This window comes from Ptychodera flava, chromosome 4, assembly GCF_041260155.1.
Source record: "Ptychodera flava strain L36383 chromosome 4, AS_Pfla_20210202, whole genome shotgun sequence".
Lineage (NCBI taxonomy): Eukaryota > Metazoa > Hemichordata > Enteropneusta > Ptychoderidae > Ptychodera > Ptychodera flava.
In genome coordinates, this window is record NC_091931.1 from 49,758,233 (window position 1) to 49,819,180 (window position 60,948).

At 39.5% G+C, this 60,948-nt stretch overlaps 3 protein-coding genes and 1 long non-coding RNA gene across 4 annotated transcripts; 1 reads left to right on the plus strand and 3 right to left on the minus strand.

Moving 5' to 3' along the window:
- Positions 1–22,555: 22,555 nt before the first annotated feature.
- On the plus strand, positions 22,556–34,506 carry LOC139132075 (uncharacterized). Its single transcript, XR_011552252.1, has 4 exons — positions 22,556–23,046; positions 30,833–30,972; positions 31,874–31,947; positions 34,260–34,506. It is a non-coding gene; the product is annotated as an uncharacterized lncRNA (long non-coding RNA).
- LOC139130552 (uncharacterized) lies at positions 27,305–29,783 on the minus strand. The gene is made up of 2 exons (XM_070696301.1): positions 29,531–29,783; positions 27,305–28,758 (listed from the first exon to the last, which is right to left on the minus strand). The coding sequence occupies exons 1-2, from the start codon at positions 29,733–29,735 to the stop codon at positions 27,755–27,757; spliced, it is 1,209 nt and encodes a 402-aa protein (XP_070552402.1). The 5' UTR covers positions 29,736–29,783; the 3' UTR covers positions 27,305–27,754.
- A 10,927-nt stretch (positions 34,507–45,433) lies between the features above and the next one.
- LOC139132076 (uncharacterized) lies at positions 45,434–49,052 on the minus strand. Its single transcript, XM_070698468.1, has 2 exons — positions 45,648–49,052; positions 45,434–45,471 (listed from the first exon to the last, which is right to left on the minus strand). The coding sequence occupies exon 1, from the start codon at positions 49,032–49,034 to the stop codon at positions 46,056–46,058; it is 2,979 nt and encodes a 992-aa protein (XP_070554569.1). The 5' UTR covers positions 49,035–49,052; the 3' UTR covers positions 45,434–45,471; positions 45,648–46,055.
- Positions 49,053–50,570: 1,518 nt separating this feature from the next.
- On the minus strand, positions 50,571–52,828 carry LOC139132323 (uncharacterized). The gene is made up of 2 exons (XM_070698713.1): positions 52,604–52,828; positions 50,571–52,427 (listed from the first exon to the last, which is right to left on the minus strand). The coding sequence occupies exon 2, from the start codon at positions 52,158–52,160 to the stop codon at positions 50,571–50,573; it is 1,590 nt and encodes a 529-aa protein (XP_070554814.1). The 5' UTR covers positions 52,161–52,427; positions 52,604–52,828.
- Between the last annotated feature and the right edge of the window lie 8,120 nt (positions 52,829–60,948).

Consider the following 60,948-nt stretch of genomic DNA (forward strand, 5'->3'; position numbering starts at 1 on the left):
CTGAGAATACCCAATATCGATCTTACATTTATATGTCAAGTATACAATATCCATTACTGATAAGCAGGCGAAAAGAGAATGTTCGTGGTAGACATCATGTTCATCTCCCCATTTGTGTTGGCCCTGTTTTGACAAGCATTTTGTTGGGACTGTTACCTGTATGTGACAAATTGAACCCGTATTAAAAGGCCTTGGGGGCAAAAAGTAATCTCAGGTCAGATTATTTTAACACCTGCTCCGGAAGATGTGGCGAACAGTGTTTGGTAGCAAGAGCTGAGGTCAATGGCGCCGTCTATAGGTAAGAGTTTTACATACGCTGTCCCGATTTACACACTGGTTAAAGTGGTCTCAACTCACAAGTTTCAAGAAGAATACTGAACATGACTGCAACTCTAAAAAGATGAATGTCGCCATGTCAACACGCTAATTCGTCAAGCTAAACGTAACTATTACACCAAACTAATACAAGATAATGCAGACAATCCGAGAACACTGTTCAGAGCCATCTCATCACTCTTCAATACACACATAGTTCTATTCTCGATCTTACGCAACGATTCAGCCAGTACTTTATCAAGAAAATCACCGACATAAGTCACAACCTCTACTCGAACATGTCAACCAGTCAACACAGCAACTTCGAGATCCAGAGTGCATCCAATTTATCGCAATTCGTGTCAGGAAGATCATAATCAACTCGCCAACAAAACCACGTTGCCTCGACCCTATTCTAACTTCATTGCTCAAAAAATGTCTCGACCCTCCATTTCCATTCATCACAAAAACTGTCAAACTGCCTCTTCACACTGGCACAATTCCACAGCTATTTAAGTCAGTAATCGCCACTCAATTCGCAAGAATTATTGACCTGTTTCCTATCTGCCATTTCTTTCCAAAGTAGGAAAGAATTTCATAGCTGTTCAAATCAACGACTTCCTCAAAGAAACTTACTCAAGCTACCATTTCAATCACCATATAGGAAATTTCACAGTACAGAAACTGCATCCTTCTGAAAGTACACGATGACATTGTTTTTCCGCGGGCTCTGGCAATTATGTTCAACTAATTCTCCTCGATCTCTTTGCTGCATTCGATACAATCGATCACAAGATATTTATTCACAGACTCTCTCATTTTGGTATCTCCGATGTTGTACTCAAGTGGCTCAACTCATACTTGATGCAAAGGGACCAGTGTGTCAAAGTCAACGACATTAACCATCAGAGCTCAGTTTCGGAGTGCAACAGGGTTCTGTCCTACAGGCCCTCTTTCGTTCACCATGTACATTGCTCCACAGGAAATTTATTCACACGCATGATCTTAACGTCTATCAGTATACCGACGACATCGAGCTTTATCTTTCATTTTCCCATCGTGACTCTCCTATAACCCTGTCCTCAGTCGAAACATGTATTCATGACATCAAGGAATTGATGACTCACAAACTCTAGCTCAACGACAATAGAAACAGAATTCATTCTGATCAACTGGTTCAACTGCAAATCTGCTCCAGTCAACAGTGTCAACATTGGTTCTTACTTCCAGTCTTCCAGTACCAGTCTCATCTTTTCCCCCTCAACATCGCCAGGGTCTTTGACAATAATCACATGCTCAGTCAGCACATCGTTAAGTACACTTGCAAACCAATCTACAGCCATCTCCGCCGGATTGGATCTATACAACGTTACCACATTAATGAAGCATGCCAAACCTTTTATACATGCAACTTTGAAAGCCAACACATGACTGTTGTAATTCACTTCTATATGGATTCCCAGGTAACATAATCGGCTTAACACACTAAACTCAAAATAATGCAGCGAGAATAATCACATGCAACAGGAAATTTGCGCGTTAGGATTTCGTCTTAGGATACAAAATTTGCTGTAACTTTCAGGGCTATTCACAGCCAGATTCCTGTGTACATCAGTGATCTACTCCGGCCCTATATTCCAACTCTTACACTCCGTTCATACACCATGAAACTTTTAACACTTACAACCTATAAAACCATCACCTATGGTGACATGGCCGTGCATATTCATACGCTCCGCCTAACTATGGGACACACTACCACTCGACATCAGAGAATCCCCAAACTTGGAAACTTTCAAAAGAAAACTGAAAACGCACATGTTCTCCAGAGCATACAGTGTGGTAGCAATTGAGTGTCACATAGCAAACATTGTTTTTGGATTTTGGCGCTATATAAACTTTGCTGATTGGTTGATTGATTGATTGCCACACAGCAAACGTTGCTGACAGTGTTTTTACAAGTCAAAACACATCGCCGTGCTATTCAACTGTTGTAAATGATCTAAACTGCCGACTGTCCCTCGTTTTCTAATGTTGTAGCCACTTTGAATTTTGCATATGAAGTATGAAACTTGTCAGCTAATAATAATGAAATAGCAGAACGCTATCAAGCTAACAAGTATGACTTCAAATCTGATTTGAAAGAGATCATGATTGTAACTGCTTCAGCCTGACGACGGTAGAGAATTCCAGTGTTTAACAACTGCATACTTCAGATTATGTTGAGTAATTTAAAGTTTTGTCGGTGGACTCGAAGGTTACCATCATGAGTAACTATGCAGGGAAAAGTCAAAATTGTTCTGTATCAGCGGGAATATTCTTCTTCTTTAGATCAACTACAACATGCATGAGTAATATTTAATCAACTTCAATATGTTCAAAATATTTAACTTGTGAAACAAGGGCAAAAAATGAACACTCAAATCTGAAAAAGTGATCAAACGAACATTTTCTTGTGGAAACGAAAAATGGGCTCAAGGTAAGGTGTGTAAGTATTTCCCCAGATTTCTATACAACAAGGTAAGGCCAAAAAAAAAATAGTTTGTTTCTCATCCTAGGCATCTTGCAAAAATGATGCGGTGACGCGGTTTTTTTTTTTGCTGCTACTTTTTTTTATTCAACCATCAACAACAACGCGCTTACAACATGAGAACATAGGAATGCATGCAGAGATAAATGCACAGCAAATTTTTAGCATATCAACAGTGCTGCTTTTTGACTATTAGTGCAGAATGCAGTTTTGATAGCTTTCAATGACATAGTGTACAGTTCTGAATGGAATGTTACAGCACTGTGTGATGTTCAATGTTCTGTCTAGTTCAGTTTGTATATCATAAAATATTTGTGTTGCTTTGGTATGATCTGAACGGTTTAATTTGTTCTTTTAGTGAAAACTTTTCTTTTTCGTTTGAGATATCGTGGATTTTTTTTCATTTTTTTTTCGTTCCCTCTTGAGATGCAAAAAAAAAAGGTTGACGCGGCGGGTCTACATTGACGCGCGCGGGATGAGAAACAAACTATTTTTTTTTTGGCCTAAGTGGGGTAAAATAAAGGCGTTGTAAATGTTATGAGTGCAGATCTTGGCACGCAATGGCTGATTTTTGAAATAATACCAATTTTAGTAATAATTCTCACAACTCCAGTAATGTGAGACTTCCAAGAAAATGACTAATCAAGATTAACACAAAGATGCCCGATAGAGGAGACACTTTTTATTATTTTTGAACCAATGAACAAATCTTTCAAATGCATCAATTTAATTGTTTTATCTACGTTCTAGGTAAGTTTATTTGCCTTATACTAGCAATTTATCTTATTGATGTCTACATTTACATGATTCAAATCTACTTTCTGTAAACAAACAGATCAGAATATGTTGGTGTCGTTAGCAAATAACTAGTGGAATTACATACCCGCTCATGTATTTTTGGTTTTGCTCATTTAGTTTTTGCTTAGTAATCACAGTCAAAATTAGATTATTAGAGAAAAAGAATAAAAATATATTGCAGCACGGGTACACCTACCAATAAGTCAAGCAAATATACCGTTAAAACATTATTTTACAATGTTTATTTCTTTTTATCAAACTTTTACTGAACGTTAAATGACTCAGCAAACTCAAAGTACACGAGTGGGTGTATATGTCATTGATATATATCAGAAATAGAGTTAGACCGACAATAGAACCTACGGGTACCCCGCATTTAATCTGTTTTTGACTATCTTCTTCCCAATCAACTACTACAAAGTGTCTACGCTTTGTTAAATTGCTACGAACCAATCAAAGGGAAGACCCATATCCACATGAAAGTGTAATTTTTGTATGAGAATATCATGATTGATAGCATCGAATGCCTTGTTCGAGTCAACAAAATACCTGAACTTGAATAGCCACCATTCATCTTATCTGTTGAGTGGGCAATAATATCGGCAAGTGCGAGTTTAGTACTGTACATTTTCCAAAACCCATATTGCTTTTCTAAAAGAACGTTATATTTTTTAAGAAAAGAACAAAGTTACTTGTTGACAACGCTTTCAATAAGTATACTAAAACAGATAAAACTGAGATAAGTCTGTAATTTCCAATATCGAATGGAGAATCCTTTCAATAAGAGAAGGTGTTTTGGGTGGTCTTGAGATTTTCGGGGGGGGGGGGATTCCGTTTGAAAGCGATGTGTGAGACGGAACCGCAAATGTAATTGGTAGCATACTTTACCAAAAGCGGATGGATAGATTTATGACCTTGGACTTTTATATGGTCAAGAGAGTAACTCTTTTCTGACATCAACTGCATCAATAGGGCCATATAAAAAGAACTATCGTGATTGCATTTTAGTTATTTATAGCAGTCAACCTCTGTGATTTTGGATGCTAGACTTAGCCTAATATTTGTAAAATAATCACAAATTCTTCTGCAATGTCACCACTATCTGTTACATAATCACCATTGCCATTACTCAGATTCAATTTTTCGGCGTAACACCTTTACAATCGTTACCGAATAAGATCTACTTTATAACCTTCCAAGTTTTACACGAGTCCCCCCCCCCGCACGCGAAATTTAATGTGTCATAATAATACCCCTTCTTCGCTAACATGAGAACTTTTTCAGGATGCTTTTACCAATCATAGAAGTATTGATGAATGTTACTATTCATTGATGATCTTTTATATTTCGAGAAAGGTGTTTCTTTAATTGGATGATCTGAATACCCTTTGCAACCATGGTTTCGTGATGGATTTTCTACCGTATTGAATGTGTTCAAGCTTCTCGGGACATGGCTAAACTACAAGCTACACTGTGAAACGTTCATAAAAAAGACCATGGGCAGTAGTCGGGGTTTTGCAATCAGCTAAATCTGTTAAATCCAAAAAAAATGAATCTCGGTTAAAACTGAAAAAGTCGTACCAAGCATATCTGTCAGCCGGCTTAGCAACGTGCTTCATGTTTTGAACAAGTGCAATGTAAATATGCCGTTTTTAGACATATGCTCTAAATCTGCGCTATTTGTGCAGAATCATAGTCCTACATTTGTAGCAGATTACACAAGGTTGTAATTTTCCAAATCGCACTCACGCACTCTGCACTGTTCATTGAACAATGTCGGGACTGAGCTGTTTTTAACCTCCACATGCCTCCACTCATGATTATCACAAGTATGACCCCTCCAGGCAGTTACGAAATTAGTCGCGGCAGCACAACGAAAGGCCCAACATTAAACAGCACGCCAAATAGGCACATTTCAATTTATTCCGAGACAGCGCTTCCATAAAGAGTAATATGCCCTCCACTGACATCCCTTTTCAGAAATCAGACAGCGCTACAGATTCTTGCCTTTGTTGACTTTCTTTGTGAATTTGTTTACATTGGCAAATAATCAAATAAAAATACAAGGAGAAAATCAGCCATACATGCACCAGATGCTCGTCTAGTTTAAAATTAACAAATTTCTCAGAGGCAGCTGACACTATGATTGGTCAAAGTGTTAGAGTAAACAGTATGGTTACGCTCATTATAATTTTCCAAGTATTGACACAACAAAATAACCTCAGACACCAATATTTCAAAATCACATTCGGACATTAGTGGAAACAGAGACTGTGTGTTGCAGAGCATTTCAATTTTGAAAGTCTCGGTAAGTTCAGCTACACGTTGCGATAGCTGAATTTTGGTTGTGGTTTTCATTAAGCCTTCCTTTGATGATTTAATCATAAAATCCTAAATAGTGTTGTTTTAGTGTTTTACTGAAGAGACACATACTCTCACACTCACTCCCTCATAATCAACGCCTTCGTTCAAGTCTACGTCTCACATGATGGAATGTGATACAAGGTATTCTTTCTAACCAAGCTTGTTGTAATCGTAAGGCCTCACTCCCAGCATATGAGATAACTTTGGAGTCTACTTCTCTTCGCAATTATGTTGCATCGTCTCTGCATGAATGCCATCCTCGGTTGTCGAAGTGTTTTGTTGAAATTCCTCTATATTAAAGGCATGAAAGATTTCGCTGAACAAAGTCGACAGTAAGAATTCGAAAAGAGCCTTAGAAGTCGATTTATTATATGAAAACTTTTGTCACAAATATATTTGGCTAAGAATCATACTCCTGCCTATAAAATAAGAGGGTGCCCTGACCTTCAGTAGATGGCGGCAACAGATAGCAACTAAGTCTCCGGTAGAATACGAATCGTACAAGTTATTGCCAAGTCCAAAATGTTACACTGTAAAGATTTAATCATCAATCTCCATTTATCAAGCAATGTATCCATTATCATTCCGTCGAAAGATATACTGCATGTCATCTGTTTGTTTAGTTCTTTCGAGAGTTCGTTTGGCTGAAAAAGGTGTTAGCTCAACAACAACAAGGATTTTGTTGATTTGCAAAATCTCTAATTATGATTATTCAATGGCGTCACTGTCCTTTCTTGGTGGAGATGCTCGTCTAGTTATAACTATTTTACAAGCAATGTCTTTTTAAAGTTATTTAGAGAAAAGAAACACATATTGGCATTTTAGTGAAAATCATTGTAAAATCAATTTAAAATCATCTTTGAGCAGACATATAATTTTCTAGTCACGCAGATATGTGTAAACACAGATTTTCAAATAGTTCGACGTTATAGCGACTCGTTCGCTTTCCTCTAATTCCCTCAATTTTTCTTCATTGTTTCATTTGCCTTATTTTGTTTTTAGTACATTTTTAACCATCTACACATTACATCTTTGCATTTTTCAATAACAGCATTGGGATATGACGATTTGTATGAATTGGAAAGACTCTGCAAAGTTGAAATCAATCGTTTGTGTAGTTTTATATCAATCATGTTCATCTATTCACTGATTGTGTTCCAGAGAAAGACATAACAAGATTAATCGATTTGTCATTTAGCAGTGCGTTTATCTTAACGCGTGTAATAGGCCATAGTTGGTTTCTTCTTCAGAATGTTTCAACCATGTCTGTCATACAGTACCAGTCTCCCACGCAAATAGACGTATCTTGGGCAAAACCGATTTCTGTAAAAGAGTTTGTGAGAGCGCATTAAAACTCGAGTGAATGGTCTTCGTTGGGGAGGCTGTCGCGCTATATCTGTCCGATCTGTGTTAGATTAAAATCTCATCATTCTAATGCTCGGTCAGCAGTCAACGCATTGTATATTGTCTTAGGTTGATTTCTGAGAGAAACGGATTCTGAGGAGACTCTAATCAAGGCAGTAACTATGGTGGAATGCAGGCTTAAAATTTGGCAGCAACTCTGGCATCTTACTCTTCTGTAAATTGTATAGCTTCACGCTGATCACATCATGAGCATGACCTCCATCATTTTTACAGTGATTTGTAGAAAAAATATGATATCTTTGAAAACGTGAGTCTTTATGACATCAGCACGACGGTTCTATTTTCATGCTTTGCTCATGAGAAGCAAAGCATGAAAATAGAACCGTCGTGCTGATGTCATAAAGACTCACGTTTTCAAAGATATCATATTTTTTCTTGAGTAATTTTATTAAAATTGAAACAGATATTTTTTTCGTCCAAAGGGTTTCCGATCTACAATGCTGCACGTAGCAACTCAGGTGAATTTGCATTTGAATACTATACTTAATTGAAATGTTTATCACTCGTACTTTTCACGAGTTGACATGTTGACTTACCGCCAATGTGCCCTCAAACTCTCACTAGTGTCTCTACCTCATTGACTCTAAACATGGTTTTCGGTGGTTGCGAAGTATGAAGTTTGAATCTGCTTTCTCCATACTGATGGCCCTGGTATGTTAAACCATGGAGCTAGAAACCAGAGCCCTGGAAAAACCACTTTACAGACGCGGTAAAATTAATGCAAACAGCTAATCAGCGACAAATTTCAAAATTCTGCAAGGCCTTCTGGTCATCGGCTTGTTTTTTTTTTTTTATAAGTCTTTAGAATAAGAAGTAAAACAGGCTGCATTCCATATAAAACCAACTCGGCGTAGAGTAAAACCAAGCCGGCCTGAACAAAGAGATCTACAGTTCACACCATCCCTAAAGCCTCCCCCTTCCCTGTGTACCGCCCACTCGAAATAATGTGGTGTATATCAACTTAGCGTCTACCAACTCGATCCGAAATCAACACGTTCAAACACCTCAACTCGCCCAAAACTAACACGCTCTGAGTTCCAATTATCCTCAGTTTTTCCCGATTCAGAGCAGTAATTTTCATGTTTTGTTCATGAAAAGTGGTCGCAGAACTGCAAATCATTTACTTGTGCCAACTTGTGTTTCTGTTTAATAACATGCAAAATTATTTCAGTGGTGATCTCACTGATATTCAAAAGAAAGTTCTAGCTCACATCTGCGTCTTAATCAAACTGATGAAAACAGGCAAAATATTTCTTCTTATATGGCTTCTGCAAATTGCATACACATATTGTTTCATTGCTTTTCAGCATTGTTGATGCTTGTGTTTAGCCGAGTTTGGGGTGTCAAGCCAAGTTACAAGTAAAGGAGAACCTTCGAATAGTACGTTGCAGTCAAAATCAGCCGTACGCTTCGCTTGTCTGAGTGACTCTACGTCGGGCGTTCCGTTCCGCCAATGTCCTTCTGACGCACGCTGTGGCATTGCCGTACCTATAAGAACCGTATACTATGCTTGTTCAATAGAGCAAATGTTCATCAGCGCGTCATTCGCATTTTTGATAAAGAACCGCTTATCAAGACATGCACGTGATATTCTGGCTGTCTCTTGACCGATAATAATCATTGAGAGGGTATGATTGTTATACATAAGTTTACTTAACTCTGAGACTTGTCAATTACAGTGTTTGTTGTGTAAAGATAACTATCGATGATGGAATTATAAAACGACAAAACGTATTGGTACCTGGCAAAATTTTGTTAAAAATATGATGACTAAACGTGATAATAGTGCACTTAAGGTATAAGCTTTGATCTTTTTGAACTAGTTCGCTATTATTTCTATAATCCGTTTTCGTAAGAATACTTAAGAACACCCATTTATCGGTTTATTTTACAGCGGTCGGAAGATGATTATTTTTTTATGTTTTATCGGAAATATAAATAATACAATCTTGCTCATTGACGTGAATGAATTTGTCTTGACCACGTTAGCAACTCTGAACGTCACGGTTAATCCCGCTATCATACTGTGTGTTTCAAAGCCAAGTACATGTAAATAATTCCTAAAAGTCATCTTCTACTTGACTGAAGTTTTAATTCCATATCGAGTTTTTTTTATGAGATATGTTGACATATAGAGACAAGGGTTACGGATTCTAAATGTCCCTTGAACTGATCACTCTGGTCTTCAAGGCAAACTAGAATTCCGGAAGCTTTACCACAGATTTCACACAGAGTGCGACCCTGTGCGGGACAGCTCTTGAAACTCTGTTCTTCGACAATTTTTTAAAGGTAAGTTTAAACAAAACAGTCATTCATTCCGATGGACCTAACATAAACTGGGTCGAAGTATGCGCGACACTTGAAGAAACACACAATCCGTTTTCAAGTAGCGTACCTAACTAAAGGCTATAAAAACACTGACTATTGCACAGATTTATAACCTGGAAATGTATCTGTTATATTCGACTCACCAATGAGGATTTTAGGAGGCCATATAATAACTTCTCCATCAGCGTTTGATGCATTCTAACCAGATTGCAGAACAGCACAAGAGTTGTTACGGTCAATGCGGCCTACAGTTGAGGAAATAAAGATAGGGTCGTGCCGCAAATCAAAGCCTCGGTTTTTCTGGGATATTGTTGATTTCACGACGGTCTCTTAGTTTACAACTACAGGTCAACTTTGTCATGTTAAAAACGTTTCATTTACATCACGAATTTTTATATTCCAATTATTGCAAAACATTGAACTCCTGACGAGTTTACCACGTCCCCTTATAATTGCTCTATGACTGTTTTGAAGTGTCATCTGTTTACGTAATGGCTAACGTAAGTATCAACCTTCAAAGGCATTAAGATTTGCTGTCCGGCGAAAAATGAGGGAGTCTCATCTTGAGGATCGTTGATAGACGTTTTGACTATAAGACCAGACTGCGATAATAGGAGACAAAGCTAGCGTTATATTGCTTCATTATTTTGTAGGCCTACCTATTCAATTGCTACTGAGATCCGAGAACAGCATGAAGTATTGTGTGAAAGATATTTCATCTTAGAATGAATGATAGGCGTCGAAACAGCACTGAGTCTGTTTCACTAATAAGGACAGGAGCGAAATCTTTCTCGTCGTGTTTCTTTCCGTTCTGTGTTCACCTCAATATTCGGTTACTGTTTTTTGCGGTCGTTAGTTATTTCGAAAGCAGTGAAATTTCTATAATGACCTTTCAATGGAGTTGATATGATAGCACCAATATATGATAGGGTTGAACAAACCTGGAGTCCTTAGTGCAGCATCTGCACTATTTGCTGTGGCGTTGAGGGAGGAAGGTACGTACATCTGCAAAACTACTTATATGAAATAACGAGGGTGGCGCGCGTTGCATTTGTTATTACTTTGCCAGTCTTGGAAAAGAAGATTTTACGAAACCGGTAAAATTCACCGTCTTCCAGAATGTTCTCATTGGCGTTACACACTTCGAAACAATCATACGGCCAATTTTTTTATATGTACCTATTCAAGTAAAAATCAACAATAGTCTTGTGGTAAACAAAGGGAGAAATCAATTAATTTGTGATATTGATAAATCTGGAAAGTAATTTATCTAAAAACGACTGCAACTCACACCCGATAAACATCTGTTAGACCAGAAGCTTTCCTCTGATCAAAAGGTACGGATACGGCACCAGTCATAGAAGAAATTTGGTGATGATGTAACAAAATTTGCGACGAGGTATGCAAATTTAGGCGAAAATTGGTCGATGGCAAGTTTGAAACACGACGCGATGGCTTTCTTTCCCATTCGTCTAGTGCAACATCGCTATTGTCCGTGGAGTACTATTATATTCTCTCGTTGTATTTTTAGTGGCACCCATAGTGAATAGGTCCCAATATACTGATAAACGTTTGCTTTTATTGCAGAATATACAAAGATGGGAGTTAACTTTTCAGCAGGCAGACTCATTTACAATGTATCAGTTGAAGATGTATCAGTTGAAGATTCGAAGATATGCCCTTGTTGCATGTGTATGTCAGGGCACGCATTGAACTCGGGACAAGATAGTGATTACATGGTCAGACAATCCACTTTCAGACCGACACTATCTCTACATAGTAACAGGTAGTTGAACGCCACAACTGTTCTTTCTTTTACATCTGCCCGCAGACAGATTTGTTAGATATGAGTTAACCGAGTGCGCTGTGATAACTTACTGCTGTAAATCAATCCACATCGAACGCTTAACTTATTCGACTCATATTCGGTAACATTCAAATAACCATTATATTTCCACGATTGTCTGAATTGAACTATTATGCTGGGTGAACAAAACCTTTTGAACTCAGTTTTAAGAAATTACGTATTAAATGTTCTTTGCCATATCGTGACACGTATAGCTTTTAAAGTCGTCAATATCTGCTCTCCGTCGGACAGAAAACTGTATGATTAAAAAGCCAGCACTGCGTGGAAGGGGAGTTTACATTCACAATGAAACGGGACTGATAAAACTTGTAAGGCAACAGTCATCAGCAAGGTGTCATAAGCAAGACATAGACAGGCTAAGTTAGAGTCGTAAATACATACATGTGTATACCAGGAACATTCGATGTTAATATTCCAGCCAGCGTGTAGCGTCGTCCTAAATAAGTATGTCGGACGCACCTTTACCTCTTGACTTTGCTCGTCGATGCTCGTCTGCATAGTCAGAGGTTGGACGAGATTACTTGAGACAATATATTGCGATGCAAAGTGAAGGAGCCAAACATGGTTTAGGTAGATGGGTCGACTCTTTGTTTGAAAATGAGTATTGCATTCGGTTCGCAGTGAGAACTGTTGCAAAATCATGCATTGCATTGAGATCAGTCAGTGTATGATGACAGTAGTGTGCTTGGTGATACGAGTGCAATAATTGAATAACAACTAACGGTTCCAAAGACGAAAATTAAACAAAACAAACAAACAACAAACAAACAAACAACTTAGAAGGAAATTTAAAAATTTGTAAGAAGTACTTGAACAGATACCGATTTTAGAGTACTCGAACGTGGTTCGTCTTCTTGTTTGACATCTTAGAAAACCAAATTTCAAATAAGTCAGAATTCTGTGATTATTTATGGCAGCTGTATTCAAGATGGAATAAATCATTTTCCGACCGGATTATATGAAGGACTCTTATCATCCTAGTGAGTTTTATATTTGAGGGGAAAAGTTATGGGTCCAAAGGTTAAAATTTCTGGTCAAAAGCTGTAGCAAGACAACGGGATTCAGTATAAGGCTTGCCCCCTGCATGTAGTCGAATGCTTAAATTCACACCTGAGCAACATCAATATTCGACATAGGTTCGCGTGTCGATCACCAGATAAATTGTATAGTAAACGTTAATTCCGTGATAATACAACCTTATATGTACAACCTCCCAGATACGATAATAGGAGATACGCCTATCAGTTTCAGGCTAAAAATGACAAAGTCGCCCATTTTTCATAAATTGTGTTTGATACGAGATACTACTTATTGTTTCACATGTGGAAAGACACTGAATGAATGGGTGACCATGCATGTATTTGACACCGGTGTAAGACACGATGCGTGAATCAAACGCGAGAAAGAATAAATGGTCGTGACCATTTATTCTTTCTCTCAATGGTTTCATTTAATTTGCCTAAAACCGGGTTCGAGTATATGCATGGTCACCAATTTATTCAGTATCTTTAAACATGTCAAACAATGTAAATAGTGTCTCGTATCAAACAAATCAATGAAAAATGGCCGACTTTGTCCCTTTAACTTAAAGCGCAGTGGTCGTCGCGCTGCGCAAGCTCCTGAGGGGGTCCCCTTGTTGACAACATATCCGAGAATGCCGCATGAGGTCACGGGTTGATTATTATGTTTGCGATATTGCCGCTGATATGGTGGCTGATTTGTCACGAGCATACCATAAAAAGGACAATTAAAAGTTAAATATGTGCTGAATATTGAACAGTCATTACACACTGGATTGAGATCACATTTGATCATGATTTTCTTGAATCAGTTGAATGGGGCTCGCTCGAGCCATGGAGCTAAACACGAACCCGTACGCGTGCATATGCCAACAGGCTATCAATAACCGGGCTCTAGTCTACGACATCGCTAGCAAGGATGAGAGCTTTCATTTCAAGAGGCCAAACAGGAGTACCAATGACAATAACGCAAGCTACAGAAATCTACAGCTCGCAGAGCAATGCCCGCTGCAGCACGAAGCATCTGTCCGTACTGTGAACGTCTGTGTCAAGAGAACCGGGATATGGCGCGCTACACTCGGCTGTGGAGAATCCAACTCCACTACGAAGTTTACCCCATTGAGGGTGCAAACGAGAATTTCGAGTACAGGTATCAAGTCAAGCGAAGGACCTTTCATAGGTCTTCTTGTTAGGGGTACACCATTTGATTTCTGGGGGGGGGGGTATGGAGGATTTTGAGAAAAAAAAAATTGTCGCCAGGTGAGATAGAAGAAAAAAAAAATTGATCCTGCATGGCCCGAGAAAAAAAAATTGTCATAACAGACAGAAGTGAAAAAAAAAATTGTCACAATGCACCAGAAATTAGCAAAATTTGGAAACCCTATTCTCATGTATTCTTTGCCGGCGCGCCGCCATAGGCGGCGCAAATGTTTTTACCACAAGCAATTCTTATGTTTTTTTCCCAGCACTTATGATATAAGCATGCACTACATAGGTCTACTTTACACCTCAGTGCACTCAATGTTTTCCTTCCCTTTCTGACCCAAGAAATCATATTTCAGGATTTCTGTTGCAATATCTCAATGGCATAGGCACTATCTAAAGAGGACTTTTTGACTTCTGTAAATTGTGAAAATTTTAAAACACAAGACAGGAGTCAATAAACTAGTGTTAAAATCAATATATTATTCTCTCAATATAAATATATTAGGAAGATGTACAAGTTGACAATGAAAAATTGAGGAACAACAAATATAATGAAATACAAGGGAGGGGGTCACTAAAAAAATTGAAAACTTCAGGGGGGCGTTACTCAAAATGTGGAGAGGAAGAAGGGGGGGGGGCGGGGTTACTCAATTTTTTTTTGCGAAGTAAATTGAAACACATCTCAGATTGCACCATTGCACACATCCATTTCTCAAAATTTTAAATGCGAGAGGGGGGCACCCCCTCTCGTGCTCTCCCCCTTGGGTCTTCTAACAGTTTTACTGGTAAAAGACAAATTTAAAATACCTATTGGATTGCACTACACTGCACCGTGGCGCACATCAATTTCTCAAAATTTTCACAGGATCTAGGACAAAACTGAACTGTTGTGAATTCATCCTTTATTATCACAGAAACATGTTTTCATTTACCTCAGTTCAATGACCATTTTGACAGTTAAACATACCATATTCATGCTTTTCATTAGAAGCTGGCAGCTGGAGAAATGACTCAAGAAGGTCACAGATTTTCCGTTCCTATATATTTATTTATCTTCAGTCTCTGGCAAACAGAACTGTTTTTCACAAATTGTATTGTCTTTGTTTTGGTTGTTGAAGATCCTGGGAAAATTTTTGAGAAATTGATGTGCGCCACGGTGCAGTTTAGTGCAATCCGATAGGTATTTTAAATTTGTCTTTTACCAGTAACACTGTTAGAAAAGCCAAGGGGGGGGAGAGCACGAGAGGGGGTGCCCCCCTCTCGCATTGAAAATTTTGAGAAATGGATGTGTGCAATGGTGCAATCTGAGATGTGTTTCAATTTATTTCGCCAAAATAAATTGAGTAACCGTCCCCCTTCTTCCTCTCCACATTTTGAGTAACGCCCCTGAAGTTTTCAATTTTTTAGTGACCCTCTCCCTTGTATTTCATTACATTTGTTGTTCCTCAATTTTTCATTGTCAACTTGTACATCTTCCTAATATATTTATATTGAGAGAATACTATATTGATTTTAACACTAGTTTATTGACTCCTGTCTTGTGTTTTAAAATTTCACAATTTACAGAAGTCAAAAAGTCCCTTTAGATAGTGCCTATGCCATTGAGATATTGCAACAGAAATCCTGAAATATGATTTCTTGGGTCAGGAAAGGGAAGGAAAACATTGAGTGCACTGAGGTGTAAGTAGACCTATGTAGTGCATGCTTATATCATAAGTGCTGGGAAAAAAACATAAGAATTGCTTGTGGTAAAAACATTTGCGCCGCCTATGGCGGCGCGCCGGCAAAGAATACATGAGAATAGGGTTTCCAATTTTGCTAATTTCTGGTCCATTGTGACAATTTTTTTTTTCACTTCTGTCTGTTATGATATTTTTTTTTTCTCAGGCCATGGCAGGATCAATTTTTTTTTCTTCTATCTCACCTGGCGATAATTTTTTTTTTCTCAAAATCCTCCATACCCCCCCAGAAATCAAATGGTTCTCCCCTTATATCAGTGTACGTCAACGCGGTGACCTTCTCCCTTATCGAAGCAACATCATCTTCCCGCGTCCTGCTCTGGCTTGCCGATCATGGTCTTGAGTGTAATTACCTCGCGTGCGCATGCGCGCAGCGAGGTTATGGTTTAGGCGTTTCTGTGTGTGTGTCTGTCTGTTAGCACGATATCTCAAAAACGGCTCGGCAGATTCCGACACATTTCGCACACAATTGTTCTTCAAATTTGCAAGAACTGATTAGTTTTTGGTGGTTGTGCTTTGCGAATTTATCAAGTTATGAGTAAAAGAAAATTTGTGGCCTGTATAAGTCTATGGCAGGCTAAATAAGTATGTTTGAGGGCGCTATACTAAAAAATTTTACACAAAGTGATTTCTGAATTCAGTCACTCGGCCGCGCTGCTGGTTGCTAATCTTGAGTTTTGACTGTTGATGTCGTCGTGTCGACGTTTGACTTTAAGAATCGTGTGGGTACTCTGGACATAGCGAACCAAAAGCTAGATTATCGAAGGTAAGTGTCATAATATTTGATCAATGCATTTTTCTCTGAGAATGAGATGTAGCTACATCTCATTCTCAGAGAAAAATGCATTGATCAAATATTATGACGCTTACCGTAGAGTGACACTTTTCAATCTTGTGTGTGTGTCAGCGAATTTATATTCCGGCATGGTTCCCTGAGATCAGCATAATATTATGGCGACGTATTGACAGTCTGTGTCTTTTAAGTTGCTTTTCAAGATTGTATTAGCTACAGAACCAACAATAACAAAATTTTCATGAGATTTCCATGTTGGCATTGATGTCACTCGTTCTCATCTATCATCGAACGCGCAACTTCATGTGAATGTTGATACATCTCATGAATTCATCAGTGTGTTTCCTTTGAAACTTCATGAGTTGATAAGGAACTTCCTAGGAAGATTTCGCCGCCTCAACGATGTAATTAATAATATTGCTACAGACTTCCAGACAAGTCGGCGCCAACAAATAAAACATGCTGGGGCATACAACACGCGTGCGCCACATTATTTCGCTGAGAGCATGCACAGTTGTCCCTGGAACGCTCCATGCTTTCCGCGGTGTCGAGTTTTTCCAAACTTTTGTTGGTTTGTCCATTGTGCCGATGAGTTTTGTAAATGAAAATGTCATCAGAATTTGTGTTTAACGTTCACTTCCAATACTATGGTGCACAAAAGATAACATCCGTGTACATGAAGAGAGGGTGAATTCATGAGAATGAAAGCTAGTAAGTGAAACTGAAAGTTTAAAATGCCGAGGTGGAACTTTAAAGGCGAAGATTTACGTTCAGGATGGGACATCGCCATCAGTTTCGGGCAGAGAAACGTTCTTACACTTTTGTGAAATACGAAAGATTCACATTTCAAGAGAGAAAAAATGTACTCGAAATTTCCTTGAGAATCAACATCGCGCAGGTTCGTTTTGAGAGTCAACATCGCGCTAGTTCATTTCCTCACCCCGGCATTTTGCTCAACATATCGGGCGTGGTGGAAACCGCAATTATCCATAATTACACAGTCACCTACGGCCAAACAAGGATTTCCAAAATTATCCGTAACTCGAACAGCCTCATCGAAAAAGTTCAATAACTCCAACCCGTTTGATGGTCCAACGATCACATCGGAATGATCGACACCCGTAGCACTGACAAGGATGTTGATCGCGTACGTAGCGTTCGATGCATGCATGGCGTTGTATTTGAACTGCTGGTGTTCTGATTTCTGCGTGTCCAAAACGACGATTGCCTGTAGTTCTGATCACCGAAGACTCGTCAAACCAATGAATTTGATTTATATTGTAATCAGAAACAGTTTCTATGAAATCCAGTGTATATTGTCCGATAGCTGGAGTCATCGATTCGGCAGCAAGACTTGATATTTTCTTTCGACTCATGTTCAGGTATTCAGTTATCGCTCGGTGAATTGTCGCCAGCGATGGTACGTTTTCGGCCGTACACCCGTTATCATCAAGAAGTTACCTTCTGATTTCATGCAAGTAAATACTTGGTTGCCGCCTTTTATAGAACTCGATATGTTGGAGAATGTTGTCGACAACTTTAGTACGTTCTCGCGCAGGTCTATCACTAAGGGAGCCTGTTCTCTCGTATTTGCAGCAGATACTGTGCGCTGTTGATTTAGACACTCCGGTCGTCGATGCAATTTCACCATAAGAAACGCCTTTCAGGTGAAGTTTTCAGATGCGTCTTCGCGTCAGAAATGGTGTCGGAAAACCACGTTGCATTTAGAAGTGTGTACTATCTGTGCACGGCAGTTGTACAATGTGGCAGCAACCCTCAACTTTGCCGCCCAAACTATTTTTGTATCCGCGATCTGTTATTCGCATTTTAGTTGTCGTATTAATGAAATGAAATTCGCGCACACCATTTTACGGGCTAAAACTTCGCCCATTGTTTTTGAACAATTCATACGAATCGCTAATGTAAAGGTACGTATTCACGTAGCTAGGAATATGACGTTCACGTCAGTCGTTTGCGTACAGTGTATCTTATGTTTACATAAACTTGTAAACTTGTCGCCAGCGCGGCGCGGCGGCATCTGAAATCTTCCTAGGAAGTTCCTTATCAACTCATGAAGTTTCAAAAGAAACACACTGATGAATTCATGAGATGTATCAACATTCACATGAAGTTGGCGCGTTCGATGATAGATGAGAACGAGTATAAATCAGCAGCAGTAGGCTAGCTCCTGCGTACAATAGGTCTGCGTTTCCCGGCGGTACGGTGGTAGGCCGACGGCTTGTACCACACTGTCCACAGGACACCACGTGGTAGAGGCCGTGTGCACAAACCTGTACGCAGAGCTTCGAATACACTAGACAGAGTTCGTGTTTCCGTAAATTAGGCATTGAACTTGACAATATAGGCAATAACCAGAATCATCGGCCATCGCCTGACAAGTGCACCATAGTCAGCTGTACATGAGTTGCGTGGCGTGGTGAGCAGGTTCCATGGGTATTTATTTTTTGAAACGCGTGCTTCAAAGGTCACGAACTCATTTTGCTGCTACACGGCGCGGCACAGATGATTGTATCGTTTTTGGGCGCATTGAGATACTGTGAAGTAGGTCAACTCGTTCTACATGGCAATTTTATGTGAAATATGCAGAATTTATACGCAAACGCGACCTCTGCCAGTCAAGAGCCTGCTCAGCCATTTGCACTTGCATCGACAGATATTGTTGGATCATAATTTTTCAAATGGTTTCTTTTCTTTTTTTTCATTGCGTAATACAGTGGGGATAATGTCAAATTTAGATAGATTGGATTAATTTCGGGAATAAAAACAATGTAATGTAAATGATTTGTAAAAGTTTTAATTCTGTAAATTTTCCAATCTTTATAAGCTGATTTTGCTTTTATTTATTTTTTTTGGCATACATTTGGTATACCAATGTGTGCTTATAGTATGACACGGCGTCCGTCATCTGTATGTATGTATGTCTCTATGTATGTTTTATTTACGCCATCATTATTTTATCTTTGTCATAGGCACAGTTCACAGCAACCTTACAACCATCTAAAGACTGTGCAAGTGATTTTATCGTCCAACTATTCTAATTTTGAGAAATTCGGGAACAAATTTTGTCATCTATTGACACATTTTCCTTCTTCATAAAAGCCAATACCCCAAGAAGTACTTTACAAAATGTGCACGCGAGGCCATTCAGTTCATATCTGGTTTTTGTGTTAGGCATTGTGCTTGTTGCTGGTCTACATATACATATACAATGTTGATCATTTTAGTGAGTATTTTTCCTGTGCTGTACATAGCATTGTGTACAACCAGCGTGACCGCGCGGGATCAAACCCATTTGTTCGCTGTGACTGAGTGCAGTAAACTCAGCGACATAAGGGAGCGTTCAGTTTTTACGGCCGGGGGCGGGGCGGCAAAATCTTGTCGCCGGTGTTCAAAAAATATAGACCCCCTCCATTTTTTGTGAAAAAAAGACGACCCCCCTTTATCAGACGGAAAAAAATGATGAACCCCCCCCTGAAAATAACCAAAACTCATATGTCAAATTTACCCGCATGGTTTGGATTTGAACTCCGGTAGGCGGCGCACTTTATTCGTGTAGCAGAGATGCCAGTGCACAAACTTCTCAGCCACATCCATTGAAACGTCTGTTAATTAGGACGACTGTAAGGCAATTTTTAACTTCATTTCAATAGACAACTCATGTCCATGGACATTGTATAAAGTACGCTTTATTGGAATGGTTCGCCAAAGGCAGCCCTCCAGTTAAGAGGGTCATGGGCCATTACGTAAAGTCAACTTTATTCTAGTGGGCCACCAAAGGTGGCCCGCCGGTAAAGAGGGTCGATCATGGCTATTGCATAAAGTACAGGACAGGGCCACTGAAGGCGTGCGGCCAATACCATTATTCAGTGCGTGATCCCAGGGGTCCCTCAAAAATGTTTCTAATACAAGCCGCGGCTTCAATTGGGAATTTTACAGTAAGATTGCCGTGGGGTATTACATAAAGTCAATTTATTGTAGTGGGCCGCCGCAGGCGGGCCGCCGGTAAAGAGGGTCGGATCATTGGCATTGCATGAAGATAACCTAATTGGAGTGGGCCGCCAAAGGCGTCTGCCCGTTGAGAGGGTCATGGGTAATACATAAAGTCAATTTATTGTAGTGGGCCGCCGAAGGCAGCCCGCCGGTAAAGAGGGTCGATCATGGCCATGGCATAAAGTGAACTTTATTGTTGATATTATGTTTTTGAAAATGTGGTGACCCCCCCTTTCCTACCAGTGAAAAAGCGATGACCCCCCCCTTTGCGGATTCCAAAATTACGATGACCCCCCCCTGGATTTTGCCGGGCCCCGGCCGTAAAAACTGAACGGTCCCTAATGTGCAGAGTGTCTCAATGTTCGTAGCCTTAGGCCTACATGAGTTTACAGATAGAAATATACCACTGAAGTTCGTTTCCGATCTCAATATTTTACTTTTGCATGATGTTGAGTCTTACAAAGGCGTTAACAAAGTGAGGGACCGCTCCCATCTCACTCCGATTGAAGTTGAGAAGACTTTTTTACAAATATTTATGTTTATCAAAAAAAAAAATCGCGCACGCGTAGCGCGACGACCACTGCGCTTTAAAGAACTTACATCACCGTTAAGCATCGCCGCTTACATGTAACAATTCTTCGATTTCGAATCTATGACTTCCGCTACCTTTGCTGACTGTTGCATACCTTAGAGTTATAAAGGCAAAAAAGATTGATGAGCTTGCTTATGACTTACTCCCTTCGTTCACCACAGGTTCTAGAGGCAGAATCAATGAGATAGAAAATGACACTGCGAATCCACCAGCCGTTAAGAATTCATCTGATTCCGCCAATAATGTAAATTCAATGGTAACTTATCGAGCGATTTCCAAGGACGACACTGACGATGACCATCCGGTTTGCAAAGTTGAGGGTGAGTTGTTGCGTGCAATGCGCGATGAAAAAGTAGTTTTACCCAGTGAAGATGTGAAGCCCAGTTGTTTAAGAGGGGAGGTCAGCTCAACAGTTGATGGCGACATCGATTCTTCCAATATCGATAAAGAAGATAGTCTAGAAGACGTTAGCGGTAGGTACATTACTAGTATTCAATTTCTTCATGGAACTTCTCAATAGCTTACTAAATATTTAGCTGTTGTGTTTTATTTTAGCAAGGCCTTCATCGGGTTGATTCCAAATTTCAATTATCCATATGCAAAATACTCTGACAGCAGTTGGTACACTGCAAATTCTTCTGGCTTGAAATATAACCACTTGGTTTGTATGTGGCTTGCGGGTGAACCAGTTTGAAATATTTCGGTTTGCCCGCAATCCACTAAGATTTTTTGGTTTGCAGTCACGCCACCACAAAGAGTATGAATGGCATGTATTCATACCAATACATAGGTGGCTTATTGTCAAGCCCGTCATGGCACAAATTTAAGCCGAATGGCTTCTCTTTAAGCCCGTCATATTATAATCTTAATGGTTTAAATTTGAGCCACTGGCATCGTTGGTTTGTTTATATACCGACAAATTCATTGGCTCATCGTTAAGCCAACCACAAGTAGCAACGTCGTGAGTATGGTTTAAGTTTAAACCATCCATGCACTTGAAATTAATCGGCCTGTTTTCAAGCCATTGTCATGACAGTCACTGGTTAATATCTAAACCAGAATCGTACATCACGTCACTACATTGATAACAGCGAGGACGGTGCGCATCAATGCCTGCATTCAGTGCGACAGATTGATTAGCTTTAATTTTGTCGTACTGTACAATTTTGGGATGTTTTCAATTGAACATAAGATATGAACTTGCTTCAAGTATGCGGGTACATAAATATCAAAACAATAATTTGAAGGAATTAATTGACAATACTGAAATAGTGTTGATCGCAAATGACGTCATTTTTCTTTCATTAACATGCAAAAATAAATGTTGGGCTTATAGGTCGGATTGTCTGCATTTCCCGCGAGAACAACGAAAGTAAAAACCACAATAATTTATGGCTCATGACGTGCCAAAAATGTGCAAGCCAGATCACCGCTGATGATAATTTAGAGCGTTACGTATACGTGTGTCCACGCGTGGCGTGTTTCAATAAAGTCAACGGTCACGGTCATTACGTAACCTTTGACCCACGGTTCACCCTTTGTAACATTACGCTTGAATATAGTTCAATTTTACACAATGATTCCCCGAGTCAATGTGAACTTCGTTATAGATATTATATCACCGTGACATATGTAAGAATTATTGTACTTGCTGATTGATCGTACTCTTAAAGTGACCGCTGGCTAGTGGAATCCTCACCCCTTCACTTCAAAGGGAGTGGCGTATGAATTCCTCTGTCTGCGCGCCAAGCCACAGCCGAGATGCAGTGCAGCCGAGACAGTACTCTACGCAGTCTACGATCGTCCAACCTTTCCGAAGTCCTTTCCGAACTACGGCAGTCCCCGTCAGTTTACTTCCAAAATTTCCCATATAACAGTCGACAGCAATGGCTTCCATCACCGACGAAATATGACTTTGGAAGAACATGTTATGTACAGCGAAACTACATGTATTTGTGTTCATTCGTTCAACCATGCATCGAGTCACTCGATGGAGCACAGTCCCGCTAGATCTGTGCATGGAGGTAGAAAGAAAGAACCGACGTCTTTGGAATTTGAGGCAAGTAAGCTTTATTCCGTGTTATTCTTGACCGCGGAATGACGTCACGCATAGCGCCCTCTATCGAGTGAGGTGAAAACAAAGTAATATGAACAGACGACAGGCAAGGGCGCGACAATAAAATTTTTGTTGTCCATCGTCGGTACCTACAAAAATGGCTTTTAAGTACATGGAAACTTTGACTAGTGAAGCGAAAGTGCGCTACACATCTAAGTTGAAGTTTGTTGGGTTAGATGACTGTCCATATAGACTTCCGCAGGGTGTTTGGAATGAAAATCCTAGAAAGTGGCCGCCTCTTCAGTTTGGCGATCTGTATACATATCTTATCAAGTCACCAGGTACGCTCATATAAGTACATGTAGGCCTAAAGTGTCACTAAACTGTATTTCCTTTGCGGGTGATCGAAAAGACGACTCTTTAAACTTAACCTTTGTCTGTAAGTCATTCACGTTTTGAGTGGCAGCTCGCGTTGGACTTCTCGATTGAAATTTTACATATACATTTGGGCACTGGTGTTTCTTGCTCCTTGTAAACAACAACAAAAAAACTTTTAGGAATCGGGCGTCGATCAGATCTATGCCGGTTTGATAAATATTAGTTTGCAGACTTTATAAAAAATGCATCTGTTGAGTAAATGAAAAAAATTATCACCAAAATTACATTTGTTATTTTGGGCAAGTACCGATTTTTTTTATTAGACATCGCACATCGTACTTTGAAAACTGTTTTAGATGGAATTTTATGTTTTCCCTGTAAATTTGCAGGTGTTTATTCGTCAGAAATGATGGAAAATTTCCGGAGTCTGGAAGCACATAGATTTTTTGTTGCTGGCTGGGTACAGACTGTCTATCATCTCGAGACATCTATCGGTATGACTATATTGAAGGCCCAGGTGCGACCATCAATGCGCGTGACTGCACCGCCTCACAATCCATGGGTAGCACTGAATAGTACAGGAAAGGTGATCGCTGCACATTGTGACTGCATGGCAGGGTAGGTTTTGAAACTCTCTCTTTTTAAGGATGTACAGGTGGAAAAATTGAAAGTATTGTCATTTCTCTCAATTGTCGGTTTTTGAATTCTTCTTTGTAATATTTTCAAACTATATTGATAAAATATTGGGGTCACAACGCTTGTTTGTGAGATATAATACCATGAATTTTAACTTTATGAGAAAAGTATGCTGAGTCAGCATTTTTTCACCAAGCTCAAAATTAATATTGTATCACTATTATTTCTTTCGACTGAGCTTTGTGAAATTTTCATGAAAATTATAATAGTAGACGTTGCTTTTCCAACAGTTATCAATGTAATCCTATGGAAAGGGATAAGTTCCATGTGTGCGTAATGTTTGTGCATCCTTAAACCAAAAGCCCAACTCTTTTGTACTGAATTTACCTTGAATCAAACTATAAGGACAACATACAAATATTGTTTACAGTATTTTGGAGATGAAATAACAAAGACAGTGAATAAATCAAAATGTTTAAAATTATAAGCTAAATGTAAATTGTACAATACAATGTTGAATGTCAACATAGACTTTTAATTTATAATACAATCAACCAATCAATCAATCAATCAATCATGTATTTATTTATTTATTTATCTTTTTTGATTTCAGATTGGGTGAATCATGCTCTCATGTAGGAGCTATCCTATTCAAGGTTGAAGCAGCAGTGCGCTTTGGTTACACAGCTGTAACATGCACTGATATGCCATGTCAATGGAATTCATGCTTTGTGAAGGATGTTGAGCCTGCACCTATATCTGATATATCATTTTATTCAGACACAATGAAAGAGAAGGTTGTTTCGTCATCTAGAAAGAGGCGAAAGACTGTCAACTTAGAGCCAGCATCACACAGTGAACAACAGATGTTCATTCAGACATTGTCAGAATCCAAAGACTGTTTACCTGTAGCATTAAGCCTTTTCAGTGAAACATTTACTAAATTTCAGAATAAAATGCCAGTCAAAGTCAAACAAAAATTACCAATGAAACTCAGAAATTTGTATGACCCTTGTATGATCAATTTTTCCAAGGATTCAGCAGAAATGAAACAAAAGTGTGCAGTGGTGGTTGGTCAACTATGTACGCCACAAACTGCAGACATTGATTATTTACAGACATGTACTGTTGATCAAGCTTGTTCCATTGTTTGGCATGAACAGCAAGCAGGTGTCATAACAGGGTCAGTAGCATATGATGTTATACATACCAACCAAGACAATCCTGCTCCATCACTCATTCTTAAAATCTGTACAATTAATTCAACACCTTGTAATGCTCCTCAACTCAAATATGGCCGTGAAAATGAAATCAAAACTTTCAGTACATTTCAGAAGTATTTAACAAAATTTGGTCATGTAAATGGTATTGTTGAGAAAACGGGGATGAGAATTTTACAGGATAAGCCTTGGATTGGTTCAAGTGCAGATGGTCTCATCACCTGTGAATGCCATGGAAAATGTGTATTAGAAATCAAATCACCGTATGTCTTCAGAAACAGTTCAGTTAAGGAGATGTTTGGGCACAAAAATTCTTGTTTGGAAGGCAGTGGTAAACTGAAAAGTACTCACAGGTACTACTATCAGATCCAGCTAGAGATGCTCGTGTACGAAACAACATATTGCCATTTAATTATTAATGCAAACAATGAATATTATCATGACATAATTAAGAAAGATAATGCGTTTTGTCAGAATGTATTACAAAAGTTGGATAAGTTTTGGCACATACACATTCTGCCAGAACTCATAAGCAGATCAAGTGAGACAAAGTGTAGTGAGAGGCAAGAAAAACAAACTGAAGAATTGTTTTGTTATTGCCAACAACCTGAAGATGATAATGAGTATGTGGGTTGTGATAACCCAATGTGTAAATATAAATGGGTTCATCTCAGTTGTGCTGGTATGAAACGAGCGCCAAAGAGAGGGGTCAACTGGTATTGCAGAATTTGCAAAAAATGAACCCTACGATTTGTAATATGATTGGGCTAAATTTGGTGTAAGATAACAGATAAATATGATAAAAAATACTTCTTAACAAGTTAAATTTTTAAAATTGTCATTTTATAGTTTTATTTACAATGTTATGTACATATATATAAATATATAAATGTAGATTGCCACATCATGTAATTGAGAATGTATAAGAGGTAATCTTAATTTAATTGAAAAGTAACTGAGAGTTGTCTGTCTTTGTTGTTATTTGGTATATACATTAACTTACAAATTGACTTAATTCATTAATTGGCTAATGGATTAATGATATTTTATATAAATAAACTTATTTCTGCAGTAATAAAAATATTGTCCATTTTACATGAGTTTGACTCTAATGGTCACCTTTATACTAGGCTATATGACAAGAGTGATGATTTCAACTTTAGTATACTAGTAATCAATTTTCCACACCTCATCAGTAATATTCCACTCTCACCAGCTTATGGGGTATACATTTCCCAGCTTATTCGATATGCAAGAGCATGTACTTCATATTGTGGTTTTGTAGAGAGACATGGCCATCTCTCTTACAAACTGTTAAATCAAGGTTACACCAGAGCAAGACTTGTCTCTACATTCAAACGCTTTTTGGCAGGTATCGCAAGCTGGTAGATAAATACAATATCTCTCTTCGACAAATGATCGCTGACGGTATCGGTGACATCGTAATTTTGGAATCCGCAAAGGGGGGGGGGGGGAGGTCATCGCTTTTTCACTGGTAGGAAAGGGGGAGTCACCACATTTTCAAAAACATAATACCAACAATAAAGTTCACTTTATGCAATAGCCATGATCGACCCTCTTTACCGGCGTGCCACCTTTGGTGGCCCACTAGAATAAAGTTGACTTTACGTAATGGCCCATGACCCTCTTAACCGGAGGGCTGCCTTTGGCGAACCACTCCAATAAAGTTTACTTTATACAATGTCCATGGACATGAGTTGTCTATGGAAATGAAGTTAAAAATTGCCTTACAGTCGTCCTAATTAACAGACGTTTCAATGGATGTGGCTGAGAAGTTTTTGCACTGGCATCTCTGCTACACGAATAAAGTGCGCCGCGTACCGGAGTTCAAATCCAAACCATGCGGGTAAATTTGACATATGGGTTTTGGTTATTTTTCGGGGGGGGGGGGGGGTCATCAATTTTTTTCGTCTGACAAAGGGGGGGGGGGTCATCTTTTTTTCACAAAAAAATGCAGGGGGGTCTATTTTTTTTTGAACACCGGCGACAAGATTTTGCCACCCCCCCAGGCCATAAAAACTGAACGCCCCCTTATAAAAGCATGAACTAATTCTTCAATTATACTCTGATGAAGAAGATTTCATATTTTTCCAGTATATTCTAGTATTAATGGGCAGAATATCACACTTATTATGTAAATCTCTAAATTATACCCTCACCTAGGTTAACTAGAGCAGCACAAGCATTAAGTATTCTATCTATACTTGCAATGTCAGCTTTTTCATGTTCATCTTTTATAGATTTGATAAGAAGAATTGGAAGAGTTCCACTTAAAATATGATACCGTCTTTTCATTAAACCTATCACTCTTTCAACATGTATACGGATACTGGAAACTTGTCGAGATGTTTCAACTTCTTTTGCCGAAAGTTGATTTTTTCCTTTTGTAAATGCTGGAATTATTAATTCAACACCATACAGTGCAGCAAGATCTCTTAAAGTAAATCCACGGTCTGCTAAAATCTGATCTCCAGGTGCATGTTACCAGGGGCAAAAAATCCACTATTCTGTACCAGTTTCACATCTGAGACCCTCCCACCCCATGCCGATGATATAAATGTAATTGCTCCTAATGGAGAACAAGCAAGGAAGACTTTAATTGTATTATGGGATTTGTATGTAGAGTATGTCTGGGCTCGAGCATGAAAATTATGAGGCTGTTCAAGGAAAACTTCAAAACAATCTATAAGCATTGTTAAACGAGGATACTTGACTTTGAAATCATTCGGTAAAGTTTCACGTATGGCATCAGGATCTGGCATTTTGACAAGAAAATTCAATTTTGCATACATTATATCGATCCACTTCCAAAAATATTCCCTGATAGTTGTATCCCCAAAACCTGTCTGATATGCTATGAATTCGAAGGGCAAATTAAATCTCAGCTTAATTAAAGTAATAAAAAACTGGTCAACCAATGACATGCCTTTTGTTGTATTTCTGACAAATGTAGATTGGAAGAGAAAAGTACTTAGAAATGTACTCCATGGTAAACCAGTAAAAAATTTACTTCTGCTATTATTTTCTTTAATAGATGATGATGACAGTTTACTGCACTTTAACTGTTCCACTGATTTTTGCAAGTCATCACGTTCTTGCTGTAAAAATGTATTCTCATCTTGCAGTTGCTGAACTTTGGTTTTCAATTTATCAATTTCACCCTGCAAGTCTTTACATGATGTACATACAGGAGGACTGTTAATGCTTGATCTGTCCAAAGCCTTCACTTGTTTGAATGGAGTAACCATGTCTCTGAGTTTACTGTCTCTAACCTTTGGCACGACAGGAGTGTCACAGTTCTCATCACTGGAAAACAGTTTACGACGACACATGATACGTTTAGCCCGCAAATACCTCTCCAGCTTTGACTTCCCTTTAAGGACGGTTTCCTTGGGACGGTGCTTGAAAAATGTGGGAACCCAGTCTGGGTGTGTCCTGTTCCATGGTGATGAAGGTTTCCCTAAAATCAATGAGAATTAAACTCCCTTCAACAATAATGAAATTTGAAAAGCAAAGCATTCTCAACACTGATAACATACGTGCAATTATAAATGTTATCGTCACTCAAAATTGCAATATCTGGACTTCACTTCATTTTGGTCATTATACAAATACAGGCTATTCTATATCACAGTCCCTCTGTGGATAGAGGGACTGTGTCTTTATGAAGTACAACAAAAGTCTGTAATCAAACACTCAGGACAAAAACAATGAAAAAACCACAAAAGTTAGATACTTGATCATACTACACAGTTGCTGCGGATCCGTAGCCCTACCACTCCCTTTGCTGGTTGTGTTGGAGGAGTGGGGACAAAACTCCCCACTCCCCCAACACCAGCAAAGGGAGTGGTACTGGTAGGGCTACGGATCCGCAGCAAACTACACAGTATACAATACAGTCCAGTGTACTGTCAGATATTTTGCAGACCAGCTCTATCTCTTTCAACATATTTTCGTTTTTGAGTGTCGTAGGATTGCTTATTAAACTGGCATAACCTTGTCAATATTACATGACGAGCTGGTTCTCGAAATCAAAAAAATGTACTTCACTTAGACTCTTAGAGGAAAACTGTGCGCGTGCACACATCATGGGTCGTCCACGGTTTAAACCCAGATTGAACCAACAAACGGCATAACACTCCTGGGGAAACGTCACTAAACACACATAAATAATATCCACAGCTATAATACCACCACAATATTCTACAATCGTTTGGCAAAAAATAATTCACCTGATATAAAATGTGCTCCGCAAAGTACGGCATGTTTCCCTGGACTCCATCTCGAGCCATCGCGTTTAGATTTTTTCACCGCTTGAATCCACCGATCACGTCTCTCTCTATCAGCCGATGACTTCGGAAATCGATGAAATGACACATCCTTGTTAAGTTTGTAGTTGCTGTTTTTACATCCAACGGCTTCACAACTTTTCGGCATTGTATCTGATATGAGTAAGGACACTCCTCACATAAACAAACATGACTGAACAGCTGATCGGACGGCGTAGGTTTTCACCTCAGCAACACCCGTGACCCTAAAGTACCCGGATGTCCGCGGTCAAGAATAGTTTCCGTGTAAGATGTGAAAAGTCATAATTTAAACCGGGCTTGAATTTGTTCAAACACTTCGATCGCGTTCCGAAAACATTTCTGGGAGCCGCCATTCAACTTCCGTACAGGCGGCTCAGTGAAACACGGATGCCCTACGCTCAGTCAATGTTTATGCATGGATGTAAAAAAAAATTACATCCATGGTTTATGGAACGCGATCGACATGTTTGAACAAATTCCAAACCCCATAAACGACAAGGTTAGTGTTGTGTAGTGTTTGTCTTCAGTAGTGATAAATCGGTACGACCAAATTCAGCAAATATGTAGCATTTCACATCAACACGCCTCGTCCAGTGGGATGTGCTTATTTCATGTATGTGGTGGAACTCTACACGGCCGTCGGCATTGTAGTGCTACTGGTGAGTGAGGTCGCAAAAACCAAAACTCCCCAACCGCCTCACCGTAGCGCTTCAAATTTTGCAGCTAGTGCATATATTCATATCAATGATGATTGCCAAGGATGTAACAAATGGGCCTGATGTGTGTGTGTCCCTTTTATACGGTGTTTGTATGGCTCTCATGACGGCAAACTGACTTGCCATGGTGTAGATGCAGGTATCCTCATACCATTCTTTCAATAACAAAACTAGACTGTTTCATGAATGATATTTCTTGGTTATGTTGATAATAACCTCGACCTGGCAACTTAGATGATTTAATACAGACAAACATACCTCACAAATCATTTGTCCAAAATGACGTAATGGTTGATTCTGTTATTCAAGGCAACTTTATGTTTCCACAGCTTGATTTTAACTTGGGTCCTTCAACGTCATTGTTTACACAAATCCTGTGAGCCATCTTGTCATTCAAGACAGGTACATACTAAAGTGATTCATTTCCAGCAAATAACTTCACGTACAAATGTTGACCATTGACTTCCACTTACTGGTAATAGATACTTATTTGTTTCTTTTTCAACAGATGGTCCAGGGCATGATATACTTGATACAGAAAATGCCTTCAGCTCCACAAATTAACAATGGATTCTCTGAGCACAATGTGGAAACAGAATGAAGACTCTGCCCTCAGATATGGTGGAACTCAGAAAGTGAATATAAAAGGTGATCAAATATCGTTGTGTGCAGCGATAATAATCATGTTAGGCGTGAATGTTCCTCATATTTCCACATATTACTCTAACAATGTGGGTTTTGTTCAAATTTCAGCTGTTATTACATATCTGTGACATATCTTTGTCGTAGTCACACAACATACATGATAAGCATTACACTTATTATTGTAATTTAAGGTTGTTCACAAAATTCTGGGATTTATGTCCGAGTACATACAATGTAGTGCAGCGGAGGTATTGTCCTCGATGCTACGCCTCTCGGACAATGCTAAAGCGTACGATGTACAAGGACATAAATCTCGGTATTTTGTGAATAGCATTATTATTATACACCTTTTTTGGTCCAATTTTTCCGCAAAAAGTCAAAGTGTTTTTGGATGCCCGTCACATACTTCACCAGGCGATTGCAAGCAAACTGAGAACACATTCAGCGTGTCAACTAAACTCAAACCTGCGCAGCACAGTGTACATGATAGAAATTGTAGGTCAGCAGCATAATTTAACTCTAATTCACAGGGTTTTGATTCACCACTAGTAACGTTGTGAAGTACTGAATGTTTAGAAGTACAGTATACTTTTTGTTAAAAATTTAAAATCATCTCTCCTTTTTCCCTGCACTGACGTAAAGGTTTTTGAGGGCAAATGTCAAATAGCGTCCAATGACACCAAATGTTATTGTACTGCGCCGCAAAGTTATTTGACTCTGCATCCTCTGATACTGAAACTTACTGTACAACGAAACTCAATAGGTTACAGAAGCAGGTGTATAATAATCAATCACATGAGGGGAGGCACTTGCATGCACCTAGTTTATGATATTGAATCTTAGTCTGATGTATAGAAGTAGAATAGAATTGACATAATTTACCATTTTCCTGATTGTTAAACAGGCATCAAACTTCTCGGTTCTCAAGAGTGTCTTTTGTGGAAAAACTGCAGTTGGACAAATGGTTATGGTTTTGACGTAAGTATTGCTTGTTGAAAAAATTTGTTACCATAATTCTGTGTAAATTAGTAAAGGCACATTGGCTGTAAATTTTAGCAATTTTGAATCTTCATTGTTGTGTGTACAAACTGCAGTTTTGATAGCTATATAACAGTCTCATGAATACCAATATTCTGCTTGACAGTGTACTGTGTACATGTTTAACAACCATTGTTGTTGTTGACAAATGAGTTCTATATAGCCTTTGCGCCTGTCGCCAGGGGGCATGGAACTATGGGAAAATACTAAACGGAAGTGTGGTAAAACATATGACGACTTCTATACTTTAACACAGAACGGTGCAATTTTCGAGCGGAAAAAGTGAGTGAAATATGAAATGCATATTTATGCTACAACAAGAAAACACCTAATGGTGCGTGGGACTAGCTCTGGTAAGTGTTCATGTGCATTGTTTAGCTCCGTATTATTTTATAACTGTAGATATCGGCGATTTTCAGCCTGCGATGCGGCCAAGTTGTAGACTCGATACGAGAGTGGGTGACGCAAACTGTGTCACATGGCCCTGCTGACAGTAGCGCCGGTATGATGACTGCGCTTCTCGAACCTAAGGGACCCGTAGTAGCTCAGTGGAAACAAATTTACGTGAATGTTCAATTTTTTCAAATATTTCAAAAATAAAAACACAGCAATGAAAACATAAGTCAACAAAGTATGAATTCGTTAAAATTTTGAATTTTTACCCATAATTCTGAAGATTTTGACATACTGACCATGTTACGCCGTCATACATTGTACATAGTGAAATGAAAGTCTACAACTCGCCCGCTTCGTGTGCCAAAAATCACCGATATCTACAGTTATAAAATATTACCTTGCTAAACAATGCACACAAACACTTACCTAAGCTAGTCTAATGCACCACTAGGTGTTTTCTGTTGTAGCATAAATATTCACTTCGTATTTCACTTTTTTTCACTCGAAAATTGCACCTTTCCATGTTAAAGTATAGGTCGTATGTTTTACCGCACGTCCGGTTAGTATTTTCCCATAGTTCCATGTCCCCTCAGGACAGGCACAAAGGGTGTATTCCAGACTTAAATTTGATTTTCAACAGTAACAATGCTAAATATGCACATATGAACTGGGTTGATAAGGTATGTTTGACACTCATCATGCCTTAAGAAGTAGAACAAGAAACTGCAGTTTTTTGCACAAAATAAAATTGCTTGGAAATTGCTAAAAGTTACAGCTGATTGAGCTTTCAACATGCTGGATTTGATTACTGTCAGATTCAGTGCATGGACATTGTGTAACACTACACTTGAAAATTCATACAACCCTGTTACCTTCAGAGGGCTGGTTCAGGGATGTACACACAGCTGTACCAGCCCTGAGAAGCAACAGAGACTACCAGCTATTAAAATATATCCCCAGTATAGCATAGTCAGAAAAATAACTAGCACAGCTGAATTTACATCCATGTACCTAGTGTGTGAACAGTCCAGTACAATTGTTCTGCTTATCAACTGCAGTTTCCCATTCAAGTCATTGAAGCATGATGAAATCCCCAATGTTTAGCTACTCAATATAGTATGTACATGTAGCATTGTTATTGTTGAAAATTTCATTTAGGGCCGTACAAGACTTCATTAGCCAATTATAAAAATGATCAAATATACAGGCTATAAAACTTGGCATTTTAGTATGCTGTGGAAAGTAGGCCAAGAAAATGTAGTTGATAAACAGTACTGAAATACTGAAGAAGTAGCCAAAAGTTACAGTTAATGGAGCCTCATTGACTTATTTCAAACTACATCATACATGTGAAGTATATCATCAATGATGACTGGCGCATAGCCAGAGTGATAAAATGCTTTCTCAAAGGCCTACTAACTTCTTTGCAAGTCTCAAAAGGACACTGCTCTATGACTCTGATATATCTTGCCTTGTAATAAATTCATTTTGATATTCTGGACTTGAAATTCATTATCGTGAAATTCACTCCGTAGTTTCACACACTTTTTGCCAGTGCACTGTTGCAGCAAGCCTATGACATTGACAGTAACTTGTAAGAGCTATCTTTGTCATACTGAGAGACTTGCCCTGAGCAGTCATGTCAGATTATTGATGCACCAAGAAAGACTTGAAAATTGTGTTCCTGCAGTCAAATATGTGTTTAAGAACATGACTGTTATATACTTGTACAAATTCCCTAAACATACCAGTTTCTAGGCCTTGCCCTCATTGTACAAGTAGCTTGGCACTGAGTGTTTTACCAGGAGCTCATCTTGGACCGCAGAGTTTGAATGTTTGCATCTTTTATATTGCAGGATGCTGGAAACTCACATTCTGTGGACGAGATGCAAAGCAGCAGCCCTGTTTAGGTGTGCTCGTCTATAAAGGAGGAAACAGTTTGTGTTGTTTCTTGAAGGTGTTATATTCTGCAGCATGGAAAGAGACAATGTTGTGCTAGGTTTGCTTAGTTATGTAGGGTTTCAAACTTTGATTACATCAGATGTGTGAAAGGAACATTTCAATTTGTAGAGTACTTCTGGCTTGACAAAGCTGTGATGTGAAGTAAACGGGCTGACAATTATGAGTGGTCTGTAGTGTACAGGGGATTTTCAGTGAAACAGCTAGCAATTTTGCATCAGATGCATTAAATTATGTTATCAGTATGATTTTACAAGTAGCATTCATAAGAATGTCATTTTTAGTATTCCCTTGAAGTATTAGATTCAATTATGTTGCAACAAAGACTGTTTCATTTCTTGTAAATTGCAATAAATGTTAGTCTGAAATTCATTTTGATGATTATTGTTGTTTTTTTAATGTAGCTTGCAGGATTTCTAACTATTTCAGCTGTTGTTTGTGTTTCAGATATTTTACAGTCGTGCTTTGTGTAGCTCCATCACATAGAGGACCCAATAGGCCATTCCATGGGATGATAATCCTCCTCTGTGTCTACAAAATTTGAAGACATCCAATTTAAATTTGAAGGATGGTCAGAAATAATTATCCCCCCTCCCCCCCGAAATATGGCTAATATTGAACTGGTTTGTCAGCAAGCCCTACAAAAAGCCATAGATTGGCATGCCTGCAAGCCAGCTTGTAATGGCTTGTTGGTAAACCAGAGGAATCCTTACAGTGGTTTGCCTGTAAACCAGAATTAGTCAGAAATTGGTTTGTTTGTAAGCCACATTGCAGTAATATATTGGCTTATCTTCAAACCAGATGGAACCAGAATTGGCTTACTATTGATCCATGGAAGTGTGGTATTGGTTTAAAAATAAGCTACTGTTCAGCATATCTGGTATATGGCAAGCCACAGTATCTTAAACATGGCTTGCTAGCAAGCCTAGTTCATATAATAGTGGATTGCCTGTAAACCATTCTTTAGTACTAACTGGCTTACTGGCAGGCTGAAGTGATCTGTACTTGGCATGTATATATGCCGTATCAAAACCCAAACTGGCATGCACAGAAACCAGACTTGGCATGCCAGAAAGCCAAATATAAGCCAAAATTCACAACTCGAAACAATCCGTTTACTGACAAACAAGCCGGTTTATTTTGGCTTGAATTTAGCTGGCCGGCAAACCAGAAAAATTTGCAGTGTAATATTTCATTGACCATATCATCTAAGATTGTTTACGTAATGTGATCCTTCGTCAGTGCATAGATTCCTTCGACATGTACCGAACTGAGTATAATCGAACGTGGTACATTATCCTTACTTGACGTCTTTTAAAACGCAATTTACAATAAAACAGAGTCAATGTTGATGTATTGCAAATCGTGTTCGGCATGAAAATAAATTATTTTCGACCTGATAATATGGGAGGGGGTGTAATCAAACAGGCAAGTTTTATACTTTAGGGGAAAAATTAAGGATCAAAAGTTTGAAGCTGTGACATAAAGCTGTAGCATGAGATACCGTGTAAGGCCGGATTTTTTAGTTGTCTCCTGAAAGTAACTGAATGCCTTAGTGTCTCTAGTCGAAATTCACAATTGATTAACCTCAATATTCGACATTTGACTTAACTTAAAGAACTTACATCACCGTTTACGCATCGCCGCTTACATGTAACAATTCTTCGATTTTCGAATCTATGACTTCCGCTACCTTTGCTGACTGTTACATACCTTAGAGTTATAAAGGCAAAAAAGATTGATGAGCTTGCTTATGACTTACTCCCTTCTTTCACCACAGGACTGGAAGCAGAATCAGTGTGATAGAAATGACACTGCGAATCCACCAGCCGTTAAGAATTCATCTGATTCCGCCAATAATGTAAATTCAATGGTAACTTATCGAGCGATTTCCACGGACGACACTGACGATGACCATCCGGTTTGCAAAGTTGAGGGTGAGTTGTTGCGTGCAACGCGCGATGAAAAAGTAGTTTTACCCAGTGAAGATGTGAAGCCCAGTTGTTTAAAAGGGGAGGTCAGCTCAACAGTTGATGGCGACATCGATTCTTCCAATATCGATAAAGAAGATAGTCTAGAAGACGTTAGCGGTAGGTACATTACTAGTATTCAATTTCTTCATGGAACTTCTCAATAGCTTACTAAAAATATTTAGCTGTTGTGTTATATTTGAGCAAGGCCTTCATCGGTTTGATTCCAAATTTCAATTATCCATATGCAAAATACTCTGACAGCATTTGGTAATATTTTATTGACCATATCATCTAAGATTGTTTACTTAATGTGACTTCGTCAGTGCATAGATTCCTTCGACATGTACCGAACTGAGTATAATCGAACGTGGTACGTTATCCTTACTTGACGTCTTTTAAAACGCAATTTACAATAAAACAGAGTTCAATGTTTATTTATTGCAAATCGTGTTCGGCATGAAAATAAATTATTTTCGATCTGATAATATGGGGTGTTATCAACCTGGCAAGTTTTATACTTTAGGGGAAGAATTAAGGGTCAAAAGTTTGAAGCTGTGACATAAAGCTGTAGCATGAGATACCTTATAAAGCCGGATTATTTGGTTGTCTCCTTAAAGTAAATGAATGCCTTAGTGTCTTCATTCGAAATTCACAATTGATTAACGTCAATATTCGACATTCGACTTACATCACCGCTTACGCATCGCCGCTTACACGTAACAATTCTTCGATTTTCGAATATATGACTTCAACTCCGCTACCTATGCTGACTGTTACATACCTTAGAGTTATAAAGGCAAAAAACTATTAATGAACTGGCTTATGACTTACTCCCTTCTTTCACCACAGGGACTGGAGGCAGAATCAGTGTGATAGAAAATGACACTGCGAATCCACCAGCCGTTAAGAATTCATCTGATTCCGCCGATTATGTAAATTCAATGGTAACTTATCGAGCGATTTCCAAGGACGACACTGCCGATGACCATCCGGTTTGCAAAGTTGAGAGTGAGTTGTTGCGTGCAACACGCAATGAAAAAGTAGTTTTACCCAGTGAAGATGTGAAGCCCAGTTGTTTAAGAGGGGAGGTCAGCTCAACTGTTGATGGCGACATCGATTTTTCCAATATCGATAAAGAAGATAGTCTAAGAGACGTTAGCGGTAGGTACATTATTAGTATTCCATTTCTTCATGGAACTTCTCAATAGCTTACTAAATATTTAGCTGTTGTGTTTTATTTGAGGAAGGCTGAGATACCGTATAAAGCCGGATTATTTGGTTGTCTCCTGAAAGTAACTGAATGCCTTAAGTTAGTGTCTTCATTCGAAATTCACAATTGATTAACGTCAATATTCGACATTCGACTTACATCACCGCTTACGCATCGCCGCTTACACGTAACAATTCTTCGATTTTCGAATATATGACTTCAACTCCGCTACCTTTGCTGACTGTTACATACCTTAGAGTTATAAAGGCAAAAACTATTAATGAACTGGCTTATGACTTACTCCCTTCTTTCACCACAGAGATATACCAAGTTAAACCTTTCCTTTTTATTACAGATACTGGAGAAAGTGTCGATAACTATAGCCATGATTCAAACACCAAAGATCATAGGAACGGGGAAAAACTTACTGGTCATGGCATTTTGCATGATGACACTGCAGAAGATTACACCGGCTGCAAAACAGCGTTACCTGATTCTAAAGAAACAACTCATGCCTCAACAACCGAAAGTGGAAGTACCGAGGGTTTATCTTGGCAAAGCGGCAAGCAACCCTGTCATGCAATTTCTATATCAAACCATGACGAGAAAGATGGCCAGCAATGTTCCACGGGTACAGATAATGCTTCCTCTGCGGACAGAGAACCTGCGTCAAAGAGTGAAAATGGATATCAGACACCAGCAGAGATTTCTCGACAGGAAGGACGTAACCAATTTCCCCTTCATCCTCAGGTCGCTAACACTAAGTCTTCTTCAGAAGACGAGCTAAATGAATTTCATAAAAAATGCGGGGACAATGTTGCTATATCGCGAAAGATACAGACGCGAGCAAAGAGAAAAAAGTAAGATTTTCATTCAGGTTTTATCCTTTACCAGCATCAACCAGATGCAAATATTTGTATTTATGTTAATCAGCTTTCAGGGCACATTCATGGACATGATGAACTGCAAGAGAAGTACATGCACAATAATTTTTTGACTTTTATTGCCCATAATGCTGTGTATATGCACGTGTCAGGCATAGTAAACACGTTTAAATGAAGGTCGATTGAGTAAATCTTTTAGTAATCTGTATATGAGTTATATTGAGTGTCAAAAGTTATCTACATATACAACGATAATGTTTTTAATGATTCATTTCGATGTCAGGTAAACTTTGAGCAATTCAAAGCGCCCAACGCACGTCTAAAAGTAAACTGCAGAAATAATTCCTATGGTACATATAATTGTTCATACATGTAAAAGTTTAAAATTTAATACAGGCATGGATCTCGAATCAGGGTTTTTGATACAGTCAAAAACAGAGACAATAAACATTTAACTCGAAGCATTTCATGTTGTTACGGGTTTTTAATTTAAATGAAACATGTTTTCGGGATATAGGACCATATCATAGAAAATGGTTAAAGTTTGAATAATTGGCAGTATTTCACACTGTATGAGATCTTCCTCTATTCTAATCATTTTAAAGGAAAGCGAAGAATTTTGATGGAGGAACTGTTATGACGAAAACCCCCTTGAGAGATCATGTTATATTTCAAATCGTCATCGAGCCAACAGAAAGTGATCGGAATAGAAGCATTAATATCGGCGCAACATCGAATAATCCCGAAAACCTCAAATCCGTTCCAGACATACGCAGCCACAAAGAAGGTCTGAACATTCTATGGTGTAACACAAATATTTACGTAAAAGGGGAAAATACGGAAAGTTTAAGCATGGATTTAGATGAGTGTACAGTAAGTATTGAATTTGTTTCTTTCCTATTAATTCTTTTGTTTGAAGGGCAATTAAACTAAATTCATTTGTTTTTTCTCAACTGAAAAACGTCATTCCCTGTATAGGTCGGAGACACAGTCGGTATCAAGAAAACTAAAAGCTCCTTAAAATTCTACTTCAATGGTAAAGAAATAGGAAAACTCGACAAAGGAAAGTGTGACTGGAGAGATGAAGCACTTTATGGTGTTGTGGATGTGTATGGCCAAGGCACTCGTGTATCTATCACAAGTCAGTGTCCACAATTTAATTCGTGTTTACTGAGTAATGAGTGTTGGTTTAACGAAGTAAACAAGTGAGCTTTTAAAACACACCACACACCCATAACATCAGGCTATTACATAATTTCCTTAATTCCGTCTGGAAGAATGTTTCATGTTCATTGTTATATTTAATGGCGTATGAGCTAGTTGTTTGGTCGATTAGAACACCGTTTGCCCTGTTGTGTGTTTGGTTGTTTGTGTTTTTGCTCAACAAACATACATTTTTATGTTTCAAACAGACTCCAATGTGACCTGCCAGGACACGTGACCAGTAGGAATTTCAGGAGTCAGATGACGGGCACCCATAGCTCCTGATAGTATCTTAGAGCGTCGTAGTGATGCAATGTCTTACGGGCATAAAAACGACCAATAACTGGTGGAATGATTTACGATACGCCTGTGTCACATGATCTATTTGAACTTGTATTATTCTGCCGAATCGATATGATGTTGATCTTGTCCAATTGCCCGATATGACATCGTATGTGTTCGACCAGTTTTTCAATCTTTCCATCTGATTTGTTCTCCACATGATATTCCCTTTTTATCATTTTCTTCAGAGCCTAACTATAAACAAGAATACGTGAATTTCGAGTCGATAGAGAAATTCCCCGTTGTGAAGGGCTACAACAAAAGCACGTTGAACATGTTATGACACAGATGAGAGGAGTGATAATCGCTCTCAAGCGACAACCAACGGAAATAAAGACGTATCCTTTCAATGCCGCGAGGCTTGTCAATAGATATATCTTGAAGCCAGCATCGATCTTAAAAAATGACCTGAGACAACTTGGCGATCATCTTGCAAGATTAGGAGCTGCAACAGAATTCGAAAAGCTTCTTAAACATTTATCCAGCAGCAATTGCCAAGATCAACATAAAGACGACAGAAAGATCCAAGATTACCTGTCTGGAAGAGATATGGTTCTGGAAACTTGCCATGTATATTGTAAGGCCAGTAGAAAGCTTGGCATTCAATTTGGAGAGAGTGGATTACTTGCACTCTTAATCACACAAATAACTGCTGGCATTATGAGTGCACAGCATCAGACACGGAGGATGATGATGATGATAATAGTGTGAGTAAATGATTTTGCTGAATTTACTTTTGATGAATTGGATCACATTTGTGATAGTGCTGCGTGTAAATCGTGGTAGATACAATTTATTACGAGATGAAACAATTAGTGATTTGAATATCAATCATCATTGTATCAAATTTAAACAGTCTTGTGTTTTGCAACGTGTATGTTAACGAAGGAAATGGATTTACGTACTTCCTTTATATGAAAACTGAACTTTTTTGTTTCAACAGGATGAAATGCGACAGAAGATATTACATGTTCTTCATCATTCTTCAAAGTCGATCGAAAACAGATGGATCTTTAATAGTCGCGATGCCTTCAAAAATTTCGAGTCATTATTAGAAGTTGGCGATGTTCAATTTTCTGCATTGTTGACTGTAATAATGACAAACATTAAGCCAACAGAGGCAGAGTGCTCATTTGATTGTAAAGAGCAAGTTTTATTTCATCTTTACAAGGTTTTGAAGCAAAGAGTTAAGGGTACAAAGTTTGACGACAACACCACAAACTCAGAATTATCTCAAACTCTTGGTTTTCTGGCCTCAAACAAGAAAAACGCAATCATTATTATGAAAACTGGTTCAATACCATTGTTATCAACACTCATTAAAAAGGGGGAGCAGGAGGAAAAGAAGAGTGCAGCTACTGCCTTGTTAGCACTAGCTTGTCATGCAGGGGAATGTAAGGGGTGAAAAACGCAATCCCTTTGAAGTGCGAAAAGACCTAAAAAGATGCTTTCCAAGGATACGAATGGAAGTATTTCTACAACTCTTAAGCACATCGTGTAGCAAATCCTGGAGACAATTAAATCCACTGAACCAGACAGAGGTAAATATATGTATGTTTGCGATGTCTGTGCCATTAAGCAAGCGGTGTTATCAATAACATTTCACCAGACCCTTCAAGGTTCTTATGAAGTTTGAAACATTACTGAGTACACATACGTGGCCATTAGGACCATGGCACCTGTTTTGTACCTAGAAATGCTGAGTGTTGCCAGAAATACTCTATTCACCTAGGCCGTAGACCCGGGTAAAAATGAGATTCTGGAAACACACTGGCGGTAATAACACTTGAGCTGCAGCAAGAATTAAAAAAAACCGAGTGGCTGATGAGGTAATAGGTATTTCATCACGCACTAAAGGCTCATGCTGTTGTTGTTTTTAATGTGCATCGGTACATTTTTGCTAAGTTTATGAAATGCAAAATCTTCTTCTTTTGTGTGGGGGACTGTTTCCCCATGACCAACTGATATCGTTCTAAAGTTGCAGACGACACAATGCTCGTGATCGTGTGAAAGGTCACTTTATATAAACTTTTTTCTTCAGGAAATAGATCCTTTCAAAATAGAATGTGACGTCAATTTTTGTAATCAGCTAGCAAAAAACTTTTCTCGACACCGAACGAGTATGTGGTTGTTAAAATTTCTATAATACCCAGAGGAATTTGTATCATCTTTCATCTTTTGAATGTTGAACGTCAACGACATAATTTGTTCTTCAGTGTATCAAGTATAGGATAAAGCCCGAGTACGAGGGCTCTTCTGGTATATAAAGTCCAACCCAACGATAAAATGTCGAGGCCGCAGGCCAGATCGACTACGAGATATAAGAATCCGGTAAGAGCTGATTCTGTGAAACATGACAGACACTGCAAACTCTACAAATAACTTAAGGGAGGAGACGACGTTCGAAAAATGCCAACTTCGAGGAACGACTAAGAACAACCAAGAACACCGATGATGTGGCCACGAAATGGGATAACTAATCAGCATGAACCGGACGGCGAAGACCGATCGGACCGTCACGCGCACATCACCGGCCTCTTCAGTGAAGACATTCGTGAGTAACGTATCGACGTTCGAAGCATCAATCAAGGACTCTATGCATGAAATAACTGACTAACTTTCGATAAACTCTAAGCAAACGATTCCCACGAAGACTCATCACGTATAGTGTATTTCACGGTTATGGTTCAATTATTGAAATGCCTTCGATCTTTTCTTTGATGGAACAGTTAGTGTGTAATAACTTATAAGGTAAGAGATATCATTTCCGGCGTTTAGCCGATTGTAATGCACATGTATGATTGGAATTCATGACAGATTATCTTTGCTTTACATTATCAAAGAGCGCTTTCTATCGTATAGCAAATTTACAAACGTTTTTGACTTTTGAAGCATGAGAAATTTCGATATTAAGTCATGCGTTGAAGGATTCAACTGTATACACATTATGAGGCCGGTTGAGCAGCATGAATGTTTGTGTGTAGTGTAATCCTACCTGCTGAATCAACTTGGATTTCTTTGGTTGTAATTCGCCAATTACTTTTATCATTCATATGTTTAATGTTTTATGGAAATCAGATGCGAAACGTATTTCTGTAATTGATGCATTGCCTGTGTAAACGGTACTTGAAAAAAAGAATAATGTCTTGGTATTTTTTAGTTTATTTAGAAGCCCAGTTTAAGAGATTTAAAGGGAATTTTATACAGTCACGACGAGTAAAAGTCACTCTTGTGTACGAAGTTATGGAGAAAACTTCATGTAAGAGAATATTTTATATGTGTTATTTTTTATTTTGAGGGATCGATGCACTTGTTGAAGCATCGACGTACAGCAGCTAAGACATTATTGATTTGAGTCTTGTTTACACAGAAACGATGTGTATTGTGAGTTGTAATTATTGATGGTTTAATGAATACTTACCTCTAGAAATTATTTTGTATTGAATTTGCTATTTTGCGTTCAGTAAATAGCTTTCCAAAAAGAGGGAAGAGAGAAATTGAGAACTTTTCGCCCCCGCAAGAAGGGAGGAGCACGAGGTTAAAAGGACGGGAATAGTTTAAGCTGTCATTCTCTGAAACTATGAATTGAGAAATCGGCGATAAAACCCAATCTGCCTCCAATAACGATTTTATTTTGTGACTGTAGTTGATAACGTTTGATAAGCCGGTATCGAAATGGTAAATTACATGTATTTGGTAAAGTGAAAGGGTTGTTCCATAAAGAAAGTACATGGAAATATGATGAGAACCTGAAAGATACTTTTATCGGAACTTCTTAAGAGACATCCTGTAAAAATAGCAGACAAAGCCGTAATAGCCAGGTATGTTAGACAAGTTAACTTTACCTTGGTGGTGCCTCGGAACTGTGGTCAGGTGAATGACTGAAAAGAAGTTGACTTCGCGTGAATCGTTGTGTGTTTATTTGTGAAAATGGAGCGCTCCAGTTTGACCGAGTGTATGGATGTAATGACCCAATTCCTTGACCCTGCGAGTTACATAACACTTCTTGTTGTTTGGATTCAGATCTAAAATTAGCAATACCTCGACTGTTTACAATCAGGGTGTTGACTTCAAGGTGTGTACCGTTGACTCAGGTCAGACATAGGCTCGCCTATTGTTAGTTAAATTAAGTTCAACCTTGGAAATATTATATCAGTTTCAGTAGTTGTTTTTTTTCCCTTTCGAAATGGATGAAAGTCTTGAACCGAATGCCTCGATTGAATTACTTCCTCGACCCCTCCATTAAGAAAGAATAGGGAAATAACTTCAGTCTCTTAAGTTACTTTATTACTTTCATGATATATATTCAGTCTTATTCTATATGTATGTATACCATCTATACTTTAGTCTTAGCATGTATGTAATGGATAATATTAATTTTTTTTTGAGTTATGTTGTATGTTATCCAAACATTTAATCGATTATGTATTTTTTTGATTGCATTTATTCACTTTATCTAATAATACTTACTTGTATGTTAAATTGTTTTAGTATACTCGAATGCGGGACGCATTCCTTGAAATGAGGGGAGTGTTACAGACTAAATTTTCTTTGGCTTGTTGATATTGTTTTTGTAATGTCGGAATCTGTACAAAGGTCAATGAACGAGACGGCTGAACTTTCCAAGTCTGTGTAAGGGTTAATGATCATTACGAATTTTCCTTCATCTTGGTTAAAACTCCGTTGTCAGGGACATTCAATGTATTTGCGTCATTGATACCTAAGTATCAAGGATACAGGTAGAAACTTGTACTAGTGACATCTATTGTCAAGGCAGTAGAGTGAATTCGTATCATCAATACCAGACAGGACCCTGGGACGATTACATAAGGGAAATGTTGTATAACGATGATGTCACTTATGCAGATTATGTAAAATTTTATATGATCAATGTCCTATCAGAGAAAGTTTAGTAATGTATTTCTTGAAGGGAAGAATATTTTAATTATTTGAACCAATCAAGAAATACTAGTCGATTAGCGATTGGAGGCTTAACTAATTTAATCTAATTAGGATGCTACAATTTCTTTTAAAAAAAGGGATAATCACCCACTATCGTGAGTCGGAGATAGCTGGGCATCTGATGTGTAAACTTTACACTTCAGTAATAAACCACCATCATTGATATCCAACAACTCTGTGAGTCTCTACTCTGTCAAAGATCTCGAAGTACCTCTCAGCAGTGAGTACACTCCCCAGACCGGCGAGATAAGACTATAACAACGGTAAACAAAAGAATTTTCTTTAAATGGCCTTAGAATGGAACGACTACAATGTGCGTTGTGTTGTTGAGATTTCGACAGAATTTGATATTACCTCTTGGTGTAAAATATTTTACTTGGTGGCTTGATTAATTTTGAATAATCACGAGACGACTTGATTATAGTATGTGGCGGAGTCCAGTTACTTTTGTATCCGCTAAGTGCCAACCACTCCAAGAAATAACCACCCTCAGTTGCTTTAGTTTAGGATAGGTTTATTCAAGAAGCGGTGAAAACTGGGTAAATAAAGAGATTAAAATACAAGGTCATTCATTGTCTACATCGGAGAGTCGAGGCAAATCAAGTCCAAAGTAAACGGAATAAAAGAACTAAATTCTACTAAAATATCTAAGCACTGCATTCAAAATGGTCCTCTAATTAATTGGAAAGTCGTAAAAGGAAATCAACTTACATCGTTGCGCCTACAGTCCTACTTTTGGCTGGAGTGTTAGTGAGATCCACGTGGCATGTCTACTTGCTTTAAGACAGTGGAAGAAAAACGTGTCTGCGTAGATGTAATTTAATCTTTAACCTTTTAATTGTTTTACCAAGAAGTTTCTTGACCTTTGTGTCAGAGGGCCTTAAGAAAGATAGAGGGCGATCTTCTGAAAATCTAGAAAGGGTCATGAAGGGTCAATTCATCACACTCCCCGTCTAAAAATGCGCGGTAAGCTGAATTTTTACTAATCATAAATTTCAAATAGAATAAATGCCTAATAATATTTTAGGTCTAAATAAATTCTAAAAGCTAAGAGTATATACGAAAGGGTTCATACTAATAGAGTCCGTAAGTAGTGTTCATTGAATTCAATCACAGAGTTCAATTTGTACTTTCAATCAAAACTAATTCACTAATTGGTCTGAGGTAGGTTCGATGTTCGCCATCTTTGTAGATCATGACGTCTACTTTGCGTACTTTGTTGTCATCGCTGGGGTAGACCTTCACTATGCGAGCGAGGGGCCAGCTGTTTCTTGCGTATTCTTTCTCTCTCAAAAGAACCACGTCTCCTTCTTTGACGTTGATTGTAGATTTGTTCCATTTTGGTCGTGGCTGACGGCTTTGTAGATATTCTTTTCTCCATCGTATCCAGAATTGATCAGCTAGATACTGTACGCGTCGCCAACGTTTTCTACTGTAGATGTCTTGTTGGACAAATGAGCCTGGTGGTGGGGTCGGTGATTGAGTCTTCATTGTGAGTAGCATGTTTGGGGTGAGAGCTTGAGGATCGTTTGCATCTGATGATACAGTTGTTATAGGTCTGGAGTTGACGATGGCGCTGGCTTCTGCCATGAGAGTTGTCAGCAAGTCATGTGTGTATTGTTGCTTGCCTAGTTGATAGTGCATAGAGTCAAGAACGCGTCTGATGGTACCAATTTGTCGTTCCCATATACCGCCGAAGTGTGATGCGTGAGGTGGGTTGAAAATCCACTCGCAGTCTCTCGTTGTAAGGAATTTCTTGATGCGGTCTTGATCCAGCTCTTTGGCTGCTGCCTGAAGTTCGTTCTTTGCGCCAATGAAGTTTGTGCCCTGGTCACATCTGAGTTTCTTGATGTTGCCGCGTATAGCTATGAAGCGACGTAGGGCATTGATGAAGGATGAAGTGTCCATGGAGTCTATTACTTCTATGTGTACTGCTGTAGTGTAGAGACAGACAAAGATAACTGCCCATCTCTTTGCTTCAGACGTACCGGCTCTGGTTTTGCGGGAAGCTATAGTCCAGGGGCCGAATACGTCCATTCCGACGTTGGTGAATGGTGGGGTTTTCTCTGTTCTGTCCGACGGTAGGTCGGCCATGAGTTGAGTGAGTGGTTTTGCTCTCAGTCTTCTACATATCGCACATTTGTGTAGTATACTTCTTACCATGTCATGTACACCCATGATCCAATAGCCATTAGCTCTGACGTTTGACAGGGTGAGTTGTCTGCCTTGATGTTGTACTTGTCGATGTACATGATCGATGATAAGTCGTGAAATGTGGTTGTCCTGTGGGAGGATGATGGGGTGTCGGCCGCAGAGGTCGATGTCAGATTGACGAAGTCTTCCTCCAACGCGGATGAGTCCTTTTTCATCGATGAATGGGTTCATCCGGCTGATGGGGTTCCGTTTCTGTAGTCTGTTGTTGTCCGTGCCTGCTGACTTTGCTGCAGATAGTATTTCATATTCTTTATGAAACACACTTTTCTGTACTGAGCGTAGGATGATGGTTTCTGCTTGTGCCATCATCTCAATTTTCAGTTCTTCTGGAGACTTCTCTTTCTCCTTTTTGTCTGTTTTTTCTGGTGGGTTTCTTTGTCGAATTTTGCCTATTAAGTTGGCAATACTTCTCTTCAAGGATCTCCATGATGAGAATCGTTGAAATCGGTGAGCACCTAAGTCGTCTTGTTCTACTTCCTTCGTTGATGTGTTGAGGACAGCAAGTTGTTTGCGGACCTCAGGGTCTTCGTCACTTACTGTGTATTTGTGTTCTGTTTCTTCATGGTTGTCTTGCTCGTCTCGCTGCCAAAGGAATGCTGGTCCTGATAGCCAGATAGTTGAGTTGAGTTTTTGGGCTGGTACACTGCGTGATGCGATGTCAGCTGGATTTTCGTGTGTAGACACATGTCGCCACTGGTGTGGTGATGAGATGTTGTGTATCTTTTCTACTCTGTTCGCTACGTATACGTGGAAACGTTTCGAACTGTTGTTTATATATCCAAGGACGATTTCGCTGTCCGTGTGATATATGACGTTGTCGATGTTCAGGCCGATTTCTGATGTGATCTTCTGTGCGAGTTCTGTTGCTAGGACGGCTGCACACAGTTCTAGGCGAGGTATGGAGACTGCATGAGTCGGGTTTACCTTTGCCTTGCCAAGTATGAATGATACGTTGATGTTGTCTTCATGGTTAATTAACCGCATGTACGCTACAGCACCTATGGCTTCATTGCTGGCGTCAGAGAAAATGTGACACTCAGTTTTCTTTATGGGTCCGAAGGTGGGTGGAGTGTAGCATCGCTGTAGCTGTATCTTTGTGATGTAGTTGAGGTTGTTGCACCAGCGGGTCCATCTGGGCAAATATTTCTCTGGTAATGTTTCATCCCATCCAAGGTTTGATGAGTTGCATCCTTTAGTTTCTGTCATGAGGCCTCGTAGTATTAGTTTTCCTTCTATGGAAACTGGTGCGAGTATACCGAGTGGATCGTATATTGAGTTGACGATCGCCAGTACTCCCCGCCATGAGAATGGCTTCTCCTTCAAGTCTACTTCAAATGTGAATGCGTCCGCCTCTAGAGACCACTTGACCCCTAATGATCTCTGTGTCGGTAAGGTGTCTTGGTTGAAATCCAAACTCTGTAGATCTTTGGCTCGTACTTCGTTTGGAAGTGCTGTCATGACTTCTTCATCATTTGAAACGATCTTGTGGAAGTTAACGTTTCTGGTCGCTAGTAAGTCTCTTGTTCTATTGATGAGACTAATAGCTTTCTGTGCATCTGGTGCTGAGGTTAGTCCGTCGTCGACGTAAAAGTTCTTGTCGATGAACTCTTTCACGTCTTCTCCGTATGTAGATACGCCGTCTTCAGCGATCTTTCTCAGTCCAAAGGTAGCAATGGCTGGTGAGGAGACATTGCCGAACAGGTGTACGTTCATTCTGTACTGAATTACTGGTTTCGTGGGGTCGTTGTCTTTGAACCAAAAGAAGCGCAGATAGTCTCTGTGTTCTTTGTTGACGTGGAAGCTATGAAACATTTGTTCTACGTCGCCCATTACTGCTGTCTGCTCGCGTCGGAATCGTAGCAGGATACCGAGGAGGCTGTTCATTTGGTCAGGTCCCTGAAGCAATGCATCGTTCAAGGATATTCCATTGTACTTTGCACTAGAGTCGAATACTACTCTGATCTGCCATTTCTTGGGATGGTAGACACCAAAGTGTGGTAGTACCATGCGTTTTCGGCATCTATTTCATCTTCTGGAACAGGACTTGCGTGGTCACGTTCCGTTATTTTCTTCATAAACTGAAAGTATTCTTCCATCATTTGTGGTTTACGCTGAAACTGATTCTGTAGATTGTAGAATCGGTTCAGAGCTGATTGTCGGTTGTTCGGTAATTTCTTTGGGTCTTGCCTGAAGGGGAGAGGAAGTTCTAGATTTCCTTCCTCATTTACATGGACTTCTCGTTGCATGATGTCCAGGAATTGCTTGTCTTCAATGGAGGGTGCCTTTTGTTCGTCGTAAGGTGTCCGCTTGAAGACGGTGGTGCCGAAGTTGACGGGTTTCGGGCTTATTATGTCTTTGATGTGGATGTGATGATTACATTCGAGCGCTGATTCGTTGTAGCCGTTGAGGGTTGCAGTCGTACGGTGTACTGAAGTGCGGATTACACCTCTTGCTGTCTCTAGGCACAGTTCGCCTGAAATTGTCCACCCTAGGTCGGTGCGTTGAGCCCAAGGCGAATTTACAGGTCCGTTTCTTGTTTCTCTGACTTTCAGTGGTTCTGGGCAGTTTCTGCCGATGAGGAGATGAATTCCGACGTTCTTTTTGGTTCTGGAATGTAATCGATGATGGGCTTCAGATGTTTGAAGGCCTTGCAGATGTCTGGTGTGGGTATTTCGTTCTTGTCGCTCGGTATGTTGTCGTTTTCTAGCAGGACAGGAAGAGAGAATTTCTTCTTTCCATCATGTGATTCTATGATGACGCGGTTGCTACGTCGTCCCTTTCTGAGTTCTCCTTTGCCGCTGCATGTTGACAGTTCGTATTCAAGGTCTGGGCCGTGTATCTTCAGTGCGTCGAAGAGGTGGCTGTCACCCATACAGGCGTTGGACTGGTCGTCTAGGACTACTAAGTTTTCTATGTAGTCTGCTGGTCGGTCTTGTGTATACACCTTTGCGAGGACTTCCCACACCGGCTGGGCATTTCGTGAGTCTGGTACATTTTGTTGTAGCTTCTTGGGTTTCCTTTTCTTTATCTTCTGGTTTAGCTTCGGTTGTTTTCTGCTTAGACCTGTCACCGGGTGTAGCGTGGAGACAGGTGATGTGTTTCTTGCTCTTGCATATGGCGCACTCGATGGTCGATGTGCAGTCTTTGGCGAGATGTTTCTTAGTGCATTTAAAGCATAAGCCTTTCTTCTTACACAGTTCAATTCTGTCAGCAACTGGTTGCTTTGCAAATGCTTTGCAATCTTTCAGGTCATGTCCTGTAGCCTCGTGAAGAGACATTGTTTTTCTTCATTTGATGATTTCGTTGCGTGTACACGCGCTCTAGTCTTCGTTTGTTGACTGGATTTTGACTTACTTGTTCCAGGGTGTGTGTCGTCTGGTCTTGGAATATCAGGATCGCATGCTGCTTTCGCTGTGTCTTTCAGGAAGTCTTTGAAGAACTTGAATGGAGGAAATGTTTTGTGGCGTCGTTTGTATGATCCACGTTATCTCTCCACTTGTTGAGGACGAATCTTGGTAACTTCTCCATGACGGGCTTGAGTCCCTGTGGTGTATTGAGGGACGAAAGGTCAGGAAGTTTTCTTATGTGTGCCTCTGTGTTAGAGCACAAGTCTGATAGTTCGAGTAGCTTTTTGCTTTCGTCTGGTTTAACTTTCGGGAAGGACTTCAGTCTTTCCAGGATTACTGCGGTGATGACTGCAGGGTTGCCAAATCTGTCTTCTAGTTCTATCCAAGCCTCTCTGTATGACTCGTCTGGGTCGTCTACGTAACGTTGTAGATGGTCTTCGACGATTTTCTGCGGATCTCCCTGCGTGTATTTATGGAGGAAGTCAAGTTTCTCAGATGTCTGTATGCAGGCCGTTGTTACAGTGGCCTCGAATGATCTTTTCCATGACATGTACATGGTTGGGTCGCCTCCAAATGTTATTGGTTGTTGTAGTGGTAAACGTTGACGGGCCATCATTTGGGCTATCTCCGTCAGAGGTTGTATGTTGTTGTTATTCTGGCTTGTTGTAGGTGTCTGTTGATTTGAAGTAGGTGTGACTGTCTCACCTGATTCTGTTGGTGTTCCCTGTCCTGGTTGTATCAGTAGAGGGGATGATTCTAAGTCTTTGTTTTGTGCTTTGGGTACGAACTCGGTAAAGTTCAGTGTTGGTAATGGATCATGCTTCATTTCTCTTTTCATTGCAATGTATCGTGATACATGGTCGTTCGATGACTGGTCTGGTGTAGTAAGTGTCTGTACTGGTAAGGAATTTTCTTCCGCTACTTGCTGGAGGGTTTCTGCATCTATCCTTGCCTTTTCTGCTTTCATTTCAGCTTCGATAACTTTGATCTTAGCTTGATGATGGGCTATTGTCTTCATATACTCTGCCTCTCTTGCTGCAGAGCGTGCCTTGCCTTGTGCCTTTAATGCGTTTGTTCTGGATGATGTTGATGATCTGGTTCTGTGTGAACTACGTAAGCTGCCTTGTGTAGATCCTCGTTCGGATGGTGATTTGAAGTTGAGGGCGCTGTTTTCAGCTCTCCTTGTCTTTGCATCGTTAATGTATTCATTTGCTTGTTCAATGTTCCTATTGAAGCTTATTTCCGTTAATTCTGCATGCTCCTTACCTTCTGGAGTCTTGTCTTGTTGATAAAGTCTCTGAAGTTTGTTCCAAGTTTGTTCGTATTCCTTGGAAAGTGTCTCTGCTGTATCAATTTTGCGTTCTGTTGGATCCTGCATCCCCCTGAGGTCGATGAGAACTCCCCTTGTTTGGTTCCAAATGCTTGACAGGGCCTTTTCAGTGTTCAAGGTAGCATAGAGCAGTCCTCTTTCGTTTTTACTACTGTCCTGTAGAGGGCGCCCTTCAGCACGGGCAGTAGATCCACCTTCAGCAGTCCCACTGGGAACCGCCCCTTCCTTTGTTTGTTCTGTGGTATTTTCTGCCTTAGAAATATCTCCTTGATCTTCATTTTGAGATTCTGTGTGAGCTGGTTGTTCAGCTCCTTCTACTTTATTTTCATCCATTATAGTTTCTTTGAGTCAGTTGTAGTTGGCTGTATATGTGCATACAGTTGGCCTACCTTGCATAGCCTATATGCCAGTGTCCGCTGTGCACTCGAGCCAGTGTCTTGTCCAATGGTTCACTGGTTTTCAGCAATTTTTCACTTGCGACGATTTTTCACTGTGGCGGAGTCCAGTTACTTTTGTATCCGCTAAGTGCCAACCACTCCAAGAAATAACCACCCTCAGTTGCTTTAGTTTAGGATAGGTTTATTCAAGAAGCGGTGAAAACTGGGTAAATAAAGAGATTAAAATACAAGGTCATTCATTGTCTACATCGGAGAGTCGAGGCAAATCAAGTCCAAAGTAAACGGAATAAAAGAACTAAATTCTACTAAAATATCTAAGCACTGCATTCAAAATGGTCTTCTAAATAATTGGAAAGTCATAAAAGGAAATCAACTTACATCGTTGCGCCTACAGTCCTACTTTTGGCTGGAGTGTTAGTGAGATCCACGTGGCATGTCTACTTGCTTTAAGACAGTGGAAGAAAAACGTGTCTGCGTAGATGTAATTTAATCTTTAACCTTTTAATTGTTTTACCAAGAAGTTTCTTGACCTTTGTGTCAGAGGGCCTTAAGAAAGATAGAGGGCGATCTTCTGAAAATCTAGAAAGGGTCATGAAGGGTCAATTCATCACATAGTATGATATTTCTCTCATCAGGATAAACTAACTCCAACATTTTAATGCATGTTTTAGAATTGAAAAGCGTGGTGAAGATTTAAACGTTTGCGATATTGGCATCGTGCATTCCATGGGACAAAGGAAGAGTCTGTACTTCCAATACTGCAAACCGGTTCTTTACTTCTACCAGGTTGTCTATGAACTCATTTAATTATGTTGATATCTTATTTCGTTCAGTTGAACAAATGGTGGTAAAGTTCTTTTCTCGACTAGGTAGAACACGTTTGGAACTAATTGGGATAATTAGATGATGAAGTAATGTCAATTAATCTAAAAATGTAACCTCATCTGCTTTTCTTTTTACGTTACACACTTGTTTTTATAAGTAATTTATAATATTGCAACATTAAACTATAGGGCACCTAACGTTTTAGCTTTTGTATTATTCCACCGGCCCTTCAGGCAATGATTGCTGTCTGTCTTGCCGCATATATGCATTTTAATTGCGGCGGATATTTACCAGCCTATATATTTGCCTAGATGTGTACTTCTGTTATTCATACTCCCCCAACCTCCCCCACATCTGGACCTGCACGTAGGATTCTGAAAACGGGTAATGTTTTTTTTTTAATTGAGGACTGATTCACAACACTTACTTATTTTCCCCGAGATAGATTGCCTCAATACATGTATATTGTTTATCGATTTTGTGATTGTTTCCTGTCATGTACTGTGTAAGAAAACGTGTTAGTAAAGAATGCAGAGAATACGTGGTCCAAGATGTTCAAAATACATTACACGAGCATGTTCTACACGACAGACTTAGGAAAGTTCGTACTTTCGATTTACATGTGACGTGGCAATGGGCGGCAATAAGCTTCGCGAATGTGAAGATCATCTCGATGAAAATAATACAATCGGTCATAACACAAAGCAAGTTTTCGTGACACCGAGCATCATATATGCTGCCTTAGAAACCTATGCTTCCCCAAGCATGTGAGTACAAAAGATTTGAAGACACAACTCTGTCAGTAGACGCACTTTCAGTTTAGTTATGACGATTCTCATACTGGCCAAAACGGCCCATAATTATACGTAAAACACATCCGATATTGACGTAATTGTTTTTCCGTTGACCCTTTCTTCTTTCCGCAGATGAAAACTCGTTTTCAAAATCCATTTTATCATTCATGGATTATCTTCATATACGAACCCTTTATATAATGGTTCAAAAATTTGCTGATTAAGAAGAACAACGCTGTCCAATGATGATGTTCATATACTGTAGGCCATATCAAAATTTCAATATCAATTGCATAATTCTAATTTTTATCAAGTCAGCTGGTTGGGCTCAACAAACAGGATCATTTAGCCAACTGGGTCCAAAGGACATAATAATTTTTCAGTCTGGTTTATATAAACATCTCAGCCAATGTCACACCATAGCAACCAAATCGAACATTTTCGCCATACTATATGTTGATATGACTTCGCGACTCTTTGAAAACTCGGTCACAGACGAAAATAAAAGCACGTGTTATTCTGATATGGGCAATAAGATCAGGTTGACATACGATGTATGAGTTTGTACTACTTCCTATTTTCGTCCGTTGAAAGGTGAAATTTGTTTAAGGTTCAAGGCAAAGCATTTAGCCCTTTAAAACAACACTGCAAGCAACTAAACACACAAGAGTATTTATAATGTCTTTAGATATTTTAATATGATGCAATAATATTCAGACTGGTTATTGATCCTCGGTCTAACAACTTTAAACTGCTTTTTTGTAAATTTGTAAATCGCCATTAATTATTCCAACAGATTTCGAGATGAAGGGAGGGCGTACAATGCGCAGGTTGTGTTTCAAGTTTACATCCAACCCGGAAGTTACGAAAAAAGGCCGGAAACTCTTAAGTTGAAAACTCAACTTGATCCTCAATTCAGCAATGAACGGATTGAGTGGTCCACTAATCGACGCGGTAGCACCATATTGGTTGGTTTACTGGTAAAATTGAAAAAGAACAAGAAGGAAAAAGAGAAGAAGAGGAGTTTTGACTCTGAGAAATAAAACGCTGAACAAAGAAAACAAACAATATGATACATTGTGGTCTTCCTTTATTAAGTTAGCTTAATTTGTATGCCGTGCCATAATTAGTAGTAGATCTCTAAGAGGCAATTACCATGAATATTATAACGTAGATGTTGAGACTTATCATTATGGATATTTCACTAAAAGTTCGTCTGACTCTGCTTTTAAGTTTCAAATATTACTCTATCATAAATCATTTATAAATTCATTTAATATTAGTGTGGTGTAAACTAAAACAGTATTAACGAGTTTTTTGATGCCGCCGTCTGTTTTCTTTAGCATTAAAAGAGGAAACACATTTTCCGAAAGCACAATTTATGACAGTATGCAAGATGAAATATACGTCGTATACTACAATCTAATCCCGCACTCAGAAAGCAGTCTACCAAGAAACGTTTGTTTAGAATTATAAATTTTATTTATACTACTGCTGCTTACAATCAGTATTGCTGCTCGTTTTACGTAATGGTGACATAGACGTTTAGGCTAGTTCTCATTTTTCTAGTGACTTTTTCATGCTAAATTTTAAACTTAGTTCTCTGCTATGTTACTTGTTCGCATGTGAACTTATCAGTTTACCAAATGTAGTATTGTAACGGAGTCCAGTTACTTTTGTATCCGCTTAAGTGCCAACCACTCCTATACAATGCAGGATCGGGGCACAATTTTGTTTTCGCGGACGTCTCCGCTACGTATTGATCGGTATCGGGGGTAGCGGAAACCAAATAATCTTGAAATAAATAGATTTCAAGCCGTAATGTATTAGTGCGCTGGTACAAGTTTTAACGATTGTATTATGTAATAGAAAAGCCGAACTTTTTCTCAATCTTACACTTGACATTATGGAAAGCCGGAACTTTTTTATAAATGAGTACCTACTTTCAAATTGTCTATAAAACCAGTAAAATTAAATGTGCAGCATTTGCAATCAAATAAATTGGTGTCGGTTACGACGCTTGAAATAAAGGGATGCTTTTGGCTAAACCGGAGATTTCAAATTAGTACAAGTATGAAATCTTTAATCGGTTTTTTGAATTTTTCATAAACGACCGCAACTTTGCCCAAATTTTTAAACATTTCGTTGCCACTCTTATTTTGGAGGGTCGTTTTCGAACGACTGCGCATGCCCACATCTCAACTCGATTACGTCACTGACTTCGAAGTCTTCGTGTCTGGTTTGGGACATCGGCTAATTTCGGCCTTTGATTTAACGCTATGCAAGGCCAAATTAGGAAAAATTCGGTCGTGGTTAACCTCGTGACTACCCTCACTACAACATCATGGCACAGCAGAGAGAGCATGATAAGTCGTAATTTGCGAACTTTTCGAGCTTTCTGTTTGACGTAGTACGATCGTGACCTCAATGTTTTCAGTATCGGCAGTGACAGGTCAAGCACCTGCAGTTCAAAAATGTCCCATTTTCGCGTACTCATGTGTTTGTGAGCAACGTCATTCAAGTTATTCAATCGATAAATATAGATGAACAAAGGATGGCAGTTTCATTGAGCTACGTTGATGGGGGACGTTGGAGGACATTTTTGAAAATCGGTTACCCTTCCAAATTGTATTCGTTTAGCCTGGTCAAGATAATCTGTCATGAATTCCAATCATACAAGTGCATTACAATCGGCTAAACGCCGGAAATGATATCTCTTACCTTATAAGTTATTACAACATAGGCGGCAGATACGGTAGAGCGTGCCCATTCCACTTTCCTTTGAGTTGAAATCACAAGAAATATACGTGAAAAGCAGCCCTGAGACGTACAATATTTTTCAAAATTTTGTACACCGCCAAATCACCGTTTTCGGGGGTAAAATATCGAATTGCAACCACAACCGCGAGTTTATACCACTTTCAGGATTTTAGCATTTTAACGTAGATGGTTGATCACGTACTTTCTAGAACAGTTCTATAAACAAATCCCTTGCTCTGGCGTCATAGTCGCGTACGCGTACTTAGCGCACGTAATACAACATGTTGGCGATGCATGACTTTGATTTCGCTCTCTGAAGAACACCTCACCAAAATACTAAAAAAATTATATTGATACATTCATCGGACGGCTGCACTCGGCTCATTACCACATCAAAACGTGATCGCTGACAGCTACACGCTTTCCTATGGCCGGTCGCCACTTTTTTGACTCGTAGCAGAATATTAATGAGGTCAGGGAAATATACCCAATGATATTGCCGCTTACAGAGGACAGGCGTACTTTCACCCAATGATATAAGATATTAGAACAGTACACTGACCTAGTCTGACCTCGCATAAAAAGACGTTGTATGTATACATAGCCCAAGTTGTACACGGAGCCTGGCCTACTATGCGTGTGCACGTTCGTCCGTTTTTGGCTCGTTTGTCGCGCCAAGCCCAAACGTCGTGTACTTTTGTCACTCAGTCGATGGTCATAATTTGTGAAGTATTAACCAAAGTTTATGCCATTTTATAATATTTTCCCCCAAATTACAGCCGGCGAAAGTGCTGTCACAGACGTACAATTTCGCCGGCTGCCGGCTTCTAATGAAAACACTGGGTATGCATTGTAAAATTGCATACCACGCAGCGGCCGCTATGTATCGAACATCACATAACCGTGGGTTTAGCCTCTAAACGGAGTGTGGCAAAGGAGAAATTACTCAGGCTAAAACACTACGTTTAATAGATTCGAGGCAACGTTTTCTGTAGTACACGTAGAACGCGAACGCGCCCGACTTGACAAACACTGATCAAGCAGCCGCTATTTCTCTGTAGGCCTATACTGATTAATGTAGCTCTGGGCGGCAGGGCTGTGAGTTACTGGCCTTACACGGCCAGGCCGTATAACGCCGGTAACTCACCGCCCTGCCACCCAGAGCTATGTATAGGATACTGCACAAATATCGTAGCTCCATATATTTGACTGTGTGGTAAAGCTTTCTGCAATGGGGATCTACATGTCGTGTATGTGCCGGTCTAGCCCTGCGAGTATAGTGAGAGTGTCCGGCGTTGCGAAGGCCGAACACTCTCGCCATACTAGTAAGGCTTGTGCCGGTCCTGAGGGATCGCGGTTGCATCATAGTGCGTGTTTATAGTTGCACTTAATCGATAAATATTTTTGAAACTTCAGGCCGTAAACTCTGATTAATAACACAGCTCTCTATGAAAACGACTGAAAATAAACAACTACGAAATAGATGTCATGGACTTTAATCTAACTGCGAGTCCATGCGACAGGAACTCAATACGCCATGCAATACAAATACCGATGTGAACAATGACTCCATTTCTAATTACAACGCACATAACAGACACTCTGCCCGATCTCCATCAATTAGATCGCGTACAAATTCCTCAACAGCCTACGAGGACCACTACGGCGCGCCAAATGTTTCAAAAATATTTATCGTCATAGAGTAAAAATAAACTGTCAAATTTTCTTTCTAAATAAAGTATAAAACGTGTATGAATAATAAAGAAAAAATTTCTTTCGTCCATATCATTGTATTTTATTAATGTACTTTTTCACAAAAATAACATTCATTTGAAAATATGTGTCATTAAATATTTGAATGTGTCTGTACAGATAAAGATGACGTGCAACCGTCGTTCTCGATTGAAATAAAAATTCGATGGAATTACGGAAGAAAATAAACGAGAAAAGTATTATTGCAAAAAAGGGGAGAATGTTATGTAATACTTAATTGTAAAATACTCTTTAAACCGTAATGAGAAGATAAACTGTTTGCAAAAATCTGAAAATACCACAATCCCATACTTATTGACGTACATGCACGTGTATTTGATATAAAGGTGCAATGAATGCTGATATAGGGAAAAAAGCAAAAAAAAAATCAAGCACACACAAAAAATATTGAAATGCTTAAAAACAAAACCTGAAATAGTACTTTCACTTCTACAAAAAACAAAGCGAACCACCATCAGGTCTGACTAAAAAAAAGAAAGATATTCACAACTGAAAAGTCGATCGAGATCGCGCTGGCGTTGAGGCTGAAAAGAAACCAAAACGAGGTTAGCTTGAAAAAAACCAAAACGAGGTTACAAAAACAAAACAAAACAAACAAACCGAAAACGAGGTTACCTATGGAAGACCGGTCACGACATGCGACATGCGAGTTATTTTTAACTGCGACCTGGGAGTTCTTAAACTGCGACATGCGAGTTCTTAAACTGCGACATGCGAGTTGCAAAACAAATATGGCGTTTGCATACATGTCATTTCGTTCTCCTCCTAACGATGGATTACAGAGGTAGAGACAAGCTTATTTCTGCATACTTCTAAAATGGATACACCCTGGGAGAAATAGCGGCCACGTTAGGACTCCGACATGTAGGGAAGACCGGTCACGACCTGCGACATACGACCTGCGTCTTTAATGATCTGCGACCTAACCCTAACCCTAACCCCTAACCCCTAACGGTAACTAACCCTAAGTTATGCCGTTACAATTTTTCCCTCCCTTGGCCTAACCTCCAGGGTTGAGAGCGAAGTAAGGCTTTTTACCAGAGAAAACCTAACCCCTAACCCTACCCTAACCCCTACCCTAACCCTAACCCTTACCCCTAACCCTAACCCTAACCGCAGATCGCAGTTTTAAAAACTCGCATGTCGCATGTCGTGACCGGTCTTCCATAGTTACAAAAAAAACCCAAAAAAACAAAAAACAAAAAAAACAGTAGAAAAAAAAGAGGCCCGTTCGAGAAAAGAAAACAGAGTGGGACACCCCGCAGAAAAAGCCCAACATGTAAATTGAATAATTCTCAACGTGATTGTTAGAGTTTAGTGCCAGAGGGTTTTGGATCATCACACTCGGATGTTGGACAAGATATTTTGGGTATTTCAGCGATAACTCTCAGCTTCTAGTCTTCAATATCATCTCATGGACGTCCAAGTTACCGACACGTCCCATTCTATGTTAAACAGTTACAAGTGGACAAAACATTCGTGGTGGTTCGTCGGCTGCCAGCGGTCCCCTCGCTCATGGCGTGCCTCAATGTACCCCCTTGAGGTGGTAAGCCAGCGGCCGGCGGTCCCGTCGCTAGTACAGTACACGCCGGCGACCAGCGATCCCCTCGCTGTACAGTGTAGGGCCGCTTCTCCCAAACCGTAGACAGTCTGTGCCCAAACCATGGAGTCCTACCCCAACAAAACGATGGCTAGCCGCTAGCCCACGGTTACGTGTGTGATTCGATACATAGCGGCCGCCGTGTGGGTATGCATTGTAAAATTGCATACCACGCAGCGGCCGCTATGTATCAAACATCACATAACCGTGGGTTTAGCCTCTAAACAGAGTGTGGCAAAAGAGAAATTACTCGGGCTAAAATGCTCCGTTTAGATTCGAGGCAACGTTTTCTGTAGTACATGTAGAACGCGAACGCGCCCGACTTGACAAACACTGATCAAGCAGCCGCTATTTCTCTGTATACTGATTAATGTAGCTCTGGGCGGCAGGGCTGTGAGTTACTGGCCTTACACGGCCAGGCCGTATAACGCCGGTAACTCACCGCCCTGCCACCCAGAGCTATGTATAGGATACTGCACAAATATCGTAGCTCCATATATTTGACTGTGTGGTAAAGCTTTCTGCAATGGGGATCTACATGTCGTGTATGTGCCGGTCTAGCCCTGCGAGTATAGTGAGAGTGTCCGGCGTTGCGAAGGCCGGCATCATTTTACAAGTGGTATATCCACAAACTGATGACGTCAAAATCGCCGTACACAAAACACAGACGCCCCGTAATTGCGGCACTGACTAACTAATAAGGTTAAAATGATATAAATTTGCACTTTCTTCAAAACACTGTCACAATCTCCGACTGCTTAGTTTTTTGTATCGGGTGAAGTACAGTGGGGGCCAGGAATTGGGGTTAGCTGTCCAAATTGTCGAAACTCCGCTCGCTTCGCTCGCTCCGTTCCGACACCGTCCCTCCACCCACCGGTCTGGAAACGTGACACGTGCGCTATTGTTTAAAGGTGTTAATTGCTCTACCATTGGTACGAAGCGCGTTACGGATGCAAATGCCTGCTTGGGGA

Coding starts and splice junctions, on each gene's coding strand:
- LOC139132323 (XM_070698713.1), bottom strand. CDS start 52,160: ATGGATGAAAATAAAGTAGAAGGAGCTGAACAACCAGCTCACACAGAA.
- LOC139130552 (XM_070696301.1), bottom strand. CDS start 29,735: ATGCCGAAAAGTTGTGAAGCCGTTGGATGTAAAAACAGCAACTACAAA. Junction 28,759..29,530: donor CGGAGCACATTTTATATCAG/GTGAATTATTTT, acceptor CATTGATTTTAG/GGAAACCTTCATCACCATGG.
- LOC139132076 (XM_070698468.1), bottom strand. CDS start 49,034: ATGAACAGCCTCCTCGGTATCCTGCTACGATTCCGACGCGAGCAGACA.